Source organism: Pangasianodon hypophthalmus, chromosome 23 (genome assembly GCF_027358585.1).
Source record: "Pangasianodon hypophthalmus isolate fPanHyp1 chromosome 23, fPanHyp1.pri, whole genome shotgun sequence".
In the NCBI taxonomy this organism is placed as follows: Eukaryota; Metazoa; Chordata; class Actinopteri; order Siluriformes; family Pangasiidae; genus Pangasianodon; species Pangasianodon hypophthalmus.
Window position 1 is genome coordinate 14,976,082 of NC_069732.1, and position 68,426 is coordinate 15,044,507.

At 39.3% G+C, this 68,426-nt stretch overlaps 3 protein-coding genes across 5 annotated transcripts in view; 1 reads left to right on the forward strand and 2 right to left on the reverse strand.

The window, feature by feature from the left end:
* The window catches only part of grapa (GRB2 related adaptor protein a), a 7,658-nt gene extending 519 nt beyond the window's left edge, over positions 1-7,139 (reverse strand). Inside the window, exons 1-5 of the mRNA XM_026930189.3 lie at positions 6,804-7,139; positions 6,500-6,597; positions 6,162-6,281; positions 723-891; positions 1-254 (exon numbers count right to left, since the gene is read on the reverse strand). The exon at positions 1-254 is cut by the window's left edge and continues 519 nt beyond it. Coding sequence (XP_026785990.1) covers positions 75-254; positions 723-891; positions 6,162-6,281; positions 6,500-6,597; positions 6,804-6,881 — 645 coding nt within the window. The 5' untranslated portion in view covers positions 6,882-7,139 and the 3' untranslated portion in view covers positions 1-74. The remainder of the gene's footprint in view (positions 255-722; positions 892-6,161; positions 6,282-6,499; positions 6,598-6,803) is intronic.
* An 8,575-nt stretch (positions 7,140-15,714) lies between these two features.
* Positions 15,715-39,445, forward strand: epn2 (epsin 2). Of its 3 annotated transcripts, none has more exons than XM_053228386.1 (9): positions 15,715-16,025; positions 22,348-23,215; positions 29,798-29,910; positions 33,613-33,708; positions 34,051-34,174; positions 35,306-35,473; positions 35,750-35,836; positions 35,963-36,163; positions 36,359-39,445. In XM_053228386.1, exons 2-9 carry the CDS (start codon positions 22,621-22,623, stop codon positions 36,709-36,711), a joined length of 1,737 nt encoding a protein of 578 aa, XP_053084361.1. In that variant the 5' UTR covers positions 15,715-16,025; positions 22,348-22,620; the 3' UTR covers positions 36,712-39,445. The 3 variants fall into 3 exon arrangements, with proteins under 3 accessions (XP_053084361.1, XP_053084359.1, XP_053084360.1); XM_053228384.1 differs by having other exon boundaries at positions 15,716-16,025; positions 34,045-34,174; XM_053228385.1 differs by lacking the exon at positions 15,715-16,025 and adding an exon at positions 21,591-22,060 and having other exon boundaries at positions 34,045-34,174.
* Positions 39,446-39,561: 116 nt separating this feature from the next.
* b9d1 (B9 protein domain 1) lies at positions 39,562-46,990 on the reverse strand. Its single transcript, XM_026929590.3, has 7 exons — positions 46,616-46,990; positions 46,466-46,534; positions 46,204-46,315; positions 42,091-42,187; positions 41,752-41,814; positions 39,967-40,034; positions 39,562-39,870 (listed from the first exon to the last, which is right to left on the reverse strand). The coding sequence occupies exons 1-7, from the start codon at positions 46,676-46,678 to the stop codon at positions 39,743-39,745; spliced, it is 600 nt and encodes a 199-aa protein (XP_026785391.2). The 5' UTR covers positions 46,679-46,990; the 3' UTR covers positions 39,562-39,742.
* Positions 46,991-68,426: the final 21,436 nt, after the last annotated feature.

Sequence of the window (68,426 nt, forward strand, 5' to 3'; positions counted from 1 at the left end):
ATTAGGTGTATCGGACCACACTGCACTGGTCGTCAAGGACCACAGGTGACCCCCTGCGTGAGGCTCTGCTGAGGTCAGTGGTAAATGAGCTTGACGTATTCTTTGGGGAAGAAGCCAATGCGCCCATTGCAGCGTCCCTTCCAGCACTGCTGGTCTGAGCAGTCGAGCAGGTCAATGACATCACCACGCAGGAACTGCAGCTGGGAGTTGTGCTTGGGGATGAAGTCTACCAGCGCATGGGCATGATGTGGCCTCTGGTGGATAAAAGGTATGTGTGAATACACCTTATGGCTCAGCAAGGGCTGATCTGCCACTCTGAGTGTCATCCTGATCTAATAAGATAAATCATATTCTGATTTACTGACTTTACACAGCAACTTAATGTTAATTTGATAATGAACTTCTCAGTTTTAATGTTGTGAAATGTATCATTTGTCATAATGTAATACAAAAAAACTACAGTAGACTCTGGCTAAAATCTAATCCTGATTGGTGTAATCTTTGCTAAAATAATTGTTGGCTTTCTATTCACATGCATTTAACAGCTTTTGACATGCATTTTTATTCTGTGCATTTTTTTTTTTAAAAAAGAATTTTTGACTGAATTTGATCAACACTGTTTAGGCTGATAAACAAGATAATCCAGACTGAGCGTACGTCAGGTTCTTGTGGATTTTTATACCCATATCATAAAACGTCAAATCTCAAACACCTCAGCTTACCCTTTGTGAGCGTTCTGCCTCTCGGAGAAAGACTGTCCTTTCTTTAGCAATGCTGTTGCTTTTGTAGAAGTCCACCAACTGGTTGAGAGATGAAAAGACCTCGTCCCAGATAAAGTACTGTCCCTCTCTGTCCTTCAGAACCTTGAAGTGTTGCACATGATCACCATAGCTGTTAGGTGAAAAGAATAAAGTGCTGTTAAGTGTGCAAAATGTCTTGCTTTCTTTAACAACTACAGCAGTTTCCCACATTATTGGAGAACCTATTCCCAGATTTTCTTTCTTTCTTTCTTCCTTTCTTTCTTTCTTTCTTTTTTTTTTTAACAATTTCCTTTATGTATTTGAAAGAGTAACAGGAAGAAAGGAAAGAGCCATGACTACACACACACACACACACAGAGCAACACAGCTGCATTAAGTATTAGTACTCAGGAATGCTACAAACACAAAGCAATCAAACTACAAATGATCCGCTGAATCAAAGAACAACAATAATATGCAATAAAAATAAAATAGTAATCCAAAATAATGATACACAACAGTGTTGATATAGATGAAAAACAGGGAAAAAAGACATAAGATGAAAGAAACAGGCTAAGCATATCTGATTGAGGCTTATCAGGCACATAATGGGCCAAACGGAGAGCTGAGGAATCAATCATTTAGAATAACATGCACACCAAATTATGACCATGAATCACTTCCCCTTTTCACGGCTGTAAGGGTAAAATACATTTCTTCTTTCTGCCTGAATGCATAAAAGGCTCTTTTGCCACATTCATACCAGTTTACCTAATAGTACATTGATAATATGGAATACTAATTATTTTATTTTGTATTATTCAGCAAGATTACTTTGTGTATCTCGGATTCAAAGTCACCTGTTGCATTGTGAATTTCATTTGTCTCCTTAAGACAGAGCCTGTTTTCTACTCCTTCTACCTCCACCCAAACCTGCCTTGAATATACCCAGGCCTGGGGCAAAACCTACCAAGAACGTTGCTAAATTCATCCTCCCCAGTTGTCTCTCTGCAATAGTGACACTGTCTGCACACCCACGTTAAAATTACAAGTTTCTGTGATGCAGAAAAAGAAAGAAAGAAACCAAGATGGATTATGTCTGTCTTTTTTAGGGGAAAAAAAAAGAAAAAATGTACAATAACCAGGCTGCACATATGCAACTATGCACACCTTATTTATAATGGGGTATGCGACCGTGCTCAGAATTAACCAATCACCTTCAAACTCGTGTTCAAAGGTAATTATCATGCACCCCTCATCAAAGTGATTCTGATTAACCCCAAATAAAGTTCAGCTCTTTCTGTAGGTTTTTCCTCACATCTTCTTGGTTTCATTCGATTGCTGAAGCCATGGTTCACAAAGAGCTTACGAAGCATGTACAGGATCTCACTGTCAAAAGATTTTGATCAGGAGAGGGGCACAAAAGATTTTCCAAAATATCAGATGTACCATGGAGCACCGTGAAGGCCGTCATCAACAAGTGGAGAATATGGGGCACCACAGTGACATTACCAAGAACAGGACGTCCTTCCAAAATAGATGAAAGGACAAGATTAAAAAAACTTATCAGTGAGGCTGGCAGGAGACCTACAGCAACATTCAAGGAGCTGCAGGAATATCTGGCAAGCACTGGTCACTCACTGCATGTGACAACAATCTCTTATATTCTTCATACATCTGGGCTATTGGGTAGGGTGGCTAGACAGAAGCCCTTTCTCATGGAAAAACATCCAAGCCCAACTAAATCACCTTAGACCATGTGGCAAAATGTGTTATCATCTGATGAGACCACAGTAGAACTTTTTGGGCATAATTCTAAAAGATATGTTTGGTGCAAAAACAAGACAGCTTGTCAACCAAAGAACACCATACCCACAGTGAAGCATGGTGGTGGCAGCATCGTGTTATGGGGCTGCGTCTTTTTAGCTGGGACTGGGACTATAGTCAAGAAGGAATCATGGATAGCTTCAAATACTAATCTATTTTGGCACAAAACTTGCAGGCCTCTGTTAGACAGCTGAAGATGAAGAAAAATTTCACCTCCCAGCATGATAACATCCCAAAGCACAAATCCAAGTCAATGACTAGAATGACTGAAGAGGGATGGGACGACTTGAAGAAGGCCGTACACAGGAGATCACCTCGTAATTTGGAAGCATTTTTGGAAGAAAGAGTGGAATAAAATTGGCAGATCAGGATGTGCTAAGTTGGTAGACTCTTACCCAAAAAGACTGAGTGATGTATTACAAGCAAAGCAAAAGATGCTTTAACAAAGTATTAGTTAAGGGGTGTGTGCTTGTGCAACCAGGTAGTTTTTATGTTCCTTAATGTTCCTTCTAACTGTTTTTCACTTTCATTTTGCTGGTTGCTGTATGACATTAAAGGTAGAAAAAGATCTGACATGATTTATTTGCTTGCATTTTTTCATCACACAAAACCTGCTATTGTAATAGGGGTGTGTAAACTTTTTTATAGTCTAATTTTCTATAACAATGTATTTTTCTAAGCTCTTCCTGATTCCTGTGCAAAAAAAAAAACAAAAACAATGTGACTTAGTAATCACACAAATTACTTCCTTAAAACCAAAATGAATATAAAAAATGATGATATTCAATCAAGACTGTATCAGATTGATGAATGGGAAGCCTAAGAAGGTCTACGAACCAGCGTTGTGTTGAGCGAAGTTTCCTGAAGCTTCCTCACAGTTCTGACTCACGGCGCAGAGGAACAGAATCGGGATTTCCCGGGTTGCACAATCTGGCCTTTAAATGACCAGAACATTCTGTGGAACTGTGATATAGTTTCCTGTTTTTATAGTTTAGTTTTCCAGCTAACATATGTTCCTTGTCTAGTTGTTTTATTGAAATGAATAGGAAAAGTTTTAAGTGTTACTATTTACACGTAGTAAGTTTGACCTTAAACTTGCAGGGGTTTTGGCTGAAGTACGCTGGAAAAAATCCCCACATGCAATTATATCTACCTCCAGCTATAAAAATAGAATAGGTCTATGCCCTGTGGCGACCAATATAACTTTTTGTCATTCGTTGGTTGCTAAGGTTACACCTTAGTAGCACTTTTCTATTTCTTTTTTCTCAGAATTGTCTATTTTTCACTCATATCAAAAGCTGGATTTTCACACCACATTGAATAATTGAGAACAAGGCTGTATTGCATTTTATTATTAAATGTACATGTATTAAATTAGTCACTGTACTGTTCACTTTATATTATTAGTCTTTACATGTGCAAAAAAAACTGCTAGGAAAAAGTGGCTACAAAATATACACCATACTAGAATGAATGAGTGAAAAAGTGGTGTAAAGAAGTAAAGGATCAAATGAATGAATGAATGTTGAATTAAACAATTTATGAATGATGAAAGACAGTAAAAGAATGAAATTACTACCTCAGACACTGAGAAACATATGCCAGTGTGCAATAACAACATGCAATCAATTGTGAAAAGCTGTAATAAAGAACAGACACTCAGAACTGCAGATATAATCATTAAATGAGTGCTTTTGCAATGAAAAAATCTATATCAGATCTTATTTCTCTTCTTTTCTACACCATGTTCTGTCTAGGTAAATAATGATGCTATAAAAAGCTTGCAATGGCTTTCGCTGAAATGGTAAACCAACTTTTTGTCTCTATGTAACAAGGCCTTCTCTTATCCTACTTCATGCTTTGCCCTTCGCCATTATACGGCTGTTACTACTGTATGGCTGTTATAATCCGTGTTGTTACTGTTTTTTTAATATGCATGCTCTTGGATTGCAGTCCTGTTTGAAGAGCTTTGGCTGAACATTAATTGCCAATTAAAGCGATTGCTTTTAAGACTACATAAGAAACCTAGCCTTCCCTACAATTTTATTAAAATGCGGCAATGAAATGTCGCCTATATTATTCATCGCTCTTGATGAATTCAATATTTTAGCGAAACAAATTATTAAATATCTCAATGAAATCTCATGCTGTTTGTTCGTTTATTGCAAACTGTTTCAAACATTTCACCCTGCATGAAAATCTCCACTGAAAAAATATCTCAACAGCTTCTCCATATGATGATTGGGAGACCTCTCAAAGGGGCTGAACCTTGTAACCAAGAGCCAATACTGGAAACATTAATGAATGACTGACAGCTTTTCAAACTTAAACATATCAGTGTGAGTTAGTTAACAGCAGACTCACAGTTCTCAGAAACACAGTAGTGATCAGTAGTGTAATCCATAACAGTGTTACACAAATAGTATAGCTTGTTATTTTATATTTGTAATTGGCAAATATTGTGAATAAATTGTAAGTGTAATTTTGTGTTTGTTTATTTGCATTCATTTTGGGATTTTTTCTTTATTTATAGGTCTAACTAGCCGTCACTACCTTCTTCAGTGAAATTTAGCTAACTAGTTAGCATCTTAGCATGATATGGCAGACGCTACAAATGTTGTTGACCTGATTTTGGAAAAGTCTTTTGATGCTCTTACTTATGAGGAGAGACTGAGAATTAAACAGGAGGCCAGACCAACAGACAAAACATGAACAGATGAACAGAACACACACAGTAATGGTGTATCAACTAAAGCTCAAAGTAGACATGCTTCACAGAGTATGAACAAGCTAACCAGTGCTGGGGAAGTCAACGTAATCAATGGCATATGGTATTTCACTTGCTGAGAGCCAGACCTTAACAGTTTTACTCAAAGCACAGGGTATTTCAGCTCTTCACATGCAATATTTTATGAAAAATTCTGTAACTAACTCTTCCTTCTAAAAGAGACATTCAGATACAATATGGACTTATTTCCTCGAAATGTTGCTCCCTCTGACTAATACCTCTTCTAAGAAGTGTATGGTCATCCGTCAGACATGCCAGCTGGAGCCAGTCAGATTTCTAATTTATTTTGGGAATTGGGTCAAGTGTTCTGTTCATGGGCACAAACATCATCTCCATGTTGGCCATGATATGACTGGTGTGCTAAAGCCTCAGACAGGGCGATCCCCTGCAGGTGCAGAGCAGAGAAACTACTGACTTCACCATAATTTAGCCCTGCACACCAGCTACCAATTCTGCTTTCCTCGATCCACTGAGCAGCCTTCTAATCTCGTGTTAACAAGAACCAGAAATGTCACACCTGTGGCCAGCCATGCACGAGACCGCAGTGCTGATTGAAAGCAGCATGGCCTTGTTCTGTGAGCTTTCATATATTTCCTGATTGTGGCCAAAACCAAACTACTACCAGTTAATGAGCCATGGCAGGTAATAATATTAAACTTCATTAAGTCAGAGGCAAAGCTCACATGATTCTGCCCAAATGCACTTTATATTCATAAAAATGCTGCACTTGTCAACTACTTCAATGACAAATAATATGATATTCCACGTATATATCACGAGTACAGTGGTCCAAATGGCTAACCCACCTGACTGACATGGAGAACTCTCCAGGTGCGCTTTCGCTCTCTCGTACCAAGAAGGCTCCACATTCCCGCTGGCGCAGTCGTCCCTCAGAAACATGCCTGGAAATCCGGCCTGCAAACCACCTGCGAACAGCACAACAGCCACGTCATACTCTCACTGTGGCTTATAATGAACGCAAGAACAGGCTGGTCTCCAGTAGAGTGTTGCATCCTGCCATTCAGTGCCATTTTTTTCTAGTGCCATCTGATTTCCAGCAGTAATTTATGACAAGAATTACTCTCCAAGGAAGCTTATAAAAATGCATAGAAGTGTTTTTGGATTAAAATGAATTGATACATACGTGTGTGGTCTTAATTCGATATAGTTTTTGGGTACATAGCCCTTCCTTCCCATTAACTCTGCTGTGTACCAGTTTGGGTCATCTTCCATATTAGTGATCTGGCATAAAAAAAATAATCAGCAAGCTTAGTCGTCTTATCCATCAAAAACTCCTCATAACATTAAACTCTATAATCCAATGGAAACCTATATCTATACAATTCAATGTAAAAAAAATAGTTTATTCAACCTAAAAGTTTATCTTAATGTCAAATGAACTAATGTAATCTATGTCAGGTCTAGATGAGTTCTCGTGTCTCACTTACCTTAAGTATGTCATCCTTCTGGAAGCTGAGTTCATCACTCTCTGTGGCACGAAAGTCGTAGATAGCTACAGCCTCCATCGCTTCGACCCCCCGTGCAAGAGCTATGAAGCGGTCTACAGTTGAGCAGCAGAGGGAGGATCTGCCAGCCTGACAGACTGAACAGAAGTGTGCTGAAAACAGAAGCTACAGAGCAGAAATCACTGAATACATCGCTGTAAAGCACAGATGACGTACTGGTCTGCTTGTTGAGGCTGGCAAGCCACCAATGACTGTGAGTGTGAAAGAAAGAGATGAAGAGGAGGGGACTGAGAGACGAGAGGGAGTGTGTGTGTGTGTGAGAGAGAGAGAGAGTGAGAGATTGTAGGAGGTAGAGTGGGGGTGGTAGTTCCTGTTGCTGTATTCTCACACAAGAACCACAGCAAAAAAAAACAAACAAAAAAAAAAAACAGGAACACTAACAAAAATAGGGGAGGAGGAAGAAAGACAAGGCTACAAGGTCAACTAGAAAATTCCTCATTCAGAGAGGTGGTAATGATTCATTAATGTATACAAGTTGTTTACAAATAATTTTAATATCCAAGTATAATAAATATACTCATCTAATGACATAGATATTGTTATCATTCAAGCTTCTGTATTTGTGTCCACTGGTACTATACAGATTTTGTAGTATGTTCCTTCTTGTTCTTTCAAATTCCTGCATACAAATACTTAAAATAGGTTTGAAGGTTATAAAGTTGGACACTTCCCCAAGGAGTAAGACAGGAATAAAAGAGTCCTTGGGACCCTTGGGATTGACTTTGCTCCAAAACGGCTATTGGGCTCAGTGGCTCTCTTTCATTTCCTGCTTCGCTAGAAATGTAGTCATCAAGTCGTGAGAGAAAGGAAGGTCTGCAATACACAGTACCTGACCAAACCTGTGTATGACTTAAAACACAAATATTCAGCTTATTCACACATGCTCTGCTCCTGCCTCTGACAATCCAGGAAAAGAAAATAGAAAGAAATCCTTCATTTTTAAATTATTCATGATGTAATTTGCATTTTAGTAGTAAACTCAGATTATAGGTTATATTTCCTCATCTTTCAACGGCCTTCAATACTGCACAGCATGGATTTAACTCTAAAAATAGATAGCGTGTGAGCCTGCTATAGTACATATTTCATCGCCCACTCATTCTGAACTATTGAAGTGTGCAGTAGATCTGAGGCATCATTCTTGCTAGACTCTGTGTAGAATCTGTCCATCTCTCTTTGTTTTCCAACCGCATGCTGTGGTGCCGAAGCTCGACAATCACACATGCGTCAGCATGGTGAGCCACATTTCTGTGAGGCCAACGGAGGATGTGTTGTAAAAATAACACCAAGTCTGTACAGCACAAAATCACTTCCTGAGTACAGACACAAGGGCACCACACATACATAGCTGGAGTACTGCTTGAACTCATTAGGTAAAATAATAATATATAGGTGGACATAGAGGACATTACAGCATTAGCACCACAACAATTCAGACCAAAAAAGACATTATGAACCACTTTATTTAATTAATCTATTACAATAGGATATTTTTAGCCATCAAAGTTTAATTCTTTGAGGATAAGTGCTTCATAATGTGCTAATCGTAGAACTGTGTCTATTCTGCTCCTTGATTAAAAGCTGTTGGAATATGAATTTTCTTCATGCCTGGGTTGAGGTTTGCATCCAAGTTAATAGTGCTCAAAATAGTGCTCTGAGTCTTATATGGCACATGCAGAAAGTAAGAACTGAAAGAAAGCTGGAAGAAAGGGATACAAGATAACACAATTTTCTAATCCTGGAATATGCTAAAACTGTATTACCACTGTCTAAATTTTTTTTTACCACTAAATACACAAGTGCAAGATCAGTGTAAGGTGCTGTGGATAGGTGTGGTAATGGGTAGATACACTATGAGTAGATACATAAGCTTTCAGTTCAGTGGTAAACAACAATTCAGTCACACTAGCCTTTCCCCAAACAAGCTCTTTAAAGCCATAACAAAGCAAGGAAGAGAAAACAGCAGTGAAAAGAACCAGGGGTTAATGTGAGGTGGATCTACGTATACACAGTACACACACGTATACACAGAGTGGTTATAGGTTTAGCTGACATGAGATGTGTTTTGCACTGAAGCAGCTTGGAAAGGCACGCTGTGTGTTTTATGTGGCTTTTGGGGTGCTCAGGCTGTGCAGTGGAAAGTACGTAACAGTGTGGTAATTGTTATGTAAATGCAGATATTAATCTTTTGAGTTCAAAAATTCAAAGTACACAGAATGCTTAAACATTTAAACAAAACTAAATCATTAAAACAATCTGCAGTCATTATTGGAAAGCTTATAGATGTATGACATTAAAAAATGTAAAAAATTATTTTGAATAGGCCAGGTTAAACGTATGTTTTACTCTGTATTTAAAATCTATAGAATTATTGTTCAGTCTTTTCTGGAGTGCCGTTTTTTTTTTTTTTTTTAATTAATAATCTTCCACTAGCTAATTCAAGTGATCCTAGAAATTAACAATACACCTGGCCCATGAGCATTTGCTTTTTTCTTTTCAAAATTCAGACAGAGCTCATAAGTACAACTGTATCATAATTATAGAAGTTAAAGCCTACTTTGTGTTTGCGAATTACACATCCAGAGGGCTGGATATAAAGATGGACAATAAGGGACCTAGAATAAAACCTTGTGGAACACCATCTTGCACTCTTTTATTTTCTGAAAAATCTCCATTTACACTTATAAACTTTTCAGTCAAACAAGATCTAGTTTAAATAGGAACATGACCCAGACTGACTGATGAATTTATTATATTTAGTAAGGCCCTGGAGGACAGCATTGGGACATTGTCATAGCCAATTGTTATCTATCAATCCAGCTACTTGTTTTGGATTTGACACTAGATGTTACTTTTTTCTGACACTTACAGGCTCGAAGATATGAATTTTGTGTGATGCAGCCCTCTACTGGTCAGTGTATATCAGTAACTTTGCACCTGTAACCCTGATTTCACACCGGACACATCACCTAAGTGTCACGTCAAGGGTCACATCAAGGGTCACAGGGGTTGATTATTTGTTTGGGCAAGTGGGTGGGGCTACATTTCTAAATGCCCCATATTGGTCAACCTGTACGAGCTCTTCTTCTGCAACCCTGCTACACAGTATAAGAGTCTACCACTAATGAACTTTAATGATTATAATTAATAATAAAAGATTTGTGCTGTGATTTTCAATGTGTGGTTTTGTGTAAATTATCTATAGGCTAACAAAAAGACTGACAGTGTGGGTGGGGTGAGGAATGGAGGCGGTAACTGCTACATAGCTAAATATAAGCAGGGGATTTTGTAGACTATTTGTCAGTTTAAATTTAGTTTAAACTTGGGGGGAATTTGGGGGGAAAACTATTATTTTAATCTTATTTTGTCACATAATATATAAACTTGTCACTAGTCACATTAAGTCATTAACTACAAATGCTTTTAATAGCATTTGTCATTTGGGAAGCATGATTTCATGCAGCACCCTAGTGATTATTTCTCTTTTTTTATTTTAAGCATATCAAAAAGTTTTTTTCTGCTATTTTGGAAGTGACTCTCTACAGAAATAATTGAAAAAAATCTAATAACGGCTTAAATGATAATTATTCACACCCTTATTGTGTAAAATTGTCCTTTTGCAGCGATTGTTTCAGAGTTGCTTCAGATGTGTCTCTGTGAGATTGGCACATTTTGATTTTGGCATTTTTTTTCCATTTTCTTGCTCAATGCAATTTCTCCAATTAGATGAAAAATTAGATGTAGTACATTGGTAAACAGCAATTTTCAGGTCATGCCACAGATTCTAAATTGGATGTAAGTTTGGGTTTTGACTCAGCCGTTCTGAACACAAACCTTCTTTTTTCCAAGCCACTCCTTTCTTGTTTTTGCCGTGTGTTCTGGCTCATTGTCCTGTTGGAGCACATATTTTCACCCTAAATGCAGATGTCTGGCTGATTGGAACAGGGTCTTTAAACAATTTGCTTATATTTGGATCCAGCTATGTTTCCTGTGATGACAACAAAATTTCTTGCTTGTCCTACTGAAAGCAACCCCAGAGCATGATGCTACCATCACCGTGCTTGATCACAGGAATGGTGGTATGTTTTTGGATTTCTAAAGGATGTGAAACTGCCACAGATTAGCAGAGTATATTGCAACATCAGGAGGAGACTGTACATTATATGCACTGTGGAGTAATTTGGATAGGAAAGCTAGGAACATCTTTTTTTCTTTGATATTGGTAGGCAGTGTTCCGTTATTTAAAGGGCGTAATGTACTTTTGCAGGATCCAGTGTTTCATTTGCAGGATCCAGTGTTTCATATTTTTCAGCAGAATGTTTGTTGTGAGGTTGAGTACATATTGTGAAGCTTAACACATCTCGATACATTATTATTCTGAAAAGAACTGTAGGTGATTGATGTTTTGATCACCTGAGTGGTGATCTTTAAAGTCATCAGGCTGCTGTTAGTTAATAGTAGTAGCTAATGGTAATGAGCAAGCAACTCTTACTCTAGATACTAGTTACTAGTTAGTTGTAGTTAACCCCTAACTTTATTCGTTTTAATTACAAGAACAAGTGGAAGCAAGAATTTGTTAATTTTGGGTCTGTTTTGCAGATATGAAAGCTTCATAATTACCTCTTCTTTGTGATCTTCTGACTTTAGTTGCTCTAGATACCTAATTTAGTTACGTATATCGCAGTTTCTACTCTTTTCACATCTGCAAGGAAGCCTCCTGTGACTGCCTGACTAGCTTTTCAAGTGATAGTAAGGTTTTTGTACATATTTTAAAACTCATGGGGCCCCTGGCGGTAGTGCAGGTGCCCTAAGCTTCTTATATCACTTCTAGCAAGAAATGTGTGCAGCCACAGGACTGTGTGCAGCTTCATGTCTGTGGATCTGTGCTAAGTATATTTTCATGTTCCCATTGCTCCAGAGTACAGATTAGGTTTTGAGGTTTTTCGATAGATATTTCAATTTGAAGTCCTACCCTTGGCCTCTCTGTAGCACTACGGCTGGTTTTGAGATGTATGCAGATGGCTCTGTCTGCTCTGATGGCCAGAGGCATAAGGATACATCATTTGGACACCTGGCTCCTATGTGATGGTCAGGTACATCAATCACCAAGGTGGCACGAGGTAGGATGGCCCTCTTTACCACACTGTCGAGACAGCACATATGCCCAAGTGAGTGGAGTCCAAGATCTGGGAAAAGTTTTGCAAGAGAAACAGGTGCACCTTTTCGGCAATGAATCAACACACTATTAACTTTGGTGATCCTTCTGAAGCTGGACAGTCTGCTAGGTTAGGACGCATGTATGCGTTTACACCTCTACTGATGATTCTACCCACATTGCACATAAATCAGTCATAAGACCACAGAATCATGAAATCTGCATTTTTCAAATTTCACGTACAACTTGGTGAACATGGTCTTAGAAAACACTAGGCTATACTATGAGTGACTAGAATGTCCTAGGAGAGCATGATATACTGCTGATTTTTTTAGCTAGGCCAATTTTAGCATTAGCAAATTTGGCATTATCAAATTTAAATGGGTGTTATAAAAGCAGGGTTCCATTCACCATCATTTGAAAGCAGTTGAGTTTTTAGGCATTGTGTGAAACTAGACTGATGAAAACTGTGGCAACCCCAAAGGTCTAATACCATCAATCCTTTTCAGCCAAAAAGAAAAAATTATAATAATCAAAACCATCATTATCAAATTTAAATGGGTGTTATAAAAGCAGGGTTCCATTCACCATCATTTGAAAGCAGTTGAGTTTTCATACATTATGTAAAACTAGATAATAATCATCACCATCATTACATGAATACATACAATAATCATCAGCTGTCACTGGCAGCTTTTACAGAATAAGTCACAAATTCTTTTAGAATGATGCCTTTGGGTCTACGGTTATATTTAAGCTGCAAGTAAGTGACTCTTTCCAGTCACTGAGTCATGCCAGTAAAGGTGTTTTTCTAATTTTCTAATTAATTTGCTAATCCTATTTGTACCATCAGGGCTGCCATACATTTGAGAAGGTGGGGTGATTCCACATCTATTAATCTATCAGTGCATCCAAAATTTCCTAACGGCACCCCTGCCTACCATTAAGAGTAATGGTGATTCCTCATATCACACATAAACTAGGACACTGGGAAATATGCTTTGATAAAATCATTAGTTATTTCTCCAAGACAAGGCCATATCAGTATGGACAACTGGATACAGTGTATTTAGAAAGTGTTCAGACCCCTTCACTTAAGGGGTATTCAAGTATTCAGGCCCGGTGCTGTGAAACCTGAAAAAGAGCCCAGGTGTATCCTGGGTACCTGTGCTTCCACCTGTGCCATGTTGCCATCTAGAGGGCATGAGGAGCATGACGGTGAAATCTTCAGATACTTTACATATTTACTGGGGTCTGATCTGTCTGTTCTATTGTTGCCGTTGATGTCTTGTAGTTGTCTATGCTTTTAGGTATCTTGCTGGATAATTCAGAGCATGGTTTCACAGTGACACTGGGTGGGGAGTAGTCAGTGGAGACAGATCCTCTGGAAAACTAGGCTTAGGCACACCCAGTCAGTAGGAAAGAGGGGTGATTTCTGCTAATAATGCATTTTTGCAAAAAAAAATATTTAATACCTAAGAGTTGTACTACTACTACTACTACTACTACTAATAATAATAATAATAATAATAATGATAGTGATAATAATGATAATAATAGTAATACCTAAGAGTTGTTAGATAAAATGTGCAAGCCAAGACAATGGATTTGACAGTCTTCATCAATTCTAATAATCTGAAATTCAGTGACTCTGTGTGAAATCCCAAACTCCATAATCAATCTGTGCTAATATTCACACCTCACTTAATAGCGATTCATGGTCTGTTAACTTATTTGATGATCAAAATGGGAGCATTTCAACAAACAAACAAACAAATAAATAAAATTTATTTAGAGTCAACACCTCATGATGCATTTTGTTTTTCATACTTGGGCATTTGTTTGGGATTTGTTTGGGACTTGTACTTTTACTTCAAAATATGGATTTGTGCATCCAAAGAGTTAATCTGAACAGTGCATGATGTTACATATCAAATATAACTATTATTCTACAGTGCTTACTGAAATCTGTACAGAACAAGAAACCTTTTAGTAAATATTTAAATTTGATAAGGCAAATTAAAAAGAATTCACTTTTTACTTAAAGACTCAACGTGGAAATATGATGTGTGACTCAAACATTCTCAAACAACTCAAACATTCATTTTTTTGACTTCTCACATATACACAAAATGCTCTTCTGTGTAAACAGTTGGTTTTATTTTCTATATACATTTATGTAAAAGGATCTCATTCACTCTTTCATGATGTGAATGTGACTTATGGTACACGATATGGCCAAAACATTTGTGGACACCTGACCATCCCGTACCTTATTTATTCCCCCGTTGCTGTTATAATAAGCTCCACTCTTCTGGGAAGGCTTTCCACTAGACTTTGGAGCGTGGCTGTGGGGATTTGTGATCATTCAGCTACAAGAGCATTAGTGAGATCAGGCGCTGATGTTACAGTAGGTGAGGAGGTCTGGGGTGCAGTCGGTGTTCCAGTTCATCCCAAAGGTGTTCAGTGGGGTTGAGGTCAGGGCTCTGTGCAGGACACTCGAGTTCTTCCACTCCAACCTTCTCACACCATGTCTTCATGGAGCTCGCTTTGTGCACAGGGGCACTGTCATGCTGGAACAGGTTTGGGCCTCTTAGTTCCAGTGAAGGGAAATTGTAACGCTACAGCATACAAAGACATTCTAGACAATTGTGTGTGGTGATCAGGTGTCCACAAACTTTTGGCTATATAGTGTATGAGAGCGTTATATGTGAATGTGGGAGCATTTTTTGCGTATAGAGGTGCATATAAAACTAGTGACTGAGATTATAAGTAAAATTGTGAATCTGAGAGATTGTTATGTGTGTATGAAGGGTAAACTGGTGAATGTGAAAGCATTTATGTAAAGGGTTAGGGGTTCGATTCCTGCCCCCGCCTTGTGTGTGCGGAGCTTTGTGTTCTCCCAATGCATTGGCAGTTTCCTCCGGGTACTCCGGTTTCCTCCCCCAGTCCACAGACATGCGTTGTAGGCTGACTGGCATCTCTAAACTGTCTGTAGTGAGTGTGTGAGTGAGTGTGTGCGATTGTGCCCTGTGATGGGTTGGCACCCTGTCCAAGGTGTCCCCCACCGAGTCCCGTGTTATAGGCTCCAGGCTCCCCGCAACCCTGTGTGCGATAAGCGGTACAGCAAATGGATGGATGGATACAGATAAAAATGAGTGAAAGACTTTTATGTGTACTGTACATAGTAAAAATGAGAGCATTTTGTGTGTATGAGAGCACATTCATCTAGCGAAGAGGTGTGAGGCCATTATTTTGCTTGAGTACAAGATGGAGAATGGGGAATATTTAATGGGAGTATTTTAGGAGCTAAAACTATTGAATGTAGATGTTTTCTGTGAATACTAGTAGTAGAAATGAGGTATAAATAAAGCAGGAGAAGGTTGTGTGGAGCAGTTGCTCTCATTAGATGGCAGCAGTTCCCAGCAGCCAGCTGAGGGGAAAACATGCGCCATCAAAATATGCCTTAGAGTTTATTTTTAGTTTCGGGTTTACTTCTTTCCATATTTCTCAAGTCGTGTACCTATAAACGGTAATAATCTGTGAATATTCAGGAACTAATCTTACACAGGAATTAGGATTTAGCTGGAATATTGAGTAAGGGAGTCGGTTTGGTCACACCCTTTACTGCTTGCATTCTCTGGAAACTGATCTATCAGTGGGTCCGCCATGTTGGATAGAGTGAGTGAGTGAGTGAGTAGGTGTCTCTCTCTCTCTCTCTCTCTCTCTCTCTCTCACACACACACACACACACACACAGTGCTGATATACCGAGCTTTACTACTGGCTAAAGCTAGAACACAAGGCGACGTGTAGCCCGCCTGTCTGCTCTCCACATAAACACTAACAGAGATTGGGGAAGCCACTTTCACAAAGTTCACTACATCTTAACAAGCACTTATACTTTCTACATTTCTGCCCCTGGTATGTATGCCGGGTATTATTCCCGGGAGAATACTGAAAACTGAAACAACACCACCGGAGGCTTGGTAAGTTATTGTTTTTGTTTTTTCTAGCTGCTTCTACGTGTGTGTGTGTGTGTGTGTGTGTGTATATATGTATGTGTATGTATGTATGTGTATGTGCGCGCGTGCATGTGTGTGTTGTTTTTGACTCCCAGTTTTGGTGATCTCTCCACAAAGCACCAAGCAGCCTTCAGGACTAACGAGATAAAAATGAATAACTTAAAGAACTAAATATCTTAAGTTGTTAAATAAAACCAGGCAGCTTGGATACTATCTGGCGATTAAGTATTGCCTAACGCCTTCAAGACAACCAGTTGTCCAAGATTAGCTTGAGATAGCTAGCGATGTTAGCTAACTAACTACTACAATAGCCAGTTATAAACCCTTCACTAATGCTACTCCTAACCTCTTTAATAATAAAAATGATCATTTTGATGCTTGTTCTCAAGTTATACATTCTCCATGTTTATCCCAAAGATCGACGAATCAATCTAATCTTAGCAACAAGCTAACAGGATGAGAACTTTTCTTGCATTTTCTCATGCTATCTATCCTGCTAGCTGAATGGCTACATGTTTACTTTAATAACTCAAGGGAAGTTGGAGTTTAACTGCGTTTTTTTTCCCACATATTCAAACATAATAACTAGAAGTTTGTCATTAGTTTTAGTTCTATTTCAGTGTTATGTTTTTTCGTAGTAATAACAGCTCCGTTTAAAGATAGCTAGCTAGCAAACACCAACGGCTAACTCAAGTGTGCTAATATCCTAGCTTGGTGTTAAGCGCGTAGCTGTAACCGATAACAATGTTATCTAGAAAATTCGAGCTCGTTTGTTAGTATTTTCTTTTCTTGCCTTATCATATTGTATATTAAAGCGACCATCGTATATTAGCTGCAAGCTTAGCTGGGTTTAATGTTACGTATTTGTAGAAACAGCCTGCTTTGTTTAAGTGAGCTAATAACACTGATCATGTATCTATAGATTATTAGCAGTTCATCAGTGTGTGTGATTTTTAGAGAACTTGTGTGAGCGATATGAGTTAAAAACACACTAAAAAAGTCCCTTTCAGGTGAGTAAAGTGACAGGTGGTGCTTTAAGCTTAAGCATGAATAAAATAAACAGCACTGAGGTGTACATTGTAAGAGTAATGCGGTTATTTTGTGGCTTTGTGCTCTGGGTCACACCCGTGTATCTCCTCGAGCCATAGCGGTGTTACGGTTTCAAAAGTCCACGGTATGATAACCTAGTCTTAAATATCGCGGTATCACGGTATTCATCACCATTTAAAGACACAAGCTGGTCAAAAGTATTATGAATTGGTTGTTCAAAATGTTTTTGCACGTTCCCTAATTGTTTCTTTCTTTGAAAGATATATTTGAGAACGAATTTTTCCGTAAAACCTCTCACGTTAACCCTATCCGGACACGATTAAATCTACACAAGCGATAATTTCCAGTTTTACAGGTGCTCCTCTGTGAATTTTTCCCATCTGGATCAACCATGTTGGTGTTTTTCTCCATTCTCTGCTGAGAAAATTACAGGCCGGATTACGTACTGTTTTTTCACCACACTCAGTAATCTCGTAGCGTGTATCAGTGACCCTCCTTCAGATATTAAACGCTTCCCGAATCGCAAAACCGCTTCTTGTGTACTTCGTGATTATGAATTGTGTTTTCAAATCGAAATAAGAAATAAGAGCCAACGTCCTTTCTCGACTCCAGTGCCTCGTAGACCGATTGGACGCCATGTTGTGATCGGAGCGTGATCGTACGACCACGTGACATAAACGCCCGGGTTCGTAGCAAATACAAACCTGCTGTGGTAAATTTATTGCTGTCCTGATGCGAGAGGTTTATCACTGAGGAGACATGTTTTTTTTTTTTAAAAAAAAAGATTACAGATGTCCCTGTGAGAAGGGAATCCAATCTGAATGTGGCTATTGTCGGTATTTATCACCTTGACGTTATAAGCTGGAAGAGTGAATGGCTTGGGAAAGGCGGGGCACTAGCTAGTGAGACAATATGAAGCGCTGCTTGGTGAAAAAACAAAAAAGAAGAAGTAGATTTCGTTTAGTTCTGGTCAGCAAGGTCATGTATTTCTGTGCATTTGATATCCGCCATGTATGATAAAGTTACGAACATGCTAGGGGTGGCAGCAGAGTCAGCAATGTTTACACAGCCGAAGGGTTTTCAGTGCAGCCGCTTCCCCTGTGCAGAGAAATGGAGGTTGCTGTAGTTTAATTTAGGGGTCCTGAGGGTTGCAGAGTATTAGGGGAGTTGCAGCCCGGCACAAATGAGATGATAACCACTGGAGTAAGGAGCTTGATCATAAATAGCAATGCATTTTAATCTGTATTTTGAAAGTCAGAATTGAGGTAATCGTCTGATCATACACCGTGACTAACTGTGACCCTGTAACTGTGCCAGTTACACGTGTTTGTTTCCCACGGTATCATCCTGTAGGCGCCCGTATTATTTTACATGACATGGGGGACAAAACAGTAGGACAAGCCATGCAGTTTATGAACCTGTTATGCATATTAAACGCGGATAATTCCGCTCTGAATTCGATAAGTGACAATAAGATGCGCCATGAAGGTAGTTCCGCTCACAGATGGTAACCAGCTGTTAAACCATTTGCATTAGGTGCAGTTAAGGCTACGTTTACACGACAACGAGTTTTGTAGTCAAAAACGGAAAAGTTTTTCTCTTGCCTTTTTCAAAAAGTTTCACGTATACACGACAACATTTTCAAAACGATTCGCGTTTACACATATCTGCGATAACGGCCAAAAATGCTGTATTATGTACGCCAGGCCAGTAGTTGGCGCTGTCATCTTGTTAGTTGGTTGTAATATTGGTGAAGTAAATCCACACTTTGCTGAAGAAGCGTTAGCAAACTCTTGAGCAGCAACAACATGACCATGTTCTCCGCCATTGTTGTGTATGTTTGTTCGCACTTGCCTTTACAATAGACACGTACTGCGCATGTCTACATACCTAACACGTACTACGCACGCGCATGACGTCGCCGTTTTCAAAGATTCCCGTTTTGGGTTTTTACATGGAGACGATAACGGCGGCGTTTTCAAAAACTTGCACTTTGAAAACCGTTTTCAAAAATATGCTTTTTCAGTCTCCAAAACGCCGTTATCGTGTAAACGAACAGGCAAAAGGCATAAAAAGTTTCCCGTTTTTGGATGAAAATGTTGTCGTGTAAACGGCCCCTAAGTTTGCACTGAAGTGATATAACTGGCTGGGTTAGGAAGAATGACGACGTGCACGGAAACACACACCCTTTTTGACTCTCCTGTGTTTTCTCTTACTTAAGCTACACTGTTTTGGTTTAGACTGCATTCTGGACTTGTTCATGCTGACACACCCACGACTATCATCATCATCATTTAGGCAAATGCCTTATCTACTGAGTTTGCCTTGAGAGTTAAGTTGTGGTGCAATAATTTTTAGTCAGAGTTCGCTAAACCCGTATCGTCTCGCGGCTTTTTTTTGGTCATGCAGCCATGAAGACTTGTTGGCACTTGTCGCAGGCATTTTTTCTGTTCATCAAGGTTGGACTGTATCAGGGCACGCTGTCCTTCACACCTGTGCTGTAGTTCTCATGCGCATATCTACGTTAACAATCAGCCAATGTTATTAGCATTCACTCTGTCTTCTTCACGGTCGATTACAAATTTGTATTTGCATTTCCAGTTGTCTAGCATTGCAACGAGGAGAAGTAGTAGCTACTACTAACTATCTAACTATCAGACTACTACAGTGAATGATAATCTTGGTTCTTCAGTGCACATTTAGACTCTGGGTTATTCCGTTGGCTGAATTTAATTTTCTGCAGTGTGTGCTTTTTTTTTTTTTTTTTTTTTTCTCTATTTCCGTCAGGCGTGCCAACCCAAAATAGTCAGTTTCAGGTGAAACCTTTAACAGCTTTGAGATCTGTGCTGTAGATATAAATGGGTGTCTTTTAGATTCTGGGTTCTCGGAATGGTATAGGTTTTTTTTGTTTGTTTTTTTTTTACTCCTCTCTTTTTCTACGCTCTCACTCCTTTCTCAGATGGACCATGATAAAGGTTATCCAATCCTGTTTAATATTGCTAGGCAGTGTGTAACTAACCCATGCCCTGAATTTGAAACTGATCTTACATCGTGAGCAGACAGGGTGGGTGAGTCCCTGTCAGAATTTAATTTCATGTACATTACTCTCACTCCCTACCCTGGGCTACATAATAAGCTTATCATAGCTAAGTGTTTAATCAGTAGCAGCTAGGTGGGAACTCGGACTGTGTGATATGGATAAAAATAGCAGATTGCAATTGTGCTGCTACACTTTGAGAATGCTGTGTGCTTATCAGTATGTTAAATTGCGAAGTTGTGATGTGTCAAGGTTAAACTTTGGCTTGGATGATTTGAGAGAGTTTTTTTTTTTTTTTTTTTTAATCAAATAATTTATCTGAACGTGCAAAGACTTGCATATTTTTTAACTGTTCTTTGTGTAAAATAGGCTTCTCTAATATCAATCTAACAGATTTTGAGAATACAATTACCAAACAATATATCGTCACCCTAGGAACACCCTTGATTTATTTATCTCTGCATATACATGTAATTATTACCCTGTCGTTTTTGCTTTATATTTAGCTGCCTTCGTGATTGTTGCCATTATACAGTACAACAGCTCTGTAGGCTGCAACTGGTTATCTGTGATCCTAAAATTAGTTCCTTCTGACACATTAGTCTTTGAGGGGTATGAAATGTTGGTATGGCAAGTTGTCTTTGAATTAAAGAATCATCTTACAAGCCTCGATTACCAGATCCACTTTGCTTCTTTGAAATCAGAGATTTACCAGCAATAGATGCACCCACTATGACTCAGCTCTTATCTATCTTTCCATTCTTATAGATTAAGATAGATAATCTGTGACAGCATTTATTTTGTCATATTGATCACCTTGTCCTCCAGGAAAAGGTTTTGTCATATCTGAGATTGACTAATCGGCGTTGAAGCGAAGTTGATGAAGCCACAGCGCATCTTCACTTTCCTACTTCCCTAGAATTTGTTCTGCCTGGTGCTTGGCTTCATTTCAGCACCAGCTACTGAGTCGCCTAGTTATTGGCAAGGCTAAGACCTGAGCTGTTCTTTAGTATGGAAGAAGCCACTGTGCTTCTTACACCCTCACACAAACTGTGCCTGTGTGCTCGCTTCCTGAGCCCCCGGTCAGAGCGAGGGCTTCTGCGTCTTTGTTCCGCCGCCGATACAGTCGCCCCTCTCTTCCTCCTGTGTGCCGGGACTGAATCGGTGATTAAAGCAGCAGATGTTTCATTAGGGCCTGTCTTTATTCATGTATATGCAGACTCAGGGATGTTGGGAGGGTGGTGGGTGGAGGGAATCGATGCCGACGTTGAGCTGTATAGATGCTTGGCAGGAGTCACATTTCACTGATTTTTAATGAATTTACAAGACATGCCAAGCATGCTGAGCTTGGCTCGTGGTTCTAAGATTAACTCATTGTTGTCAGTAGGCAACTTTCGATCATATAGCATAATTGTTTAAAAAAAAAAAAAAAGATGCAAAGTAGTTGGAAGAGTTTTCAGGTCGATCAGGAATATAAAACATTAAAATCACAACCGGACTTGTGCTTTGAGAAAAGCACATAAGCAGAAGTAAATTACAGGCTGTTGTGTTGCTGTGTATTTTGAATATTTTGCAATATTTTAACAAACCTGTGGTGGCCGGTCCTTTAGACTGTTTATTTCTTTCAGAAATGGAAAGAACAATATGATGCAATTACTTTTGGGAAATGAGACGTTTCCTCACATGCTGACGGTGTTGTATTACTGTAAGATGTGTAACATGAACCACGTCAGGCATTAATCCACTCTGTGTTTTTTAGTCTCGGTAGCATGTACTGCTTGTGTGTGTGTGTGTGTGTGTGTGTATGTGTGTGTGTATGTGGGTAATGTTTCACTACCTGGATAGGAGCCTACTACACATTCTGTTTGGAAAGCGCACAGCTGTGACCTATTTCTCTTTATCCGACTTGGGGGTAATTTTTAACAGTGAGGAAATGCTGGGGCTGTCAGGAAATATGCTCGCTAGACTTGGCTGAATGTGCACTCTTAAAGGGCATGACTAAAAGATTTCTTGACCTGAGATTAGCTTGTATGCATTATAGGTTCAGAGCAAGTTTGCGGAAAAATCACAGAAAAATAGTAATACAATTCTGAACAGTTCTCTGCGTAGGATATTTAATTTGTTTCTTCTGTAGGTTTATAATCAAGGATTGTTTCGATGTCTTGACTCCGTACTTACCTTGTTGTTTTTGTGTTCCAGGTAATGGAGGAATTCGCCATGATCACTCCCTGCTCTGTGTGGAAATGATTTTAACAGGCACCAACTAACGCAGAGAATTATTCACGTACATTTGGACTTGTTAAAACTTTTCAGGAATCTGAACCTGACTCTGAGAACTTACAGAAGAGAAGGAACTTTTTCTGTTGTTTTTTTTTTTTTTTTTTTTTTTTTTTTTTTTTTTTTTATATATAAACAGAATAAAAAGTTTTCTTCAGACTAAATCATAAGGATATTAACACACAAAACCACACCATGCCGAGCTCAACAATCCGGAGGCAGATGAAAAATGTGGTCAATAACTATTCAGATGCAGAGAAGAAGGTCAGAGAGGCGACCTCCAACGACCCATGGGGGCCGTCCAGCTCGCTAATGTCCGAGATCTCTGACCTCACCTACAACGTGGTGGCCTTTTCCGAGATTATGAGCATGATCTGGAAGAGGCTGAACGATCACGGCAAGAACTGGCGGCACGTGTACAAGGCACTGACGCTGCTGGACTACCTGATCAAGACGGGCTCGGAGCGTGTGGCCCAGCAGTGCAAAGAGAACATCTTTGCCATCCAGACCCTTAAAGACTTCCAGTATGTCGACCGCGACGGTAAAGATCAGGGCATCAACGTGAGGGAGAAGTCCAAGCAGCTGGTGGTTCTGCTGAAGGACGACGATCGGCTGAAGGGCGAGCGCTCACAGGCCCTTAAGACCAAAGAGCGCATGGCCCAGGTAGCCACCAGCGTCGGCAGCAGCCACCAGATGGGCTTTGGTCGTGGCTCCAGCCAGCCGAACCTCTCCACCAGCTACTCGGAGGAGTACGGCAGGTCCGAGGGCTCACCGGCATCATATCACGGATGTAAGTTTATTTGATGTTGAGATCATTTTTAAAGTCTTTGTTGTGCTGTGTAACAGGCTTACACAATATTGCAATGTAATATAAACTACTTAATATCAGTTTATTATAAACTTGTGTTTTTTATGGTACATTTATGGTAATGTAATGGTGACTGTACTGTGGAGAATGGTAGTTAATCGTCCAGAACCGATTAAAACAGACAGGAAAACGATCATTTCCACCATTTCATGTGCTGTACTCTGCTGAATTCTGACTTTGTTGTAGGCTTGTTTAACCTTTTTAGGTCAAAATCTTCATCCTTTTTTCTTTTTAAAGTGCCATTTTTGGTGGTTTCCGTTCGATCCTAAGCTCGGCTAAGTGTGCGCGGCTTGATTAGGGCAGTGGTGGCTCAATGTTGGTTAAAGATTCTGGGTTACTGATCAGAAGTTTAATGGTTCAAGCCCCAGCATTACAACGCTGCCACTTGAGCAAGGCCCTTATCATAGCTGCCCCTGCGCTCTGACCCCAGCTTCCTATCGTGCTGGAATATGTGAGGAAAGAATTTCACTTCACTGTAATGAATATGTGACACATAAAGGCCACTTCTTCTAACGGCTAAATATAGTTAACTGATTTCTAACATACAAGTCTAAGTTTAATGAATTCGCAGCATTCTCTGTTTCACTTTGTAGAAAACGAGGGCACCGAGAGCGCGTGAGATGGGAGGGAAGAGGGCGGGACTTCTAGCAATATCAGTTAATAGTGGAGAGTTCAAAAGATTTTTGTGTGATAACTTGTACTAGCGTACCCCGACGTTTAATTTTGGAGCTCTTATGCAAGATTTGTAGAGATTGCCAGATCTGGTACTACAGTCTAAATGTAGTAAACGACACTGTTTATTGTAGCAGTGTAATATTGTTTAGAGATGATTATATCGCAGAAGTCTATGGTGTAATATATTTTTATAGTCATGTGGTACATGATTTTTTTTTTTTTTTTCTGGAACAGTACTTCAGCACTAGGACCGTTAAGCTTTGTTAAGTCAGATCCTGCGATATTCCACTCAGTCCATGTTGATTTTAAAGTAAAATGATTAACAGCTGATATAAGATTTAGCGTTCTAGCCGTTTTAGGATTTCAGATCATTGCCGAGGCTGTGCAGCTGGCCTGCCACTGCTCATGATTTACTGTCCTTGTCTCGTTCAAGGAGCCCCGAAGGCTCTAACTACGTGGAGTAATCTTTACTCGGCACAATTTGAAACTTAGCATCTCTCCTTTTGGAGACTATCTGTCTTTTTGTTAGCTATCCTTCTGTTCTGTGAGCGTTCTGAACCATGGCATGCCTTGCATTTCACTCCCCATTTGCCTCACGCTGGTTACAGGAAGCCAGCATTCCCGAATTCCCCAAGGCCCAGTGTGCTGCGCTGTGATCCTGTACAGAGGGGAGGAGGAAGGATGCATCTCTCTCTTCCCTCTCCCACACATGACTAAATCATTTTATAACTTAACACAGGAATGGCAGACACAGAAGAGTTTACCGATAAGGCGATAGGCGTGTGTGTCTGTCAGGTCTGAGGCGTTGGAGCATGAAGATTGGGTTTTAACTTGTAAATACCGGCGCTCTCCATATTGCCTATTCTTGTTGTTTTTTTTTTTTTTTGGTTTTGTTTTTTTTTCTTGGGCTTTGTGTTGCTAGTATAGCATTTGACACAATTTTTTGGTATGTTAGTATTTAGTGTTTCAACTGATGTGGTTTTCTCAAACGTGGAATATTAAACAGAAGAACAAGCAGCTGAGTCATTACAATAAAAGGGGAGGGGGATAAACCTCCGCAAGAAAAGCTGGACTGTTAACAGCGGCATGGTTTGCATTCCAGTGGAAATTTCCGGGAATTGTCCTTCCAGAATTTGTGAATGGGCTTTCTGTTAAGTGTAAACCACACGTCAACAGGTTGTTTTTGATCAGGACATTTCGGTGCTCAAATAAGGGAAAAACGAGCAGCCGGATATAATTTGAGATTTCTCCAAATGACTGTTTTTTTTAGTCAGAGACCTATGAATAACTTGAAAAAATTCAACGTTGCATAATGGAGTAGATAAATTATTGAATAAAATATCTAGCCTGATATAGTCTGTAGAGTTATAGTTTACTGATACTGACCATGTATGCGATCTGGCACGCAGTGCGGTCAAGGATTTCCTGTGTTCTGCGATGAGCCGTGCAGTTAACCACATAACAGCACGTAGGTTAGACTCAGCAGTTGTTTTTTTTTTATTTGTTGGTTTCTATCAGTTATTTTTTTGAAGTCATATTAGTGTCCTTGTCTTAACTTTGTCCCAAGTTAACCCTTTAAACTCTCAGGAACTCCTGGATCCAGGCTTCACTCTTGTAACCTGTTTATTAGTTTCACTGAAGTTGCTGAATAGATATTTATAGAGATAAGCTATTTAATATTTTTAAAGATGTATAAGAAAATAATTCAGGGCGTTTTGACCTACTGCCGTCGAGGTTTGTTATGATGTTCTCTGGTACTGATCAGATTTCAGATCTTGGTTAGTGGTGTATATATGTATATATTTCTCTAGTGGAACTGCTGATGGAAATGTCTACAACAGTTTCCATCTGTCACGTCTTTGACTTCCAGGCAAGTCTTTTCTTTCTTTTTTTTTTTTTTCAGAAAATATCAAAACATGTGGTTTTCTCTCTGTGCTCATTCCATTTTGTTTTAGTGTAAGTACAGAGCTCATTTCAATATGAATCAGTGTACCGTCATGCTAATCATACTGATTCATATCTGAGCTCACAAACATGGCCCAGGAGCTCCCCCCAAACACTGGAAAGCACCATTTCAAATGAAATGTCTGTGCGTTGGCAGAGCACTTTGGTGCGTTGGTAGGTTCTACACTCCCACTAGAACTATGCGTCAGCCTTTATGTTAAGGCCCACTTCATTCTGAACAGGCTTCTGGCTCCTTCGGAAAAGTCGCTCCCCGAAACTGAGGCGTCCAAACGGCCTGCCCACCTCCACTGTGATTAATTAGCGGACGGAAACCAGTGGTCGGTCCGCTGACATCCTCCTACGGTTGTGAACAGACTGAAAGCTCAGGGCTTTCCGAAGTTCGTTTCAGTCAGTCCTCAGATGCAGTTGTGATGAAGCGAGTTCAGTCATTGGAGGAGAGCTTTATTGATCCTCCTCTGCTTATTGATGTGCCAGGCTGCTCAGCTGACTGCGTACAGAGTGAGTCATATTTACATCCTTCCTCCATTAAGGCAAGTACAGGAAGAAGCTTGTGATGTAATAAGGGATGTCGCAATGATCCACACCCACGTTTCCTCATTAACCTCACCTCTGCCCCAGCTCTGCTTAGCGTTTCTCATCAGTGCCTGAGAAACTCTGCCCAGCTGTCTCATCACACAGCAGTCCTGCTTTGGTATTACAATTTTATATCTCAGTTTTTAAAGAACATATTACAACACAGACTGAATAAACTAAATTTTAATTGCTGTTTACATATTTTAATAAATATTTATTATCAGAACATCATGTACTAGGAATGCACAAAAGTTGTATTAAAATTGTGATGTCATTTTTCAGTCAATTTTATTCAAGAGCAGCATCGATTCTGCAGCATTTATAAAAAATAATAATAATAATAAAAATTGCGTAAAGCAGACTGTATGTGCATAATCTCAAAGCACACACCTGAACCATAGCGAAGCTACAGAAAAAAGGGGAGAAACAATGTCAGAAAGCTAAGCGGAGTGAATGACCCAAAACACACACTTGTATTGTGAAGGAATAAAACTGTCCTAAACAAATGTTTTAACACTGAATGTACTGAATATTAAATTCCCAATTACGAGCAACCCACGGCTACTGAATATTACAACCCACGGCTACTGAATATTACAACCCACAGCTACAACCCACAGCTACTGAATACACTGAATATTACAATTCACAGCATTTACATGTATAAGATGAATGAATGGAGTAAATGATTCATGGCTGCTCTCGGTGTTGCAGTACACATAGTGTTTATCAAGAGTGATTTTCAACCCGTAGCTTATGATTTGTTTTCAGCACTTCAACAGTAATATTGCCGTGACTACTTTATTTACCCAGTCGTTAATATTTCTGGTTTCGATCGACGTTACGTTTTTTTGAGAATTGCTGCATACACAAATGATCGCGTTTCAAAAACTCATCAAAATCATTTCGACAGAAAGAAGCAGCGTGCTTGTCCAGTCCGTTGATAGCTAATATACAATAACAACATATGGCCAGCTAGTTAAGTGTGTTAATACGGTCTAAGAGAAATGAACGAGTATGAATATGAAATCCCAGTGCGACTTCAGGTAGCCATAGTCTTAATCTCCTGATAAAGTTTTTGATGTAGCACATCATGTTTGCGATCTGCACATAGTCGTCAAGTCCTTGGGAGATGTTTCAGCTATGAACTGTGGTGTTCTCTCCTCGCATCTCAGGTAGAAATATTATTTGCGAATGGCTAGGGTGTTTATTTTCTCGTGATATGTTTAGCACATCATATGAAAACTTTTCCTTCGCAAACGTCAATAGAGAGCAGGGTTATATGAAAGGAAAGATTATAGGAATTCCCAGGGAGAGGACGACTGTGTAGCCATATGCTGCATTTGACTTACCTCAGAAGTCAGAGCTCAGAATTACGTAAGTTTTGCACTCAAGCTACAAAGTCGAGGGGGAAAAAAACATGGACACCTCCATGTTCGTGTTTTGATGACAACAAGCTAGCCAGCTAACTGTGATGAGTGACTTATTTTTACGTCCTCAAACCAGAGAACTGTATAGTCAGTAGATTGAACAAGCGAATACGTTGATTATATATGATTATAACACGTTGATTAATCTAAAGCAAATGCTTGTATATGCAATAGAACTCATTTAATGGTAACAAACGCTACTTTGTTTACTGTTCATACTGTGAGCAGCCATGTTGACTTGATGTCACTTGCTGAACTCGGGGTTGAGCTTTGAATTCTGAATTGAGGAGGCATTTTCTTTGGTTTTTCTTGGTTGGATGTCGGAAATCACAAGCCTTATGGTCTTAGAAAGAAGCTTGTATTGTAGCACGTCATGTTTGTGACCTCAACCAAAAGTCAGCAAGTCATTGCTAGGGCTGGAACAAATGAGTACTTTTATAATTGAATAATCAAATCGAATAATCTGTCGAGTAAATCAGTAGCTTTACACGAGTAAACACGTGTAGCTTACAGCTAAACTTAACACACCTCACGTTTCACATATTTTACTATTTTCACTGAACTATTGCAAATTTATCAAGCTGTTTTCATTATGTATTATGTCGATATTAGTAATATCGACTGGTATAGCTTATTTCACTTTCCTTTTAGAGGTCTGTGCATCATCAATGTGCTGCTAGGAAAAACGTCTCCACTTTTTGGAGTGAAAGACCTCCACAGTTTTAACATTTCAGGCATTCCTGTCCACTTCCCTCAGTGTTATGTGCTATTTTTTTCAACAGCTCTAGGCGTGTGCAGCGGAACTCCTGGGAATCGCAGGCGGTTAGAAGTGAAACACACAGTCAGTGGCGCCGCTATGTACTAATAGCATTCTCTCACTTTAATCTTTCCACAAAGCATTTCAGAATAAGTTAGGCAAGAAAATAGAAAGGAAATTTTATCAGATTTGAATGCCCTCACCTTATGATCATTATGAAAGAAAACTTTATCGTGGTACAAATCGAGATCGGTTTATTGTCCAGGATTATTAGGAAGTAAATGGATCAGGAGGACTGATGGTCAGAGGCTTTATGGATTGGAGACTTGCATCCTATCGATCACTGCCGCTTTACTGTCAGACAGCTTAGAATAATGAGAGTGCTTTAAAAGGTTGGAGCTGTACCACAAATATTTACCTCTGTTCTACATTGCTCTGAAATGGTGCTATTAATAATCCCAGTCTTCCCGTTTACGTCAGGGGCGAAATCACTTGCGTTAGACCACAGCTCTATCAACACACCTTGGTGAGACCTAGTTCTCTCGTTTGTTGTAAGCATTTCCAGCTTATTTCTTCAAAATCTAGGCTTTGTAGTGAATCATTAAAACTTCCATGACGTGAAGAAATGAATCTGCAGCTGTGATGAATCTCTCAGAGTGGCGCACAGCCCTCGGCCTACAGACTCCATCCATGGATTAGTTTACATGATTAAATTGTCCTGGCAAGTCCTCCATATGTTTTTTATCTGTTTCTCTGGGGTGAGTTTGTGCTTAGCACCATTATCAGCCCAATCTCACATGTATTTTTTGGAGTTTAATTTTGCAGGATATATTTTTGCATGTTATGTAATGAGCTCTAAAAATTTCAGATGTGTGTATGTATGTATGATGGGCTTTTACTGCTAATAGGTAGTCATGGATAAATCAGATTTTCCAAGCATCTGAAAAATAGTAACTACTAACACTCCTTCACCCTCGTTCACATCACTCTTTTTTGCGACTCGTACCCGTTTCATCACAGGTGACGTGGCCTCCAGAGAGACGCCCCGGAACATGCTTCATGTTGCTGAATATATATGTATGTGTGTGTTTTTTTATCTTTCAGCCACATCCCCTAATGCGTCATCAGAGCTAGAGCAGGCCCGACCGCAGACGAGTGGAGAGGAGGAGTTACAGCTGCAGCTCGCCCTGGCCATGAGCAGAGAGGCAGCAGAGCAGGTGTGGCAAAGAGTCATAACACCGTCATCACTACACGTACACTACAGCAATCCTCAGATATTTCTGTGTTGTTATTTTGATTTCCATTCCATTTAAAAGTACTCTTTATAAACAAAAGATATAATGCACTGTCTCCAGGTTTTTAATGAGTCTTTGTTTAATTGAATACAATTAAAGGGCAGGATTGTCTTAATAATAGTAGTATATTTTAGTTTAGTTGCATTCTCAATCTGGTGTAAATATGTATTTAAGTCTGTATGACATTCGACAGCATGTCACCAGATACTACAGTCATTTGCACGAGGCTGAGGGGAAGGTAACCGCTCTTGAATTAGATTTTATTTTGAGAAATGTAAAGCTAACCAAAAGTGGGTGCAGAATAGCAAGTACTGGTTAAAACATTTCCAAAGCTCACAACATACAGTGCCATAAAGTGTTGTTAAAATACAGTCAAGTCCGTAAGTATTTAGACAGCGATGCAATTTTGGTAATTTTGCCTTTGTACACCACCACAATGGATTTGAAATGAAGCAGTCAAGATGTGACTGAAGTGTAGACTTTCAGCTTTACTTCAAGGGGTTTAACAATATATATTACAATATATTAACAAATATTGCATTAATTGTTTAGCAGTTACAGCCATTTTTTTTTTTACAGAATCCCTCCATTTTCACAGGCTCAAAAGTAATTGGACATTTGACTGATAAGCAGTTTAATGGCCAGATGTGGCCTGTTTCCTCCTTATTTCATTACAAAGTAAGGTGATGAAAGGTCTGGAGTTGATTCCAAGCGTTGAAATTGCATTTTGTTCGTGGGAACTCTCAATATGCGGTCCAAAGAGGTGTCGATGCAAGAGAAGGAGGCCATCATTAAGCTGAAAGAAACAAAACAGACCTATCAGAGAGAGCGGGAGAGAGAGCGGGAGAGAGAGCGCTGAATCTTTAATCAACAATTTGGCTGGACAGCTCATCACAGTACAGATGGATAACGACCCAAAACATACCACAAAAGCAACCCAAGAGCTTCTTAAGGCAAAGAAATGAAATGTTCTTAAATGTCCGATGACCTCAACCCAAGTGAGCATGCCTTTCACTTATTGAAAACAAAACTGAAGGCAGAAAGACCCACAAACTAGCAGCGACTGAAGGCAGCTGCAGTAAAAAGGCCTGGCAAATCATCTCAACGGAGGAAACTCAGCATTTGATGATATCCATGGGTTACAGACTTCAGGCAGTCATTGCCTGCAAAGGATTTGCATCCAAGTATTAAAAAGAATCCTAATGTTTATGATTGTTAGTTTGTCCAATTACTTCTGAGCCTGTGAAAATGGAGAGATTCAATAAAAAATGGCTGTAATTCCTAACCAGTTAATGCAATATTTTTATTAAACCCCTTGAATTAAAGCAGAAAGTCTACACTTCAGTCACATCTTGACCGCTTCATTTCAAATCCATTGTGGTGGTGTACGGAGGCAGAAGTACCAAAATTGTGTCACTGTCCAAATACTTATGGACCTGACTGTATTTCAGTGATTTGACCGTTATCAAAGATGATGTATTTTTTTTTCCCATTGCCGTAGAATAAACATAGTTTGGCATGATGTTTTTTAAATAATAAATATCACCTGTAAATCTGATCTTAAATTGCATACTCTGTGGTGGTGCTGGCATGCATTTAACTTGAGGAACCCTGTAGATGCTCTTCTAACAGTGTTTTAAGAAAGGAGTTAACCATACCAGACCATACGAATATGCAAAAGTAGTCCATGTCAGCGCAGTGTGAAGTGGATTATTTCTGTATAACAGCATGCGTTATTCCTCTTATACCACAGCGATTTGCCAACGATTATAATTATTGATGAGCATAAATCATTAATGATTGTAATGATGATAGTTCCTGTTATTGCTTGTGTTATTGTCATTACAAACAGACCTTCCCACACAAGCCTTTCTTTTTTCCCTCTTTTGAAGATAATAAGACAAAAAAAAAACACTCAGCTTGCTGTGTTACAGAGAAACTGGGACACGCAGTCTCTTCTGTGATGAAGACTCTTCTGTGTCAGGAGTCCAGACTCCTCCTATAAATGTTACAGAAACGTCTACTAGTAGATAATTTCACCGTGTCATCGATTATACAGGTTTCTGTGTTAAACTGCAACTCACTTTTTGGTTTTTTTTTGTTTTTTTTAATATCCGTTTATTATTAGCTAATACAAGTTCCTGTGAATGAGCTGAAAAATAGAATGAACACATTTATGTTACAGCTAGAACTACTGTCTGAATCCATGCTGTTATTAAAAAAAAAATGAATCCACACCTTCTGATCAATCAGATTCAAGAATTCAATGACACTGTGGTATAAAAATGTATGTAGTCCCTGCATTTCTGGATGTAAATCAGATCTCATAGTGCATAGATCAACTTTTCTGGGACTGGAATGAAGGGCTCCAGTAAATAAATTGGCTAATTTGTGACTTATTTTTAGTACTTTTTTGATAGCGTGTTAGTAGTTATTCACTAGTGCCATGGGCAGTTCAGAGGGGATTTCTGTGTATGCACTCACAGGCAGAACTTCTTGTGGCACCAAAGAGCAATAGTCAATTGCTTTACTGCAGTATAAATTTCATTCTGTAAGACTGCATTAAATACTTGAGGTAGTGTGTGAAAGAAAAAAAGAGCAATGTGACCTCCCCCATGTGCAAGCTTTCGCTTTCCCCTGATTACAGATTATACAGAAATGCAGAGCTGACTTTTCTTCCACCGCTGGAATCAAGCCAGCACACGGATATTGTTCAGATAGAGTACAAATTAGAGTGGAAGCAGTGCAACCGCAAGTGTAATCACCGTTCCAAATCCCAGTTATGAAAGTGATAAAGTGGGTCCAATAGATTGGATGGGAAGTGTAATGTTTCCTCTAACTCTGGAAGCGCTGTGAGGTTTGTCCATAGTTAGCGCTCTAAGAGCAGTGTACAGGAAGTGTGTCTACGCCTGGACATCTGGGATGAATTTCCACATGAAAATACGAGACAGGCCCCGCTGGTGGCTCAAGCTGAGGAGGGGCTGCTCAGAGCAGGATGTGTGCTGTAGGAGGTTCCTGCAGTCAGGACAGCGTTTTTTTTTTTTCTCCGAACCTTGGCCTCTGCCTGGCAGCGCACGGACTCGGCCCTTTCCCCTGCAAAACATGCTTGTGCGCATTATGCCATCTCCTTTCAGTGCTGCTCATCTAAAACCAAAAAATGTTTTACACTGATGAATTGTGATGCCCTTGTGTTTGAGTTCCTTTTTTCTTTTAAGACTTCCTCATACTACATGTTTCAAGCTGTCACGTGGGTAAACCGGCTCCTCTAATGTAGTGCACATTCCCCTTGTTCATCTAGGAATAGAAGTGGCAGCTGCATGGGTCATGAATTTCACTTCCCAAATGTTTTACCAAATTCTGATTTACAGCTGCTAGGTTAAGATAAAAACAAAATTCCAGCCTATCTTCTGTTACCCCTCTGGCCTTTTGCTTCCTCGTACTTTAGTTTAGATGGGGGTGGTTTGGGTGTGCCGCATCATCTGCCTGTCAGCCTCAAGTGCTATACAAATGAAAATGATTCATGTATTATTCAGGAATGCTTATGTCATGTTTTCGTGCATGAATTTCTAAATCGTTCTAGACCGTCTATAACATGATGCATAATGTCATTGTGTACGTGTTTAGGAGGAGAGGATGCGCCGCGGGGATGACTTGCGGCTCCAGATGGCTCTGGAGGAGAGCCGTAAAGACACGGTGAAAGTGCCCAAAAAGAAGAAAGAGGTAGGTGCAGTGTTCCTGGATTCACTGAGAGGTTGATGACTCATCAAGCAGTCACTCTTGTATGCAGCTAATGCATTTCCGCCCATCATGTCCTGATATCGCATTATCTCTGATACGCTTTCTGACAATAGGTTTAGCGTAACTATAAACGCTTTTTTTGCTTAGTATTTCAATTAATGCTTTTCTCTCCTCCTGTTTCTTTTTTTTTTTTTTTGCGGACTTGCTCAATGTCCTGTGAGTATCTGTACAGAAGTCTAGTAGTGTAGTAAACGTTTAAGCTCCTTTTTAATAGCAGAATACAGATATAAGGTCTAACTGTGTGTATGTGTGTGTCAGCCTCAGTCGTCTTTGATGGATCTGATGGATGCAGTCCCCGGAGCTCCTGTTGACCCTTGGGCGGCAGGAGCAGCAGCAGCAGCAGCAGCAGCAGCACCAGCCCCCGCCTCAGATCCCTGGCAGAGCTATGGTAAACCTGCTGTGTATATCCAAACACACACACACACACACACACACACACGCGCACGCACGCACGCACGTTCGTTTGCTTCTAATGATAGCATCTTGATGTTAATTTGTTACTTTTTTTTAAGCTTAGTGTTTTAAATCAACACTTGCTGGAGTGTTTAAATGTTTTAAGCATTCTGTTGACCTGTTTTTTTTTTTTTTTTTTTTCTTTTTTTAAATCTTGTTGACCAGATGGTTTCCCTCCAGGCACACTCAGCCCTCCTCTATTAGTTTCTCTCTCTATATCTCATCTATATCTCACTATATCTTTTGCCTTGTCTCAACTGTTGTCTCAAGTGCTGTGTTTCTCTTGCTGTCTCTGTATTGTATACTTTTTCTCTCAGTGGCTGTAACTGGTGTGGTGTCGGAGTAATGCAGCCAGGCTGGTAGTAGTGCATTCCTGTGTGCTCTAAACAAAGGGGCTCAGTATGCAGATTTGCAGGTGGAGCACCCAGCGTGCCCATCAACAGATCCGTTTCCTCTGCCTTCCATCTCAGCTGCCTTATACAGAGCAAACTGAGTAAATCTTTGGAAGTTATGAAGCTAAGAAATCATGGCTGAAACATCTGTATCCATAAATAATGAAGGAAAAGAGGTTATGGTGAATTACAATCACATTTGTATACATTCTGTTATAGTAGTGGATATACTGAATTATATAGCCAAACAGCTGTAACATGTATAATTGTTGCTTGAAATTGTGCAGAGGATTGTGGGAGATAAATACGTTGGTTAAACTGTCGGCGTATTTCAAATGTACGAACATTTAATGGGGCATTAGGTAAAATTTTCTGAAACACAAAATGTATCTAAAAGCTTTAATACATAGTCTGTTTAAACTTTTTTTTTTTTTTTTTGCTAGAGCACAGAATGTTCGTACAACTCAGTATTTATTCAACTCTGGGCTGCTAAACTTGCTTGTATTTTAGCAACACGCCCCAAAGCATCCACTGGAGGCCGATGGAGGAGGCGTTTAGTGGTTTTGCAGTGTCATTGTACCAACGGCGCAGTGTTCCGGTCCTTTGTCCAGTCTTTTAGAGGCTGAAGAAGGTGAATTGTGTATCTGAGTGTGTATCTGTCTGTGTGTGTGCAGGTAGTGCCACTAAGCCAGCAGCTCCTGTGGATCCCTGGGGTCTGCCGGCTTCTGCAGCGTCAGTCTCTCCCATGAAGAACAGTGACCCCTGGGGGTCAAGCTCTGCTCCTGCAGTGGCTGATCCGTGGGGCTCAGGGCCTGCCACTCGTCCCAAAGCCCCTGGCCCAGGTACACACATGTTCACACATGTTGATACATAAACCCATTTTATTGTAATATGCAAGCATAATTTTGTGTCTCTGGCTTAGGGATTTTTTTAATGCGCTAAGCCAGTAAATAAATTTTTTTTCAATTGTTCAGTTCCACTTTCTGTTCGGTTTACAGTGGTGAAGAACTTTTTTCCTTTTTAATCCCAAACAATCATGAGTTGAACGGTGTGATTTGAGTGTGGTGAAAGTTCTTGTGCTTGACCCAAAGCCTGTGATTTCTGATTTTACCAAATAGGGTCTTTCGATCTCTTTTCCGCATCGAATGGTACCTCTAAGGATGACCTAGAGGATTTTGACAGTCTTCGCTCTTCAATGATGTCAGGTATACCTCTCACTCCTTTCTTTTAAACCGTGTAATAAGCTAGACTTCATGCCATGGGATTTTTAGACGACGTTGTTCTTGTGAATGACCTTGTGCTGACTGAAGATGAATGATATGCTTTTGCAGGTGGCGTTAAAGGAAGTTCAGTAGTGTCCTTACAGACCAGCAAGTCTGCCAGCCCTGACCTGTTTGACCTGCACGCAAGTGCCACAACCAGAAAAACTCCTGAGTCTTTCCTGGGTCCTAATGCAGCCCTGGTAAACCTGGACTCTCTGGTCACCAAGCCTGCTCAACCGGCTCCTGTTTCTAATCCTTTTCTTGCTGGAGGTATGTTTGATTTACAATTGCAGCACATACCGAGTGTAGTATAGTTAGGTTTTATGGCTCAGACACTGTTTATGCTACTGAAGACCTTGGATGCACTATATTTCTCTCTAGTAAATTTCTTAGGAAGACTCTTGATGTCACTGAGTGAAATCAGCCTTGGCTCACTATATTTCTCTGTCTGATGCCTTCTCTTAGGAGCAACCCCTGCCCCTCCAGCTCAGGTCAACCCGTTCCAGGTGAACCAACCACAGCCACCTACTCTGAACCAAATGAGAGTAAGCCCCATGATGGGCCTCACAAGCCAGGGATTTGGCAGCTTGGCCGCGAGAAGCAATGAACCCATGCCCTTGTCCTCTCTGCCCCCTGCTGGTGCTGTGGGCATGGGGCCTATGGGTGGCATGACCCCTGTTGCTCCCATGGGCCAAATGATGCCAAGCATGGCCATGCCAGCCTCCATGTCAATGCCGCAGCCACTTATGAGCGGTGTGCTGCCACCTACAGGCACCGCAGCCCAGGCTGCTGGCCCCACTAATCCCTTCCTGCTGTGAGGAACAATATAGGCTCTCATTGCCTGTCTCCCTCTCCTGGCTCCTTTCCTATAGTATGGACAGCATACTGTTGTGTTCCCCAAACCAATGTGCTATTTTGAGACTTTCTGGAGTAGCAGTGGTGTTTACAGTTTTTACATTGGCAGGAGATGCTGTCTTTGGCGGTAGGTACCATAGAGTGATTGGTATTTTATTTTTCTAAATTTACTCGAATGGACTGCCAGCAATTGATTACTGTGTCTCTAGGTGTGACTTTCTCACCACTCTTAGTCTACAGTTGCTTTCTGAAAGACAGCCTTGTGTTCAAAGGCGTTCTGATTTTTAAATTTACTTTGATTGCTCACTTTCTTAATGGAGGCTTAAAACTCTGCTTTCTCTTGTTTAATTTTCTAATTTTTAGTATTTTAAAGCTGTATACTTGCAAAAAGCTAACCCGTTTTAATCAAAACAGCCTATATGTTCTACCCGGTGCATATACACTATGTGTATTTTACAATACGTTATAAGTAGACACATTTTAGAGGACACTATCAGTTTACATGGTAATAATTTTGATGTTCTAAGCAGGGATTTTGCACACACTCTTTCTGTTTTTGTTCTTGTTTTGACTGTTGGCTCACCGTTAGTCCTTAGCCCGACTCTGATCAACCTGTTTTTCGTGGGGAGAAAAAAAAAAAGGTTAGGATGTGGAGAATTTTATCCGCAACATTGGCCTGTTTCAGTGGTTTCAAATCTAATGCATTGGAAGATGAACTTCATACTGAAGTGGAGGGGATTTTTAATGCATGATGTGGAACTGACTACATATCATAATACTCAAAAATACCATATCACGGCTCGACTTTTATAACTATATCCAAACCTCTCTTTGTGACACCTTAAAGTTTTTAGAGCTTGTGGATTGGTTATGTGGGCTGCTTCAATTCATTACGGTTCATCACTGCTGCAGAGATTACTCCACTCTTCACACAGCTTCTCACCCCGTCCTTGTGGTGACTGCTTGACAGAGCTAATTAATGAGCAAATCAATACTAATGATTAGTATTCAGTCAGCTAGCTTTTCCAAGACTCTGAAATGTTTAAAGTAGCTTCAGCGATCTTGTTGGTTTGTGTGTATTGGTGGTAATGTTTTAGTTATGATCGACAGAACAAAGGGAATTGGGAAGTTAATTTAGCTCATGTTTTCATCAGGTTCAACTACATCTACTATTAACAATATAACTAATCACTTTTACCCAGTGCAATCAGTTTATATAGCGTACATTTAAATAGTAAAATATTTATCGGCGCTTTCCATTACAGCAAGTCCATGGTGTGCATGGAACACTGACGTAAACACATATATGGTTTATTTGGTTGGTGGGGGATTTCTTGAGTAGGCCAGGGTGTGTGTGGGTTTTTTTTTTTTTTTTTTCCTCCCTTTTCTTTCTTCTGTTTGTGCCTGCTTTTTTTGAGCAATGGTGTTAAAATACTTCAGATGTTGATTACCATAAAAGCATTACTATGTAGCGAAGGGACATTGTTTAGGTGGAAGCAAATTTATAGCAAAGTCTACCCAAAAGATTAGAACTTCCGATCTCTAATCCCTTTGTTCATATAAGACAAACTTTTATTCATGTACGGGTTATTTAACGCGAGTTATACACCTGCTTTTATGTGGATATTATTTCTCAAGGTCAAACGTCCACTACGTGTTCATGCATGCTTAATTTGAACTTGCTAATGAGTTTATAAGTCTAATAATTTACAGACCTTTGCATACTGGGTTCAGTTTTTTTTTTATTTTTTTTAAATATCGTTACCGCCCCACAAGCTCAAGATTGCAGTTTTTCTGCCCAAATAAATGTAGTTACCAAAGTCATAGTGCTTTTGCTCAAGAGAGGCTGTTGTAGTTTTATAACATAGCTGTGTGGCTACACCTTTCATAATTTTTTTTTTTTTTGGGCCGAAGTATAAGTATTCTTGATTTGAGTTGTCTCTCAGATATAGAAATGTTGCGTCTTGAACTGTCCTCTTCATTTGTGACCTCTACTGGAGATTCTGTGGTAGTACTGCCCAAGCGCAGCTGTGTGTTAGAGCCTGGGTGTGTTCGTTCTCACAAAATCCGCATCCATCCTCAGGCAATCAGGGGAAGACTGCTTTAAAATGTACACGTTGTGCTTGCGATGGACTTGATGGTTGATGCAGGTGCTGATCCTGTGAAATCTGACTTCTAGCTGATGAACATCAGATAAAATTATACAATTGGTTATGGAAAAAAAAAAAACAAACAAACAGAATACTGTTCAAATAGTTATGCAAACTATCGTTGCCAGTTATTGCTTTCACTGATACAATATCTAGCTCAGTTCGTCCTGTCTCATTTTGCTGTTACTGACTGTGTATCACTCATTTTTCTGTTACTTTGTACTTTATTATGCATTTATTGTGGCAGACTAACCTCATGAACATGCATACACACCTTTACTTTCTCATGTTATGTCTGTGTATTTACCAAACTGTCTCATGTTACTGGGAGCAGGCTGCTTTTATGAATGTGCTCAACCTGTTGGCATTATAACTGTATAATATAATTTATCATTTGTTCTATTGTAACATATTGTTCTGTATCTTATTTCTGTGTAATGCTTTTGTAGGAAGGTCACATGAAATTTTAAATGCCATATAAATCGCAGCGAGTGATAAAGGACCTGTAGCTGCAATGATAAAAATAAACTGTATCACTGACATCGGATTAGAGTTGTTCGTTCAGTTGTGACGCAGCACGACACCGATTTGTGTGTGATGGATTGTAGTGAAAATATTTCAGTCGACTATGTGTGTCCAAAATGTGAAAGCCAAAACAACAAAAACAGCTGGAGAAATTTATTACAAATATATAAAAGTAACAGGATAGACAAAATGTTTTCTTGGTTTTGTAGGTTCAATAAACGTGATGCTAATTATGCAATAAAAGCTGTTGAATATTAAAACATTAGATCTGTACATTTATGAAACACGGTTTAACGAGAGTGTAACGGTTGTGGCATCATCAGGTTCCTGTCAGGCGAGTGGCTGACGTTTGCTCTGTGGGCGTGATGTCATATCCCAGCTTCTTCATGTCCTTGGTAACAACGTTAAACTGGATGGTTACGAAGCCTTGAGAGCGAACCCTGGTTACTGCAGATACAGAAATACAGCATCACTCGGCGTTCCCACCAAATGCTACATCACATTATAGGTGACAATTCTGTGAGACATTATAACTGAACTTACCTTCTCTTCCCTCTCCCTGTGCGACAACTTTAGGATCCGTGAACTCAGGACGCCTGCCCATCAACCAGCTACAGACGAGAAAGTACATTTAATTTGATAAGCTCTCGTTCAGGTAGATACACTATATGGCCAAAAGTTTGTGGACACCTGACCAATTCACATTTATCCCATTTCAGATTTATTCCCCCTTTGCTGTTATAATAAGCGCCACTCTTCTGGGAAGCTTTCCACTAGATTTTGGAGTGTGGCTGTGGGGATTTGTGTTCATTCAGCTACAAGAGCATTAGTGAGATCAGGCGCTGATGTTACAGTAGGTGAGGAGGTCTGGGGTTCAGTCGGTGTTCCAGTTCATCGAAAAAGGTGTTCAGTGGGGTTGAGGTCAGGGCTCTGTGCAGGACACTCGAGTTCTTCCACTCCAACCTTCACACACCATGTCTTCATGGAGCTCGCTTTGTGCACAGGAGCATTGTCATGCTGGAACAGGTTTGGGCCTCTTAGTTCCAGTGAAGGGAAATTGTGATGCCACAGCATACAAAGACATTCTATACAATTGTGTGCTTCCATCTTCATAGCAACAGTTTTTGTGGAAGAACAACATATGGGTGTGATGGTCAGGTGTCCACAAACTTTTGGCCATATAGTGTAACTGCTATATGGTTTATTTACAGATCAGTTCAGTGTACATTCACTGGTGTTTCCTGTTGAAAACCTGTTACCACATGCCTTAAATATTACAGTTCAGTCTAAGATATTTATTGGTAGGCTTAAAGGTATCCCCATTGACATGTTCTGGTTAATATACTATAATTGTGCCTCATTAAGGTCTCTAATGACTCCCATGTTTACTTTAAGTCTTATTTAAGGCATGGGTAGATGTTAATATAACTATCAGGCTCAAATTCTCAAGCAGGGTGCTGTGAGTAATAGAGTAAGGAAAGGAAAACAGATTCCACAACACCCATCACTGACAAGTCTGACCTTTCACACAGCTGGAGAAGGGTTTAAAAAAAGATCAATGTACCAACAGTGAAAACAATCACTACTGTAAAGTGGAAGAAAAATAAGTGGGAGAATAAACAAAAAGTGTTTTTGTTTAACTAAATACAAGACAAGGTCACCAGCTTACACTTAACACACACTATTAATGTACACTACTAGTAACTTTGCATTCATATGTAAAACCCACAAATAAATGTCTTATTGGCTTCTTTTTTTCTATGTAAGTGTAATTGTTGCACTCAACTGTGTTAATGCCTTATTTTTCATTTCATAAAGCAGGGTCCAAAAGTCTGAGACGCTCCTATTTTGCATTCTTTTCTAATTTAATTTTAAATTTAATTTACAAATTATATTATCAGTATAAGAACATGAGTGAAAAGCAGAATCCTAGAAAATATTTACACGAATTTCAGAATCTCTTAGTATTTGACACATCCTCATTTTGCTTTAATGCTTTAATAGCAGCGTGCACTCGTTGGCATGGACTCCACAAGTTTGTATAAAACCTGACGATTCGTGTTCGATCAAATCCGTCTGACTGAATGTCTGCACATGGGCTCGAGTGGAAGGGATAAGAGTGAATATGTTAACATGGTCAGTGTGTAGTACTGAATCTATAATATTTCTAAAACTGGTTTCCAGTTTAAAAAGAAGAAAAAAAACAAACAAACATTTTTCAGTGTGGTCTCAGACGTTTGGACCCCACTGTACATAATTTGTGAGGATAACAGGACCAGTGAATACATCTAAAGAGCCTGTAGGTCAAAAACTGTTTGGTTCTACTACCTTGTGAATCTCTGCAGCCTCGATGTGGATTCAGGAACAAACATCGGGATCGTCCTTGTGTGCCTGGAACAGTAGTTCATCATCGTATATATTTACTGAAAAACATTGTTAACTCTGGGATGTGACTTTGCTAATGATTGGCATGTATGTTGGATCTTGTTAACACCATGATTCAGCAAAACACACAAAAACCGATCTGACATGTTCATCTGAAGATAATCAGAATGGTTCATTTGTGTCATCAGTACTGGCCAATATTTGAGCAATGATTCACAAACGATAGCTTTTACAGCCCTAAACTCGGTCACGACAGTCAAACTCAGCATGACAGTCACTCACTTTCCAGGGGTAAAGGGGACATGCACAGCTCCGTAACCTCGGACCACGTCATTTCCGAATGTGTCTGGCCCATACACACTCACCACAACCTGAGGCCCTGGCAGAAAAGAAAAATAATAATAATAATCGCACACCAGAGAAACACACCCATATGTATTTATTCTGAGCTGCAGTGTAGTATGAGGAAGACGTAATAAAACTTCATGAGCAAATATTAGAAACTTGTTTAGTTGTTATAATTATGATGATTATAAATAGGTTTCCCAAACCGGTCCTCAGCGATGTGCAGACAGTCTACATTTTTGCCATCGCCCAGCCCTAAAAACATCTACACCAGACGGTTCTCATTGGCTGTGCTTGAAATGGCATACTATGCATACTACTTATGCTAGACACGCCCAAAAGCAGGCTGTAGTACACCGTATGTGAAAACATGAATATTTCCAGTGCATCTAATACCTGGATGACTTACTGTTGAGCTATAAATTATGTGGCCAGAGCTACCTTGGTGGTATAGAGATGTTTCACAAGTCATTTGATGCAAGTCTTGAGACTAAAACTGTTAGCTGTAAGCATTTTATGACATGTAGGTTAAAAAAAGCTAGATTACTTCTAGGTAAAACATCGAATACACATTGTACAGGCAGCACAACTATCGTCCAGTTTAATGCAAGAAACTTTACATATTATATGTAATAAAATTCTAAAATAAAACCAGTGTACAGAAAACAAAAATATCAACCTATCAGGCTGTCTATACTCCTGTGCAAAAAAAAATGGGCAAAGTCCAAAATGGCAAAATATTAAGCTTTTAATGGTCTTAACAATAAATCATTGATAGCAGGAATTAAACAAATAGATAAAGGAAGTTAGTATGGGAGATTTCCCCTTTGATTTCTTTAAATGTTTAAGCCTTGTGGCTCTTGATGAGCTGCATCACGTGTGGCAGATAACCAAATAATCACTAATCTTTTAAGAAGAAAAAAAATCCCAGAAGATACTTTTGGAAAATTTTGTACACCCAGACATGTGTTTGTTTGAATTTTACATCAAACTTTTAAATCATCATCATGATTTTACCTTTGCTTACAAAAAGACTATAGAAGTGAATTTCCCTGTTTTTTGCTTTTCCCCAAAGTTCACTGCAGCAAAAGGAAACGAGCAAATGGAGGCACAGGAGCTCTCAGGAGTGCATTTGATTAATTCCTGCTAATTTACTGACCAATGATTTGTTGTTAAGACCATTAAAAGCTTAATATTTGCCATTTTGTGCTTGGCCCATTTTTTTTTCTCAGGAGTGGAGATACCACAGCTGGTATCCAAACCAAACAACCTTTCTGGGTGTGTTGTAGTGTTTTAAGGTTTCACAGATACTTTGCTTTCACTGTGAACACACTGAACCCATTATAACCCATTCTGCAACATTAAGGGCTCATTATTTAAAGTGACTCTGTAACTTTTAAACATCCAAGGTTTATAGAGAGGACCAGGGAAGCTTTCACAACATCTACAAGTATCTTTTTCAAGCTTTTGAGATCACCATTCAGAGCCTAAATGGACCCATGATCCTGCAGCATAGTAGCTGAACACTCAATAATTGGCTAAGAACAGATTCACTTTATATGTGAAATGTGTTCATTCATATTTATAATCCACATAATACAAGTTTTAATCTTGGGATCAAATGAACAGAGCAGCCAGATGCTGTGCCTTATTCAGCAATCATCTCATTGTTTTTTTTATAGTGTTGCTGTATATTTGCTTACTAATTAAATCTGATTACCAACATGTCATTATCATTGGTGATAACTATATATCAGTAATATGATACCTCACACTGAGTTCTGCATCATTAGTCAGTTGTAGTTGCACCTCTTTTTGTGTGCAGATGTCTTTTCTGTCTCAGTGCTGCCACCTTGTGCTACTCTAACAGTTTGAGAATCACTCAATACTCGGCTACTTAAGAATTGTGCAAAGAAAGTTTGTAGATTACGCTTATTCTGAGGCCTAGGTTTAGGAATAAACTTCCTGATTTCTGAAGATTTTTGGTAGTTAAGACCAGAAATTTACTCTTGAGAGGCCTTATACTGGTCCACATCAAGTCCTTTTCTTCATTAACAAATGTGCTTGAGACAAACTATATATACTGTGTGTGTGATTATATATAAAATCATATATATATATATATATATATATATATAACACACACACATACATACATACATACACACACACAAGGCTTGTCATGATGTGCAAGGAGCCAGTTTAACAAACACGGAGGTAAATTATGTCAGACTGCATAAAGATGTCTAAAATCTTGCTAGATAATTGTGCTTTTCTTACAAAGTGTATGTTGTGCTTTGATCAAGTTTTTGCATATATTCTAATCCTAAGTATAATCAACTGAGTTTGGGATCAGATACCAGCTGTCGGTTTGTCTGTCTTGCTCCTGCGCTGTCACATCATCAAAAAGAGAGAAGAGCGCTTACACACTGATGACAGCAGACAAATGGTTAAATGAGCTCATAAAAACATTAATAACAAGCTAACAAAACAGAACAGACTGATTTAATGAGAGATTATTTCCCCACTGATGTTAGCATGAACAGCGATCAGTCGAGTGAAGAGACGGCGAATGGGCTCGTGTTTAAATGCCGGGAATGACAGAGACTGAGGTGGAGGATGCTGATGATCAAAGTGAGAATTTATTTCCCCACTGGAAATGTATAATTTTTTTTCCAAATTTGGCAGTAATGTTTTTTTTTTTTTTTCCATAAGTAGATTATTTTATAAATCTTGTGGTAGACAGGGTCTCTTTTAATGGAATTTGACTGGAATCTATAAATGTATTTTTTCCCTTTTTTTAATCTTTTGGGGTAACAGACATTAAAATGCTAAAACTTTACTTCTGTGTGAACTTTCATGATTCACAATATTTATTTTCTCTAATCTTTTTTTTTTTTTCTATAAAAAGGTGCCATCTATGAACTATAGAGAGTATTTAATGAGAAAACAAAAATTTTAAGCTCTAATCAGTCACACATCACAGTGATAATACCCATGATACACAGAAGAGTGAACCATAATAACGTATTGTAATATCAATATATCGTCTTATACCACAGCACTGCTGAATTCTTGATTCTGATTGGTCAGATGGTGTTGATTAATTTTCTATAACAACAGTTCTGGCAACAATTCTGGCCATGAGGCAAGTCACAGGTTTATATAGTAAATCTCTACAGTAACAGCTAATTCACAGGGACTTGTATGGCAGATGTTCCACATAATCTAAACCTAATAAAAAAAAATAAAAAAAAAGCACTGTTCTTTAACAAAGAAAATGTATAAGTGTTGATGTGGTGAAACTTTGTGTAAGGAGACTATTTAATATTTATGGAAGGAGTCTCCAGTGTCAGTGTTTGCAAAAGTCAGCAAGTTTTCCACTCAGTAACATGACATGCTGCGTATTTTTTGTAAAGATACAGAAAAAGAGAGACTGGTGGGCGGAAGACTGTTTATAGCTTCGAGGATTATCTGTATCTTGAAGCATTGGAAGGCGTCAGGAACACCAAGGCAAAAAAAAGAAAAAAGACTAAGGACTGCTGTAAAGAATTGAACTTTTATCCAACTTAAATACTTTTCTACTTGTGACTTTGGAATTAGTGCTATAAACTCCTACATATATATATATAGTTTTTTTTTTACTCCTGTGTTTATTTATTTTTATTTTTTTAATCTATTCTTTGCATTTCTTGTGCGAGTTGTGACGTTAAATAAACCATTGATTTGAAAAGAAAAAAAAACGTAAATGATAACAGGAACTAACATGTTTTGCTGATGTGCAGCATTAAACTATAATCTATTATCATTCGACTATAAACTGATAAAAATGTATGACGTGTCATTCTTTAATGAATAAAACTGCTGTGGTATAAGAGGAATAAAACACTGCAGGACGTCCTGTCACAGGATAGTAATCAACCTCGGGGTGGTAACAGCATCACACCACCTCATCGTTGATTATTTTCCTGTGAGAGCATGTCCCGTCATGTTTTATTCCTACACACACTGAGGTGATGGAATGGAGTAAGAGAGATGTGGAAGACATACAGCCGAAAGGGTTGGTGCTTTTGAAAGTGATGTCCAGGGGGAAGTTCCACACCAGGCTCTGAGAGGAATCCCTTCCTTTCGATGTTATTTGAGATATTCCCTCTTCAAGTCCCTGCAGATAAGAACATAAAGACACACAGACAACAAATATCCTAAATGCCATCATGTGCATTAATGAATGGGATAAACTGTTATGTTAAAGCTAATGAAAGCTTAAATTTTTTAATTGAAAGAGTTTTTTTGTTATTTTTTTTCCACTTACTGCTGTTGGAGCCCAGTCATGTCCATATACAAAACAATACTTGCAGTATAAGTCATCATATTCCGGGAACTAGAAGAGAGAAACAAACAAACAAACATTTTGCAGTGTTGTTAGCTAACAAACCAAACTACCATGTAGCAAGTAGCTTACATTAGCTGTTTCAATTTGCCCATTGACCATGAGAAGAAAAACGGAGGGGTTATTTGAGGTCATCTTCACAACAACAACAACAAAACACACAACATTACAATTACAGACACGCTTTCTCAGCTGTACAGACTCAAACACTCAAATGGCTGCTGGTTGCTAACATCTCTTCCAGCGCCAAGGACGCTTTTACTACGGCTCCCTGCAAGGTCCAAATCTGCAGGAAAGGCGATTTGTAAATTTAGGTCTCCACCAGGTGGCTGTAGAAGAGCGTCACAAAAATACGTGAGGTGACGAGAAGGGTCTGTCTGCGTCCTGCGAGACTACAAACCACGCCCATTACAAGGAACGGCTACTACAAGGAACGCCTACTAGCAAATCAACATTCCTACTACACAACATTCCCATTCCCGCCCAAAGATAGGCGCCGAATGATGACGTCAATTTCCCTAACCATAACCCTAGCCCTATTTGTTGTGGGGCTACCTGGTAAGGGGCGGGGTTTGTAATCCTGCAGATATATTTGGAGGTGACTGTTTTTTTTTGTTTTTTTTTTTTAATTATTATTTATTTATTTATTTATTTTTTTTGGACTATTGGAGGCTCTCAGCAAGGCAGAGTTTAGCATTTTACCTCATGTGATACACCTGATTTAATTTGTCAGTTCATTACCAAAACCAGCATGGGCTAATTTTTGTGTGTTAGAAAGAAAAAAAAAACTCTGTAGGGCAATGGGTTTTGCAGAAACCTGTGTATTTGACACAATTATTACTTCACAAGTGCCATTTATTCACATTTGCATTGGGCCGCTGTGGGTTTCATTCAAGCAGGAGCACATCTGATTTCAGCTGTTTAATCAATCGATCTAGGTTTTCAAAGGATTATTAGATTTACATTGCTGAAATGAAAACCTGTAGCCACAATGGCCTGGTACAGATAAGAATAAAGTCCCCTGGTGATCCTGAACAGATTTAGTGAGTCTGTGCAGTTACAGTGCATGTGCAGGGCTGGGGAAAGTGTAGGAACTGTGGACCATCAGATAGTTTAATGCATGGGACCATCAGCATTATTGTCCAAATTTCATTCAGGGGGTCCCCTTGGGCCTCTTACGGGCTCATAGCCTTTGAAATTATGCACCCCTTGAGCACTTTTGGTGCAGGGTAAATGTCTGTATAGATGGCAATCTCCGTCTGACACCTGCACATTTTCTAAGGGCTGTACAAGACTCGCTGCCTATAAAGAAAATTCACTAAGGGTTAGTATCACGTGGCAGAAAAATGCTGAAAAAACAAAAAAAGCAAAACAGTGAACGTGCTGTCAAGAATGCTGCATGCTGAATGTGACATTTCTCAAACCTGAGTAAAAAAAAAAAGGTGTGCTGCAGAGGAATCAATATCAATATCAGGATCAAATGATCAAATTCTAGAGGTTTGTGCATTAATGATGCACTGCACCACTACACTGTATGTAAATCTTTCTCTCTCTAGATCGAGAGAAAATGGCCTGACTGTCACAGTGTGGTTTAAGTGTGTCCCAGTTTGAGGCGTCCTCGTCTGTTGCCAATTTTCCCACTCAGGGACCAGGTTCTCTGACTTTCAGCTACTATTTATAGGACAGACTTGTCTGTACTACTTAAAAGTCCTTTGCAGGACCCGTATATACCTTTTTTAGACATGAGATAAGGCTTTGATAGAGTCTTTTCTGTAGGGTATGATTTTTACTTTTTCCCCATACAGGAGTGACTCTGAGATGCAGTTCATTATTTCACTACTCTTAAACCTGACCTGTCTATAATAGAGTTTCAAGGCTTTAACAAATTTCAACATTAAACACATTTTAGCATGTCAGTATCAGTGACAGTTTGCACCATCCTCTAATGACATTTCACAGACTCATCAAAACATCCGAGACGCTACACTGAATGTTGATATGTCAATAAAAATGCATATTCCCAAGTCCATCATGTATACTCCAATATGCAATATTAATTATTTTGGAATTTCTAGTGGAAATTGTTAAGCTGTAGCTAAATTACACAGCTAAGTTCCAAACCAAAGTGTACAAAAGATACCAAGTGTACCTAAGCACTAGAGAAAAACACACCACTGTAAACAGCCCTACCAACAGTACTTTTACAACTGTAGTTGTGTAGACATTTATTAAAAATTCACAACTGTTTCATATAGTCGTGTACTCCAGTGAGTGTAGTAATATCCAGCAATTATCATTTAGTATACTCAGGGTGGATAATGTGGATAATGGGTCACTGGAGGACTAATGGTTCGGCCTCGGCGCTGTCACCGCTGCGGCCCGCGTTTGATTCCTGGCCAGGGAACCAGCCCCATCCACTGGGGTTGCATGCAACAGTGCGCTCTCAGTGCCGGTCCCAGGCCCAAATAAAATTGGGGAGGGTTGTGTCAGGAAGGGCATCTGGCGTAAAAACTGTGCCAAATCAATTATGTGGACCAGAGGTCCACTGTGGCAACCCCTAATGGGAGCAGCCGAAAGAGGAACAACAACAACATACTCAGGGTGGACAATACTTGAGTAACTTCATTACTATACTTAAGTAGCATTTTGGCATATTCATAGTTTACTTGAGTATTATTGAAATTTATTATGTGTTGTCTTACTACGTTACCTTTCCAAGAAAAACAAATGTACTTTTTTACTGCTTACATTTTTGTTTAGACTTTCAAAATACTCGTTACACACCTCGAAGGTCTCTTTTTCTCTCATCCAGCCAGTGATTGTATGCTATACATCAATTGAATGGGCTCAGTTTATCCTCTAGTCTTTTCAGTTTAGCATCTAATCGTTTAAGTTTGAAGAATCCAATCAAGTTCATCAATGTAGAAAAAAAACCTATCAAGAATCATGCCAATTCATCAGTGACCTTCTCCGACTGAGCAAGACCTTCTCATGCTACATAATGTAGTTAGTGCTATAGATATTTGTGAATGTTTAAATATGGATAATCCACTGGACTGCAGTTTTGATGTTGAGGATGAGCACCTCTGGCTCTACCTCACTAAAATGTTTCAATATGCTGGAGTAAAAAAAAAAAATTATAAAATGAGGTATCTCCTTTACCTCCATAGAAGGCATGAACTCCATTTAATTTGCAAAAGCATTCTGTGGTAAGTTTAGCTAATTTTCTAATATGAGCTAACTAAGCCTGTTTTCTTTGCTAATGCCAGGATAGACTAGCATTGAAACCAGTAGCTAACATAATCGGCTAGGCAGCAAGTCAAATTCTAGTTCTCATTCTAATGGTAAATACTGCAAACTTTCAAACTAAGTTTGAATGTTGTTTCAGGCAAAAAAATGTAGTTGCTCTAGTATAGTTTTAGATAGTTTGAGCAAGGTACTTTTCACATGAAAACATGGCGTTAACTTAATTTCATCAGTTAAATCCATTTACTTTTTGCTTTTAAATGCTTGAGTAAATTTTAAAGTACATTTAAAATCTACACCCACGAAACACTTCATTAGGAACACCTGTACACCTACTCATTCATGCAATTATCGAATCAGCCAATCGTGTGGCAGCAGTGCAATGCATAAAATAATGCAGATAAAGGCTAGCAGCTTCGGGTAATGTTCACATCAACCATCAGAATGGGGGAAAAATGTGATCTCAGTGATTTTGACCGTGGCATGATTGTTGGTGCCAGATGGGCTGGTTTAATTATTTCTATAACTGCTGATCCCCTGGGATGTACACACAACAGTCTCTAGAGTTTACTCAGAATGGTGTAATAAAGAAAAACATCCAGTGAGCGGCAGTTCTGCAGACTGAAACGCCTTGTTAATGAGAAAGATCAACGGAGAATGGCCAGACTGGTTCAAGTTGACGGAAAGGCAACAGTAAGTCAGACAACCACTCTGTACAATTGTGGTGAACAGAAAAGCATCTCAGAATGCACAACATTTCGAACCTTGAGGCGGATGAGCTACAACAGCAGAAGACCACGTCAGGTTCCACTTCTGTCAGCCAAGAACAGAAAGCTGAGGCTGCAGTGGGAACAAGCTCACCAAAACTGGACAGTTAAAGACTGGAAAAACATAGTCTGGTCTGATGAATCTCGATTTCTGCTGAGGCACACAGATAGTAGGGTCAGAATTTGGCGCCAACCGCATGAATCTATGGACCCAACCTGCCTTGTGTCAACAGTCCAGGCTGGTGGGGGTGGTGTAATGGTGTGGGGAATGGTTTCTTGGCACAATTTGGGCCTGTTAATATCAATCAATCATCACTTGAATGCTACAGGTTATTTGAGTATCATTACTGACCGTGTTCTTCCCTTCATGGCCACAATTTACTCAACTTCTAATGGCTACTTCCAGTATGATAATGCACCAGGTCACAAAGCAAAAGTCATCTCAAACAGGTTTTATGAACATGACAGTGAGCTCAGTGTTATTCAGTGGCCTTCCCAGTGACCGGATCTGAATCCAATAGAACACCTCTGGGATGTGGTAGAACAGGAGATTCGCAGCATGAAAGTGCACCTGAAAAATCTGCAGGAATTGCATGATGCAGTCATGTCAACATGGACCAGAATCTCAAAGGAACATTTCCAACATCTTGTGGAATCCTATGCCATGAAGAATTGAGGCTGGTTTGAGAGCAAAGGGAGTCTCTACCCCGTATTAGTATAGTGTTCCTAATAAAGTGCTCTGTGAGTGTATGCTTTCACTTAAGTATACAGTAATTTCTCAGTACTTTGTCCATCAGTGAATATACTACACCATCCTGTGGCTGTCTGACTTGTGGATCCTACAGAATTACTTTAGATGGCTTCATTTTTGTGCAAAGTATTTTCAGTTAATGTGAGTCGAAACATAAGCACACAATGATACAATAAGACAGCAAAGGCAGTGAAGTACCGCTTTAGCCTTTATTTATGTAGGAACAGGATTTTAAATTCAATGCGGTTAGTACAGGTCATAAAATATGAATAGTATACATAATGCAGCATATCCAACACGACCATATATAACTGTTTAAAGGCAAGCATTTTTCTTCTTGGCGTTATGAAAAAGCTTAGTTTTTAAATCACTACACTGTCTCCAAGCGACTTAGGTGAAGCGGAGCATCGGTATCGTCCTCAGTGTTGTGGAGAGGCAATCAGCCTCACTTAATGTTGAAATTAAAAGGCCACTCAAAAGATGTCAGAGTCATTATTGTTACTGTTGCACACTAATGCACTTGAACAAAGCGAACTGACACAGCAATTAGGGACTCTATATTGTATAACCTGTACTGAATCCCTGCTGAAGCGACCTTGCTCTTTAGTCTTATACTTACCATAAATTGTTTTACTGGCTTATAGTTGTATATTGAGTTAAGAATCTGAATGTAAAGCTGCAAGTGAACCATGCTTGACATCAGGAAACCACCTCTTTTCATTTATTCATCTTCACTAACCGCTTCATCCTGGTTAGGGTCACAGTGGATCTGGAGCTTATCCAGGGAACGCTGGGTGTGGACACCGGGAGAGCATTTGCAACTCCACAGACAGTAACCTGAGCTCTGTCCTTGCTTAGCCATTAGGGCCTTTGCTTAGACATTATGGTTACATAATCTAAACATTGTTTTTGGTCATGAACATTGCCTACTTCTGCTTTAAACACTGGGTCTATGAGTTCATATTGTGGGACTGCCAGAGAGCCACTGTTTGGAGCTTGAGACAGACTCTTAAACCTCAACTATTCAGCTACATGATTAGATTGGATTGAATTGGATTCTGCCCTACTCTCATATTCCTTTTTTATGCATTTTTTTATTGCACTGCAGAGGAATTGTTGGACTCCCAGACACTCCTTCTTGTATTCTCAAGCACTTCACATTGCCAGGCTACTAACCAGCTCCTGAGGACTCCTGGTTTGATGTGTATGGTGTATACATGCTAATTTTTGTCATTTTACTGTATCAAACACTCCTTTTAATTACAAAAGACAAAAATCTTTCTTGCCAACTGTGATCAAGATAAATACTCAATGTCTACTTGAAGAACACAGAGCCATCCTTGCAGCTGATTTAAGTCCTTTGACTTTCTAAATTTCCAAAATAGACAGTATCCAGTCTACAGTGACCTAACAAGAGCACCATATCAAGCCTGTTGAATCCAATGCTACGGATGACATTCAAACAGCTTGAGTGGCTAGAGGCCATACGTTCCACTTTGTTAAACAACAATGCAATGCTAAAAGCCAAACCTGTCAATCTTAAGAGACATAGAAGTGCTGAATATATAAAAACCATGGGCCTAACAGAGTTGACCGTGGTCACCATCTTTCTTTCATCCATCTTTCCCTAGCTCCTCATTGATGTCCTCGCTCCAAACACGGTCCGTTGGTATGCACAAAGCGAGTAGGTCTGTGTGTTCCAATATTTTTTCAAACATTATTAATAAATTATTAATAAATTCTTGTGCTCTGAATGTATATAAAGTTCCTTACTGGTATCTCAAGGCGGAAAGCTCAATTTGTCCTTGAGACGCAAACGTTTTGAGGCCCTGTATCTGAATGCTCTGTGTACCACATCTATTGATTTATGCCTCCTCCCATCTCCAATTAGGTTTAAAAGTACAGTTTATTATGAAAGCTTATAGTTATATTGCTTCTCCATTAGCTGGAGTGCAGCTACATGATAGTATAATGGCCTGTGTCAGGTGCAGACGAGTGGGTCACAGTGGATTTGAACACATCAGATTATGGCAAATAGGATGCTGATATTCCATTCTGACCATTTCTTAATTACGTATAGAGGATAAGTGGCTCTCTTCTTAATGGTTGTTGGAATTGTGCCTTCAATAAATAATGAATATTAAATATTTTTCGAAAAAAGATCACATGATTACACATCAGATATTGGCGTGATAGTGTCAAGTCATTTCCCCATAACAGACAACCGAGGTGCAGATGGGTTGATTGCCATCCTGAGGGGTGAATATTATGGGCTGTCTCTAAGCCACATTCACTTTATGGCAATTTGCAGGTTTGCTAACCACTAAATCTGTGGGAGTAATGGAGCAAGCTGAGGACATGCTGCAGTCTCAGATGCCATTTACTTTCATTAGCAATGACATTTCCTGCCACGGCCGATCTCTCAGGAAATGAAGTCAAAATTCCATTAATCCATTAACTTTCCAACTGCATTGTGCTGGCTAACTTCAGCATCCAAAACAGAGAGCATACAAAGTAAATATCAGTGTCACTCGTCTGATAGAATGCCAGGAACTCATTATGAACTGTAGTTTTTGTTAGAGTGCTTACATAATGGTTTCAAAAAATTCTTTATTATTTTAAAACCTATTGTCTCTATTATGTTAAGAGGTGTATGAAGGCAAGAGGGTTTTTTAAATCTTTTTTTTTTTTTTTTTTTTTTGCTCTTTGGAAAAAGCAAGGCTAGAGTATAATAGGTAAGATAAATGTGGTGAACGTAAGATCAATTAAATTTAATGAGCTTCTCCAGCTGTACGTGAGCAGTCATTACCGCAATATACAGAGCTGCATTTAGAATAAAATCTGACCACCTCCAAGTTTCATACACACTATCATCTTTTAGCTTGGCATACTCCACAATGTCATGACTGCCCAGTTTTGGAAAATGAATAAATGTTTAAAGCATGGTTTGTAAAATGTGAAATGGTGTCCTGAATAGTTTTCAGTGAGGCCAGTAGCGAAGGACAGGCTGAACTCCAGGATGTGCATTGATGCATCATCTGCGACAAATTTCCCTTTGGGCAAAAGAGAAAAGCACTGCATGTGCTGCATTTGCTGCATAAGTAGTTTTATAAATTCATCACCTACCCATATTCTCCTTGGATGACAGGAGAACATTGATTTTTTTTTTTTTTATACAAAAGATGGCTATGTACATCAAGACAAGAGGCAGGAGTTTCACAGTTATCACAGTGCATACACTCTACCACATAAAATATCTTATAAACGGTCCAATTCTTAGAAGTGCATAATATTAGAAGTATGCAGGATCCCATAGGCAGTACACTCTATATTTCAGGAGCTGTGATGCTTGTGATGAAAATGACCTTTCGACTTTGTGGGAAATGTGGAAATGTGGATGCTGGGAAATAGAAGAAGAAGCTATTCCGATACTTTGAAAATCTGGAGGTCATGCTGTATTATCCTCTTCTCGTAGATCAGGAACATCAAGCTCAGGTACTGAAATCCCACAGAGACATGTTTTCAATATTTTAACACATTACATTCTGTCCTTGAAGGCCTTGGTAAATAGCTGATGGGTTGTGTTAAATGAGGTAGGTGCTAATGTTTTTCCTCCCAGTTGTTTGCACACTGAAACATGAATTTCATGTTCATTTACGTCAACATGTAACAACAAAATCATACATTAAACAAAGGCAAACACTGATACGTTTTCTTTGTCCCACTCAGATTGCAGTTCAGCACGTGTTTGGCAAAACCCAGCAGGATATGCTGTAGTTTCCTGAATCAGATACAGCTATTATCAGTATGAATGAAAAATATGTCAAATTCAGTACAAATTCAAGTACAGATTGCTAATTGATCCTCTGAAGGTTTTAAGGGCAAGTTTGTTTAATTACTTAATTAATATTCAAAAAGACAGATTACAGAGTCTATTACAGAGACACATTTTAATATATGGGAAAAAAAGTCATAAATAAGTGATAAGCCGCACATATTATCAATAAATCAGACTGGATTTTTATTAGAGAATAGCGGTCTACAAATCTTTAATAGTTTTTTGTAATCTTTTTTAATCTTTGGTGTAATTTTGAATCTTTAAAACCAATTTTATATTTTAAGACTGTTTAGTTTTTGAAAATATTAATAGTTGAGAAAATTTCTGCATGCATTATCTGATATTCAGCCTACAGAAACTAGGAAATAAATCACAATTTGATGAGATGCAGATCCTATTCTGCTGAATACTGTATGTTCTTTTACTTTGGCACATAGACTGCAGTGTTTCACAGCGTTGCAGAGATATATACATAAAACAGTCACAAAAGAGTAAATATCTAATGCAACCTACTTAAAAATATGAATAAAATCAACAGAAAGGACTCTGCCAATGGAGACCAAAACAATTGTCATGGTCTTATATTGGAACAGAAGAAAAGACTCCAGATAAGATGTTTAGTAACTGAAATTTGACCAACAACCCATGTTGCTCTATTGCTAATATCCAAGCAGTTATAAAAGCACAGGCTACTACAATGCTTTTGATTCAGTGGGTTCTTCTATCTGTGCATTAATCCCTCTATCAATACATTGATTTTCCATCCATCCATCCTTACATCCACTCATCCAGAGCTCCTTGTTAAAATTCATTCACTGAATGGTATGTAGTCACGTGAAGGCGTGCTTCTGCATGAATCGTGTCTCTAGTTGAGGATAATCTTCGCTGCAATCCAGGCTTGGTAAAAATGTCAGCACACCACACATGCAGGAGAGTGAAGCTCCTTTCAGAGATCTAGAGTACTGTAGTTACATAAGGTCTCTGCTTCAGGCAGCCAGCCACACAGGTCAGAGGGTTGGTAGATCCGGATGTGCTTCACAAACAGAGAAACAGATGAGCAGAGTAAATGATGGAGGTAGACGGGTGGTGGATTGGTCTGGGGGTGTTCATGCTGGAGAGTTTTGGGTGGAATTGTACTGCATGACTCATGGCATTTCCTTCACAGGTGTGGGTCCTTCCTCAGTGAGAAAGTGTGCTGAGGGCTGTGCTGTGTTCATGCAGCTTCTGGCATGTATATATGTGTGTGTGTGTGTGTGTGTGTGTGTGTGTGTGTGACAGAGAGAGAGAGAGAGAGAGAGAGAGAGAGAGAGAGAGAGATGGAAAGTACATGACCGATCTCTCAGGAACTGCCTCGTGACCCTGGATCACACAAAGATTTATCTTATTAACATTTTTTTCCACGTACACTTTTTATAAGTAAATTTCAAACATTTTAGCTACAATGTCAATTACAAAAAGTAATTTTGTTATTAGAACTAGGCCTGGTTTCCTAAAAGCATTGCAGTCTGGTAGACATTTACCATTTAACAATGATCTCAATGATCTCAATGCAATGCTTAGGATGCTCATTAGCACATATATTTTACACATATTTTCTAGGTGTGCATTTATAACACATGTATATGTGAGTGTGTGGTGTATGAGAAATCTAGGGATGGTTTAAGTGAGTGTTCTGTAAATATAACTACTTGACATCAAGGCAAAACAGGCAAACTATGGATATGACTAATGGATTAATTTTCAAAAGAATAAAGCCTTTTAATCTCTCTTCTGTGCTTTCTGATGATCACGTCAGCCGAGATGCAGGTGTCATTCATGGCTGTGCATTTTCACCGGGAAGTGTTTGAAATTCTGTGTGAAATTATTAATGCTGTCTCTATTTGAGCAGTGTGTGTCTGTGTGTGTTTTCATTTCCGTACAGTGAAAACGGCAGTGCTTTCCTAACAGAGCCACCTCGTTGCATAGCAACTAACTTCCCATAGTGGCCCTGACCTCCCCCTCCCGCTCAGTCTTAGCTACGCACTGCAATAAAATCTCTCCATCACCAGCTTGCCTTTACACAAGCCAAAAGAACGGCATTTGATACATATTCTATAAAAAAAATAAAAAAATAAAAACAGTCAAACCTAGCAACAGATACAATACTTTTTCCTCCTTCTTCCTCCAAACACAAGAGCTTCCGTTTCCGTTTCTTCTGTTCTTGAGGCCATAAGAGGTGACAGCCTAACAAAGAAATGCCAGATAGTGAGAGAGAAAGAACACCAGCCTCACAAAGGCAGTTTATACAGTATGTGTTAGTAATAGTGTCTATGCTATTAAACCTTCATTACAATTTAAAACAATGGGCATAAGCAGCATCCTCATTTGTTCCTTGCTCCTCCTCAGTGAGCTGTCCTGGGCATTGTAACTTGTGGCCTAATTTGGCAAAAATGGCCTCTCCATTCTAGCTTTCATTTTGTTCAGCTATGTAAATATGCCTGCTAGCGTGCTGCAGGTCTGCGGGGGGCTATTGCAGTGTGTGTACAGCATGTGCTCGGGATACTGTGAGTCTGAAGCCCTTTAATTGGGAGTTTAAATCATTAGGATTAAGCCTTTAAATGTGTCCCCCCCTCACCTCAATTCACAGTGCGAACAGAGCAGTGACGCTTGAAACGGATACATCCAGGAAGAGTGAGAGACGAAGAATGTGTGTGTGGGAGAGAGACGAGTAAGAGGTAGGGAATAAGAGAGAGATGTGTGAGGTAGATGAGTAAGAGAAAAAGAGGGAGAAAGACAGTGTGCAAAAGAAAAGGGGGGGGGGGGGGGGATCCTTCTCCACTATGTGAAATATTGTAGTTTGTGATTCTGCGTGACGCACCAGCCCACAGAGCACTGCCAGCTCTCGAGGACATTTTCTCACAAACTTAGTTTACTGGCTTCATCCTTTAGCAAGCCCAGGCTTTCATTAGTCTAGTAAAATCCGTGTATGCATGCTAATGTGTAATGTTAAAACACTGATGTCGGCACTTCATACCACAGACCTTCATACCAGTGAGCTGACTAGTTGTAGAAATGGAAAGTCAGTAGTATACCATTCCAGGATGCTATATTTTTTACTTAAGAAAGGGCTGCAAAAGTCTTGCATTTCATTAACTGTATGATAAACATGATATCCTCAGTGCTGTAGTCTTGCTAAACCTTACACGAGTGTGTCTCTGGACTCCTCTCAGCCTGATATGCAGCTTTTGGCTACTTCCAACCAGCACTGACTAGGACTGTCATATTAGATAAGGTCACTGTCTGGAACAGATCACAAAGTAAGGTTGACTCTACCACATTATCATTAGTGCCTAGCGTACATACAGTATGTTTATAGCATTACATTAAATACAGACATTAAAGAGAGCCTTCTTATAACACAATTCTCATCCTCTGGGTAATATGTAATATACACGACAAATAAGAGCCTCTATTATATAATGTGGATGAAAGTCTTATCCAAATGAAGGCTCGTGAATAAAAGATGGCGTCTTATTTGAGTCCTGGCTCATTGTTTCTTTTTTACAGACATTACAGCAGTGCCACTAATGAATCTGAAACTCTCCTGGGTCAGTCCACATCCTAAATAGGCTGCACTTTATTCGCAAATGTATGTCTTTTTGATTTCTTTGATAATAACTGTTTTGACCAGGAGCCAGTTGGCACTCAGAGATAAATAATACGCTCAATTCAGTTCGATGTGACGATTAGGCATTAAGGTGATTATGTGTATAAAGGGATAAACTGCCATTGTTAAATTTCAAAACCAAGTAGATGGCCGTGTGTCTTTTGACTCAAAGGTGGGCTGAGGGTGGCTTTTTATCTTCTGCAGTAATGAATTTTAGGGGGTGGGTGAGAGGGGGGAGATGGGGAGCATGTTTAATTAGGTTCTTTTGAAAAGCACCTGCTCTTTGAGGTCCGGTTGGAGAGGGGCTTTGTTTGAGAGCAGTAACTCGAGTGTGGTGCAAATGAAGAGATGGGGAAAAAGGCAAGTTAACAGGCCTGTGCGATTCTCGAGCTTCTAACCTCCAGCACGCCCACACACTGTCTTCTCATATCTGACAAGCCATGGCTTCTCTCACATCTCTCTGCCTCCTTCCTGGTTCCTCCCCACCTTCTTGCAAATCTTGGATAGACTACAAATACTGTAGACTGTGAGCGGTTTTTGTGCTCTCCATAACAATACAATATGAATTATTTCACAGTAAATAGTGGGGTGTGTTTTCAAAAAAGGAGTTGAATTGGGTGAAAGGAAGATGATGCCTTTCTGATCCAAATGCTTAAAGTTGCGGTATGATAGGCAAGCAGGCAAAATATATTTTTATATTCATCCTTGGGAATGTTTTAATAAAAGATGAGCTGCCACATGATAAACCTGACTGCATCAGAGAAAGAGAGGACAGAGAGAAGCTGTAAGCATTTGAGTGAATGCTGCATTCACATGATAGTAGAACTGCAGAGGTGGTAGTGAGCAGGAAGGGGGCTGGCTGACCCATATTGAGCTTGATCCATGTAAAACAAAATTAAAAAAAAGGAGAGAGATTCCTGAAAAGGAATGCATTATCATCCTATTGAATTTGTCCTTTCTGTGTATCAGCACAAAAAAATCATTTTGATGGAACGAGAACATGTTTTATGTCACCTTATCGCTTCCCAACCCTGATTCCTGTGTCATGCATTACCTGTGAGCATGAATACAAAACCTCCACATCATTGTAATAATTCTATAACCAAGATGGTTGAAACACTACCAAAATATTGTATAGACCCAGCTAGGTGTGGCGGCCTGTGGAGGAGGGGTGGATGAAGACAGAATGTATCCTGTACTGAGCCATGTTGTCATAGCACCATCCTTTTATTCAGTTCTTTGTCTCTACCTTGGATGCAGCAACCCTGATTCCCTTTGTCAGCTGGATTTGTCCTCACCTAATTGAAATACTCACTCAGACAGCTGCACTCATCAACAGCAATTACATACAAGCAAATGTAGCCAGTTAAAACCTGCAAAACCCTATATTTACTGATAACTGATAATGCAATTACCTCTTTATATACCTACTGTCAAAGGCTGAATTAGTAGCACAGCCTACAACAACATATTATTTCAGTTTAAATGACATAAAATACATTGGCTGGCTGTCTTACAAGTGGCAGAAGAACACTGACTTGCCTGCAGAAGCTGTCTTTGGCTTTAGATAAAAAAGACTATTAATATATTAATCTTATTTTATTGGCCACGTTGTTTTTAAATACCAAAATTAACTGTGAGACAAATCACATCCCTGATCAAACATTGCTTCTACAATTGCATTTTCATTATTGGATGTGCAGACAGAGTGTATAGACAAGTTAATAATACTGGCCAAGTTCTATTGCCCAATATCTGTCCAATATCCTGCCACTGGAAATGATAATTCATCAGAGTCAGTTACCTTACATTCGAGTGCAACATTGCATGAAAGATGGTTGTCTTACAAAGAGTCTTTGGGTGGTACATTACAGAATGGCCAAAGCCACTTTACACATGCTGTGCACCATAATCAGTCCTTTCAACAGTCCATTCTTGCCTGATTAGCCACATGATTATATTTTTCCTAATTCTGTTACTTATTTGTTAATTTGTTAATTAGTCAGAATTCTTCATAATATGTTTTAATCAGAAAAAGTTTCAATCAAACTTTGGGAACATAAGTTTGGAAATTGTATTCCATATTTGATGTTTCTATAAAACATTTTTGTCTTTAGCAGTTTTCATATAAAAACATGAATGGAAACACGTCTTTGTTACAACAAAGAAATAAGTGATTTCAATAATAGAAAAATCTTTTAAAAAGCCAAATGTGTGCCTGTTCACACTACATTCAACCACAATGTCAGGAGGCTAAAGCAGCTCTAAGCCTCTGTAAAGGGAAATGGTGGCGCAGTGGTTAAGGTTCTGGGCTGCCGATCAGGGCTGAAATCCCAGCTCTATCAATCTGCCACTTTTGGGCCCTCAAGCAAAAGTCTTAAACTGCGACGGTTCAGCTCAAATGTAAGTCTCTTTGGATGAAAATGTTTGCCAAATAAATATAAATAATGATATACATAGGTAAAAACACAATACCTCTACCACTGAATATTATGGCATTATTATTTGTAATACATAAATCTATACCTATCCCAAAGAGAGTTTTTAAAGGACAAAGGTTGCTTAGCAACTTTCTCTTCGCTCTTTTTGCTTTGCAGTAGGGGAGACAGCGTGACTAGGTATTATTGTACCTTTCAAACCACAAACTGCAATTTGCACAGCTCTTTAAGCCCTCAGTCACATTAGAGACCTTTTCAACACACACTCCCCCATCTACAGGCACAGACAGCCTGCATCAAACTACATACTCACTAGCCATGATTACTTCACCTAAATGCAACTAAATAGACCTGATATGAAACTGTGTGATGTGGTTATGTAAATATTTGATTTGCTATTTGATTCGTAATGGAGAAAGTGACGTGACAGGAATCATGACGCTTTTTTTTTTTAAACTCAGGGAAGATGCAGACAGAATACTGAATACAAATTAGAGGGCAGAGTACTTCGCATGAGCCGTACAGACAAAGTAAAACGCTTTGTCAAAAGCATATTGATGATTGCCTTGCAGACAGAGCAATAAAACCCTTTAGCTAATCATGTTGAGCTTCTTAAATTATGTAGGCTTTACAGACCTGCCTTTTATATCCACTGATATTATTCACCACAGGTGGCATATGCAGGACCAACCACATACATGCACAACAGCAACTATATTAATATATTATAATCATAGGAGTTGTTTAGGCTCCACGAGACCATTTATCACAAGTCCACTCACATGTACTTTTAAATGTGCTGTCAATCAGGAACTGATTAGCAATCCACACCTCCATGAAAGCTGTAATAAAAACATTATAGAACAGGTTCCCCTAAACAGTATGTCCTGCATTGTGACAGCCTGTGTCAACAAGTGATCGTAGATAATTGTAGCTTTGTTAAAACACTGAATTGAGCTTATGTAAACAGAGGCATTTGTGTTCCAGAGACTTAAGACTGATGGCGAATACTGTTAGTGTTTGTTGTGAAGACCTGTCAAAACACTTCATAGATACAATGCACTAGGACCGAGAGCTGTCACACTCTGTAAAGGTGAACAGTACAAAGGGTCCCGTCCAAAACAGGCCCGAGAGGAATGTGGTGTTTACATGAAGGCAGGCGTGCTTTCTCATTGTGCATGAGCACGTGTTCTTCTCCAGCCGGACATCAGTCTGTCTGTGAAGTCTCCAACCTCCGACAGTTCTAGAAATCTGTTTAATAAAACTTACAATAGGCTCACTATATCCTCCCTCAGCCAGTCTAATGGAGATGCAAGTACACAAACAGTGCTCTTTTTTTCTGTGCAATACTGGAAACACAAAGTCATTTCTCCTTTTCTTAGAGTTTACCAATGGACCAAATTGGCCAGGCTTGGTCCATCTGTCATGCCGAATGAGGGCCATTTTGAGTAGACTAGAGTAATCTACTCAGTCAACAGCTGACACAACAGATGCCTGCTGGCTCTGTCAGTAGAGCAGATGCATTAAGTACAGATTGGGGTCATTACTCTGACGCCCCAGACACTGGACCCATATTGAAAATGGGGGTTTGACCCCAATGAGTATTAAGTTTCTTCAACTTTAGTCATCCGGAGCTCATCCAGAAAACACAGGGTTTGATGTGGGAACACACCCTGGATGGACCAGTCCATTGCAGGCCACCATGCACACACACACACACCCTTTAGAGTAGCCAATCCACCTACTGGCTGTTTTTGAGAGGGGAAAACCAGAGAACCCAGAGGAAACCTATGCAGACGCAAAAAAAACATGTTAAACAGTAACCCAAGCTCAGGATTGAACCTGGTTATTTTGCCGTTTTGCAATATCTCTTATATAATTTGCCAGCAGCCTGTGTGTTAGAAAATGTAACCTGATTTAGACATGCTGTCTGTCCAAATCCTCTTTGATAAGCTTTTTTTTTTTTTTTTTTTTTTTTTTATAACTGTGCTCAGAAGAATCTTGGCACTTGTTTGTTTGCTTCCTTCTCTGCCAGCTTCATACACCAACCATCTCATGAGTCAACGCCCAATCATGTCGCAAGAACTATATGCCATCATTATGCTATTGCTGTGTTGTTGCATCACTCTGCGTGAGTTATATTCTCGAGCTGCTAATGTGATGATGTGCTAGATTTATGTCACGAATTCAGTGTTGAGCAAATTGGATGGCATTGTCATGTGTTCACTATTCACCTGGAGCTACACATCACAATCAGGTTCCTGACAGACCTTCACAGATCACTGTTTGTCCAGTGGATGTGAATCTCCCTATCAGCAGGGAAAATGGGAGGAAGAACTAACATAAACACCACTGGCTTTGTTTACCCCTGGCATAGTGGGAGCTGCTTACTCGAGTCTGTGATGGAGACATATACAAATATGATGGTTTAGTTAATTGCATCCAGTTCAGTCATTATGCGAATCTGCAGTAACAACTTTTCCACAGCTGTATTTGGGATTTCAATCAGCTGGCATTATTGTCAGTAATCTGGCAAGCTCTACAGATTGCGCTTATGCACTGGGAAGACATGCGTTTAATTTGTAATCTGAATCCGCAGCCTAAATCACTGCTACTCTTTGTCAGAATATGAAGTGAACATTGAACCTTTTCATAAACTGGGTAAAGAGAAGGCCACGCAGTCCTTCCCAGTCATGCACGCCATGGACAAATAAAAGCTGTCAAACAGTCATTACTCACTCCCGGCAGGTACAGGGAGCCTGCTGATCAGGCTTATTGCTTCCTCAGTACATGGAGTGACTCTATGTATCCCTTTTAACAAGCACTGTCATATTAGATTATGAATTTACTCTGACTTTTATGCACAATGCTAAGGAACATATTAGTGACGCTTAATAAAACTGTTTCCACACACATTAATCATAAACTACACGGTAGTGAGGTTAAATGACCAACTGCTCTTAGCTGTTGGTGAGATTACTATTCAGAAGATCACTGACACTTTTTCAAGACTACTGAACTCAACAGTGTTCAGATCCTCTGTATTTTACATTGTGTTAACTTACGATCTATGTAAGCATAAGGCAAACAGAATACTTACTTTAATCACTTAACCTCTGTGGTTATTATCAGTTTATGGTCTTAAAACCTATCATTCAGTAACTCCTGTGAATTATTCAGTAACTACAGTGACACTAACAGGAAGGGCTCCTGGGCATTTAAAGAGTTAAATTTAAAACAACAAATCCTTTTTTCAGTGCACTTCTCATATGGAAGTCCATAAAGAGATCTCCTGGGTAGTAATCCATTTGATGTATGATAATAATGTGAACCAGTGAGAGTGATATGCAGAGGGTAATGATGTGATTGACTCATATGCCCCCTTGCAGCTTAACTGTGTTATCATAAAGTGAAGTCTTTTTGTTCTGTTGTTCAAACTGCTCATTTTACACTCTGCACTTATAAGCAGATCCCTTTGGACACAGATTCCTCCTCACAGATTCAATCCCTAAGCTCACAAAATTTAAAAGAGCAACTTCCTCCAACCATTGTCTTTATTTCGCCAGCTAGAAACAGTTCCACTATTTAGAAAGTTCATTTATGGAGTTTGCTGGGTCTTTTCTGGGATGATGATTTTGTGAGAAACTTTCTTGTGTTTCTGTAACAAAACTATAGCGGCGGGTTTATTTTTTATATTTTGGTTTTAATTATACATTATTTATGCTGTTTTGCTTAATTTTTTCTTTACTTACACTTCACATATCAGCATTACTAATATACAGAGAATAGAACAATAATGTAATTTAAGTTGTCATCTATCTATTTTCTGTACAGGGAGCCTGGAACCTATCCCAGGGGACCCCGGGCACAAGGTGGGGGACACCCTGGATGGGGTGCCAACCAATTGTAGGGCAAATCTCACTCCCATTCACACACTACAGACAGTTTAGAGAGGCCAGTCAGCCTACAACACATGTCTTTGGACTGGGGGAGGAAACCAGAGTGCCCGGAGGAAACCCCCAGGGTACAGGGAGAACATGCAAACTCCACGCACACACGGCGGAGGTGGGAATTGAGCCCCAACTGTGAAGGTTCAAGGCAAACATGCTAACCACTAAGCCACCGTGCCCCCATTTTAATTTGTCATTATTATTATTTTTACTAATGTTTTTCTATTATAATTTTTTTCTTGATTATAGTTTTCATTGAACAATTGAAAAAAAGTCAGGCAGAATACAGATAGAATAAATGAAGAGAAACTAAATCAAAAGTGGTTTAAAAATTTGTGGCAACATGCTTAAGTATATAATAACAAATTAAAACAGATCCTTTAAAGCATGGGCTATTTCAATCCAAGAACTGACTTCTATTATAATTTTATCATAGAGCCATAACCTTGGTGACATATTTAGGATAAGTTTAAGTTTGTCTCTAATAGTGAAAGACTCTAGAGTTGTATGCAGAACCTGTAAGGGTTCCCCTAGAGTGTGCACTCTTGGGGGAAAAAAGTGTTAAGCCTTGTTTTTGTGAAGAGTCTTACCAGTAATAGTCACCATATCTGAGAAGGCTCTAAGTAGAATTCTTTTAGGAAGCTAGGAACCCTTACGTATCCAATGAACCCTGGAAGATTTCTTTTTCTAACAGTGTAGTGTACTATGATTGGAATCCTGATAGCAGAGAGCTCTGGCCAACTAATGGACCGTCCTCTATCTCACTTTCGGAAACTGATATACAGTTATCTATACCTATTTAATCTACTTAAAATGCACATTTAAAAATATGGCTGAGTTAAGTGTGCAAAAGTTGAGTCCCCAGTCACCACGACTGGATGTGTAACCATTCCTAGACCTGACATTTGACAAGAATGAATTGTGTTTGACCCTCTCATGCTATAGATTTGTGATTGTGTCATCAGGAGGCCACAGTGAAGCAAACATGCAAGCAGAGCTTCTGACCACTATGAAATTATGGATTTCAGCCGTGCTGTCTCCAGATGGCAGTTTTTGATGTAGTTCTGTCATAGGCGGACAAGACAGTCGGTGTATCGTACAGATCTTCTAATGCTTATCATCTGCTAACAGCTTTCAGAATGCCCTGTGGAGAGATTCATTGTTTTTTCCCAATGCCACAATTTCTCAGACATGCTTTACAAGGTACATAAAAATGTCTGTGACGTGAAACATTTAGCCTTTGCACATCCAAAATTCAGAGCAAATTAGAAAGGATTGTCTGGTGGCAACAGTCAACAGACAGATTATTTTTGTCTAAATAATTAATGCACTGCAGGGATGATTAAAAGTCATTAAAAGTGAGAGTTGGATCTACTGTATTTTAGACAAAAGTTCTGAAAGAATCTAGTGAAAGAAAATGGCATATGTGTTGGCGTCTCACAGATCCAGGGTCTTGGGTTCGATCCTGAGTTCAGGTTCTCCCCATGTGTGGGTTTCCTTCAGGTTCTCCAGTTTCCTCCCACACCAGTAGGTCGACTGGCTATGCTAAAATTGCCCCATGGTGCCCTGGACCTCCAGGATAGGCCCCGGGTCCATTGTGACCCTGACCAGGATAAAGTACAGAATGAATGAAAATACCATATTCATTTAAACAGACACAGTGTAATAATCCAGAACAATCCAGACAGGTTTCCAGTTATGTTAATTTCATTAAGCAATGCCAAAACATTTTGGCAAGTGAGGAGCAGTGGACATTTGGCCTGTTGTGGATTAAGTGGCCATTTTAATTATATCTACACATAACTAAATGGTGCTGTGGCTCAGCAGGAGGAGGAGGAGGAGGATCCCTGTCAGTGTCTGTAATTTTGCTTACTAGTCTTTTCAGTTGGGAAAGCTTTTGAGAAACAGATTTGTTCCATTTATTAAGATTTCTTTAAAGCCTGCTCTTATTAGCAGTCTGTTTTTGTCCCTTTAAGGCGACTGAACTTTCATACCGATCATGGCATTGTGTGTTTATTAATGTTAAAGCTGTGGATAATGAATAATGGGTTACCTATCAGAGTTTTTTATTTATTGTGAAGAAATCAATGTTTAACCCAAATGGCTACTGGGAGAAAAATTTCAGAGAAGTCTAGTCAATTCTTCAGGACTACATAGTTTCTATGCTTTCTTGTGTATTCAAGCAGGCCAGAAAAATATGCTTTTAGCAGTATCTCAACCCATCAGCAGTCAGATATACAGGTGTGAGAAGCGGCAGGCTGTACAGCCATGCTTCAATAAGAAAAGGCTGTTATCTCAGCTGGATGTAGACTTCCCATGTTCTTTATCCATCCCCTCATAAAGCAGTGTGCTGCTTTGGATGACAACACACATTTAAAACTCACACACCGGTGGTGTACCACATGAAAGAGGTTTTATTTGAAAGTGAAGATTGAATGATAAGCTTACAGTTGTACTTGTTCTTTGACTGTGCTTCATACTCTATATACAGAAGTCTAAAGTAGTGTCTTTGTCATAAATCAGCATATGCACACTTCTTTCAGAAGCCACTGAGGTGAGCAAAAGCCATTAAAGTAATTCAGCTTTCTGTCTTCATGTACAGCTGCTTCTTAGAACATATATTTGACAATGTGTGGATAAATTATAAAAACATTATGTGTAGATTAAAGCTGTGTGTTTGACATCCTCTTGGGTTTCATATAGCCTTATGCCGTATGCAATATTTTTTTGCTGGTTACATGTTCAACCAAAATTTCCTTCAGAAGTATCTTATTATTATTATTATTATTATTATTTGAGCCATTCAAATGCAACTACTGAGTTAACGAGATTCTGCAGTTATGTCATCCTTTTGTTTTATCAGGCCACAGAATATCATGATACATATCAGTATGATTTTAGAAATGCTCTTGAGACTCAAATATTTTGAGTTAGCTTATTTTATACCTTCAGTCCTGTACAAGAGGGAAGATAAGAGGACCCTAGGGACGTGGTACATACTCAGGCTGAATGGTATGCTGTTAGTGGTGCTTGCATGCGCCTGATGTACAGTGCAAACCTCGAACTCACTCATTCACAACAGCACAACTGTTGTATACTTTAGAAGTATTCAGAGACCCTCAGTCATCATTAGAACCACAGTTTTTCAAGACTTCCACACCTGCTGTGCAGCCAGCAGTGGTCCACTGATCTCTTCTGTCTCCTGTTAGAAGACAATGCACAGAAATCAGGTTAGCTGACCATAATC

Bases quoted from the DNA above. Each gene is read 5' to 3' on its own strand.
- epn2 (XM_053228384.1), top strand. From the start codon at position 22,621: ATGCCGAGCTCAACAATCCGGAGGCAGATGAAAAATGTGGTCAATAAC. The intron at 29,911-33,612 runs GTGTGGCAAAGA...GTACGTGTTTAG, and splicing joins GCAGAGAGGCAGCAGAGCAG to GAGGAGAGGATGCGCCGCGG. The intron at 34,175-35,305 runs GTAAACCTGCTG...GTGTGTGTGCAG, and splicing joins AGATCCCTGGCAGAGCTATG to GTAGTGCCACTAAGCCAGCA.
- b9d1 (XM_026929590.3), bottom strand. From the start codon at position 46,678: ATGACCTCAAATAACCCCTCCGTTTTTCTTCTCATGGTCAATGGGCAA. The intron at 46,535-46,615 runs GTAAGCTACTTG...TCTCTCTTCTAG, and splicing joins GGCAAATTGAAACAGCTAAT to TTCCCGGAATATGATGACTT. The intron at 39,871-39,966 runs GTAAGTTCAGTT...CTGTATCTGCAG, and splicing joins ACAGGGAGAGGGAAGAGAAG to TAACCAGGGTTCGCTCTCAA.